This window comes from Anser anser, assembly GCF_964211835.1.
Source record: "Anser anser genome assembly, contig: HAP1_SCAFFOLD_371, whole genome shotgun sequence".
Classification (NCBI taxonomy): Eukaryota; Metazoa; Chordata; class Aves; order Anseriformes; family Anatidae; genus Anser; species Anser anser.
In genome coordinates, this window is record NW_028154200.1 from 1 (window position 1) to 56,938 (window position 56,938).

General features: G+C 55.0%; 4 protein-coding genes and 2 long non-coding RNA genes across 19 annotated transcripts; 3 read left to right on the top strand and 3 right to left on the bottom strand.

The window, feature by feature from the left end:
- Positions 1-358: 358 nt before the first annotated feature.
- On the bottom strand, positions 359-19,958 carry LOC310890363 (uncharacterized protein). Its single transcript, XM_083852711.1, has 8 exons — positions 12,191-19,958; positions 3,281-3,344; positions 3,150-3,183; positions 2,930-3,019; positions 1,974-2,273; positions 1,522-1,640; positions 1,014-1,146; positions 359-504 (listed from the first exon to the last, which is right to left on the bottom strand). Exons 1-8 carry the CDS (start codon positions 12,336-12,338, stop codon positions 406-408), a joined length of 987 nt encoding a protein of 328 aa, XP_083708837.1. The 5' UTR covers positions 12,339-19,958; the 3' UTR covers positions 359-405.
- Positions 3,358-7,448, top strand: LOC310890365. The gene is made up of 2 exons (XR_014577220.1): positions 3,358-4,431; positions 6,807-7,448. It is a non-coding gene; the product is annotated as an uncharacterized lncRNA (long non-coding RNA).
- Positions 7,797-12,087, bottom strand: LOC310890366. The gene is made up of 2 exons (XR_014577221.1): positions 11,991-12,087; positions 7,797-11,939 (listed from the first exon to the last, which is right to left on the bottom strand). It is a non-coding gene; the product is annotated as an uncharacterized lncRNA (long non-coding RNA).
- Positions 19,959-20,085: 127 nt separating the features above from the next.
- On the top strand, positions 20,086-34,929 carry LOC310890362 (serine/threonine-protein kinase PAK 1-like). Of its 6 annotated transcripts, none has more exons than XM_083852709.1 (8): positions 20,086-20,283; positions 23,068-23,180; positions 26,449-26,566; positions 26,971-27,070; positions 28,815-29,011; positions 30,488-30,625; positions 31,911-32,156; positions 32,880-34,929. In XM_083852709.1, exons 1-8 carry the CDS (start codon positions 20,101-20,103, stop codon positions 32,889-32,891), a joined length of 1,107 nt encoding a protein of 368 aa, XP_083708835.1. In that variant the 5' UTR covers positions 20,086-20,100; the 3' UTR covers positions 32,892-34,929. The 6 variants fall into 6 exon arrangements, with proteins under 6 accessions (XP_083708835.1, XP_083708833.1, XP_083708836.1 ...); XM_083852707.1 differs by having other exon boundaries at positions 32,892-34,929; XM_083852710.1 differs by having other exon boundaries at positions 32,883-32,906.
- Positions 34,930-35,082: 153 nt separating this feature from the next.
- On the bottom strand, positions 35,083-38,871 carry LOC310890364 (coiled-coil domain-containing protein 81-like; the record flags this gene model as incomplete). 7 transcript variants are annotated; one of them, XM_083852716.1, is made up of 5 exons in its annotated part: positions 35,083-36,328; positions 36,531-36,684; positions 36,968-37,029; positions 37,225-37,923; positions 38,285-38,777. In XM_083852716.1, 4 exons carry the CDS (start codon positions 37,262-37,264, stop codon positions 35,859-35,861), a joined length of 726 nt encoding a protein of 241 aa, XP_083708842.1. In that variant the 3' UTR covers positions 35,083-35,858. The 7 variants fall into 7 exon arrangements, 5 of the variants coding, with proteins under 5 accessions (XP_083708842.1, XP_083708841.1, XP_083708840.1 ...); XM_083852715.1 differs by having other exon boundaries at positions 37,225-37,690; positions 37,827-38,777; XR_014577218.1 differs by having other exon boundaries at positions 36,190-37,029; positions 37,225-37,690; positions 37,827-37,923; positions 38,285-38,439; positions 38,546-38,871.
- A 4,011-nt stretch (positions 38,872-42,882) lies between these two features.
- Positions 42,883-56,932, top strand: LOC310890367 (cohesin subunit SA-3-like). 3 transcript variants are annotated; one of them, XM_083852718.1, is made up of 23 exons: positions 42,886-43,810; positions 43,900-44,002; positions 44,072-44,170; positions 44,418-44,514; positions 44,594-44,670; positions 46,005-46,209; positions 46,290-46,441; positions 46,515-46,588; positions 47,215-47,338; positions 48,041-48,139; positions 48,238-48,317; positions 48,937-49,044; positions 49,464-49,566; positions 50,450-50,561; positions 52,030-52,133; positions 52,464-52,553; positions 52,661-52,750; positions 53,848-54,036; positions 55,102-55,172; positions 55,631-55,718; positions 55,802-55,882; positions 56,385-56,477; positions 56,557-56,932. In XM_083852718.1, the coding sequence occupies exons 1-23, from the start codon at positions 43,752-43,754 to the stop codon at positions 56,758-56,760; spliced, it is 2,502 nt and encodes an 833-aa protein (XP_083708844.1). In that variant the 5' UTR covers positions 42,886-43,751; the 3' UTR covers positions 56,761-56,932. The 3 variants fall into 3 exon arrangements, with proteins under 3 accessions (XP_083708843.1, XP_083708845.1, XP_083708844.1); XM_083852717.1 differs by having other exon boundaries at positions 42,883-43,810; positions 56,385-56,932; XM_083852719.1 differs by lacking the exons at positions 56,385-56,477; positions 56,557-56,932 and adding an exon at positions 56,268-56,376 and having other exon boundaries at positions 42,884-43,810.
- Positions 56,933-56,938: the final 6 nt, after the last annotated feature.

Sequence of the window (56,938 nt, forward strand, 5' to 3'; positions counted from 1 at the left end):
GAATTTGAGGGGGGGGACACCCAAAAGGGAAGTTTTTTGGGGGGGGGGGCAGGCACAAAGTAGGGGATTGGGGGGGGGGGGGAAGGGGATTTTTTGGGGGGGGGCCAGCCCCAAAAGGGAGGAGGGGGCAAAAGTGGGAGAAGGATTTGGGGGGGGGGGGGGGGAAGGGGGGAGTATTTGGGGGGGGGTCCAAAAAGGGGAGGAGGATTTGGGGGGGGGTACCCCAAAAAGGGGGGGGGCGGCACCCCGGGGGGGGGCAAAGGGGGAGAATTTGGGGGGGGAGGGGACACACAAGGGGGGGATTTGGGGTCCCAAGAGGACAACTGGGGGGGGTCACACACCCAGTGTGGGGGGGGCACGCCCCGTTTTGGGGTCTCACCTCCGGCAGGGGGGGTCCCGGGGGGGTCAGCGGCGCCTCGGTGCCCTTGGGCTCGGGGGGGGGGGGGCGCTGGCCGGGGCGTCCCCCCCCGCGGCGGCCGAGCTGGGGGGGGGCAGCGGCGGCTCCTTGAGGGCGGGGGGGGGGAGGGGGGGAGAGGGTGAGGGGACCCCAAAATGGGGGGAGTCCCATGGGACCGCCCCCCGGCACCCCAAAAAGGGGGGGGGGCAATCCCATGGGGTCTCCCCCTACACCCCAAGGCCCCCACGGGGGGGATTTGGGGACCCCAAAATAGGGCCGGGGGCAGCCCTAAGCCCCCCCCACCCCTTAAAGACCCCCCTGAGGACCCCCGAGGACCCCGAACCAGCCCCGTCCCCCCCCCACGGGGTCACCCCACAAATCAGGGACCCCAAAGCGGGGTCAGGACAATCCCATGGGGGCACCCCCACAGCCCGGGGACCCCAAAATAGGGCTGGGGGCAACCCTAAGGGCCCCCCTCCCACCTTAGGGACCCCCTGGGGACCCCAAGCCGGCCCCGCCCCCACCCCACGGGGTCACCCCAAACCCCGGGGGCCCCATAAAGGACCCCACCCCCCCCCAGGACCCCCAAAGCCCCCCCAAATCCCCCCCCCCTCACCTGGGCCGATCCGGGCTGGCGGCGGAGGAGCACGAGGGAGCGGGGCCGCTGCCCACGTGGCTCAAGCCCCGCCCCCGGCCCCGCCCCCGGCCCCGCCCCCTCGGCCCCGGCCTGGGGCTGGGCACCGAATGGCCTGGGGGCGGGGCCAGGCGTCGGGGGCGGGGCCGGGAGGGGACACGCCCCCTCCAGGCCCCGCCCCCTCCCTCCTCTGATCCCCCCTCCCCTCCTCAGCCCCCACCCCCCGCCCCTTCCCCCCTGAGGCCCCTCCCCTCTCAAGCCCCGCCCCCCTTTGGGACACCACCCTCAGGCCACGCCCCCTTTCTGGCCACGCCCCCACCCATCCCTAGGCCCCTCCCCCTCTCCAAGCCCCCCCTTTCCCTTTTAAGGCCCCGCCCACACCCTAAGTCCCACCCCGAGACCCCTCCCCGCTAGGCCCCGCCCCCTCCGCCTTTAGGCCCCGCCCCCTCTCCCGTTAAGCCCCGCCCCTCCCGTTAGGCCCCGCCCCTACCTGCGGAAGCGGGGTCGGAACCCCCGCTGCCCCCGGGTGCGCTCAGGGGGGGCCACGGTGGGCGGGGCCTGCCCGCTGGGGGGCGGGGCCTCCCCCCTTTCCTCCTCCCCCTCAGGGGCCTGGAAGGGGAGGGGAAAAGAAAAAAGGGGGGGGTCAGGAGGGGCCCCAAAACCCCCCCGGGACCCCCAAATTGTCCCCGCGTGTCCCCTAACCCCTCCCCCAGACCCCCCCCAAATCCCCCCACAACCCCCCAAATACCCCCAAGACCCCCCCAAATCCCCTCACTACCCCCCCTGAGCCCCCCCCAAATGCCCCCATTTCCCCCCCCCCCGGATCCCCCCCCAAATGCCCCCATTCCCCCCCAAACCCACTTGTTCCCCCCCCAAACGCCCCCCCAAACCCACTTGTTCCCCCCCCAAACGCCCCCCCAAACGCCCCCCCCCGGTGCCCACCTCGGTGGCCCCGCCCTGCTGCCAGTGCCCCCCCCCCGGCGGTGGAAGAAGAGGGGGGAGCCAGCGGCGGCGGTGGGGCGGTGGCAGCCGGGCGCCCCCCCCGCCCCCCGGCCCACCCTTGACAGCAGGGGGGGCAGCGGTGGCAGGAGCACTCGGGGGGGCCGCGCCTGCGGCGGGGGGGGCGGGGCCCTGCCGCGGTGGGCGGGGGTAGAAGTGGCGGAAGCGGCGGCGGTCGGGGGCGTAGCGGCTGCCCTTCACCGGGACCCCCCCCGGGCCCGTCACGTTGGCGGCTTCGGGGCCCTGCAGGGGAGGGGGAGACGCGTGAGGGGGCGGGGCTTGGGGAGGGGGCGGGGCCAGGGGGTGGGCGGGGCTAACGGGTGGGGGGCGGGGCCTGGAGGGGGAGTGGGGCGGGAGCCGGGGTGGTTACATGAGGGTAAGTGGGGCTGGAAAGGGGGCGTGGCCTAAAGGGAGGGGCGGGGCTTAGCAGGGGGCGGGGTCGGGGGTGGGCGGGGCTAATGGGAAGGGGCAGGGACTGGAGGGGGCTGGGTGGAAGGAGGGGGCGTGGCCTAAAGGGAGGGGGCGTGGCCTACGTAAAAAGGGGCGTGTCCCAGGGTGAAGGGGGCGTGGCCTGTGCAGGAGTGGGCGTGGCCTGTGCAGGAGTGGGCGTGGCCTGTGCAGGTGGTGTCCCCAGCCCTATATGCAGGGCAATGGCCCGAGGGGCGTGGCTTTCCTAAAAGAGGGCGTGGCAAAAAGAGGGGGCGTGGCCTGTGCAACGTGGGCGTGGCGATTCGGAGGGGCGTGGCCTAGGCGAGAGGGGGCGTGGCCCGGGCCAAAGGGGGCCCCAGCCCTCCATACAGCACGATGCTGAGCGAAAGGGGGCGTGGCTTGAGCGAAAGGGGGCGTGGTTCGAGCGAAAGGGGGCGTGGTTCGAGCGACAGGGGGCCCCGCCCACCTACCTTCACGCCCTGCACGATGTCGAACTCGACGGTCTCCCCGTCGCCCACACTGCGCAGGAACTTGCGGGGGTTGTTGCGCTTGATCGCCGTCTGCGGGGAGGGGGGGGGCCCCAAAAATTTGGGGAGGGGCCCCAAAATTCCAGGGGGGGTCCGCAGGGAGGTCCTGGGGGGCACCCCAAAAAATTTGGGGGGGGGGGTGTTTCAGGGGGGTTTGGGGTACCTGGTGTACGAAGACGTCCTCCTTGGTGTCATTCCTGGGGGGGCGGAGTTAATGTAGGGGGATTAATTAAGGCAATTTGTTCCCCCCCCCCTCCATAATTTGCGCCCCCCCCCCCAATTTCCCCCCCCCACCTCTTGATGAAGCCATAGCCACAGCGCACGTTGAACCACTTCACAGTGCCCAGCACCTGGGTGGCTGGGGGGGGGGAGAGAATTTGGGGTGAAAAACGTCAGTTTTGGGATTCCTCTTAGTGCCCCCCCGACCCCTTTAAGTGGCAGGGGGAGTCCCCAGGACGGGCAGGTGCCCCCCCAGTCCCTCCCAGTAAGCCCCAGTGACCTCCCAGCAACTCCCCCAGTAACTCCCAGTTAACCCCCCCAGTGACCCCCAGCCTCTCCTAGCTCCTCCCAGTTAATCCCAGTAGCTCCCAGTTAACCACAGTAACCCCCAGTACCCCCTCAGTTACCCCCTAGCCTTTCCCAGTAACACCCAGCCCCTCTCAGTTACCTCCAATACCTCCCAGCTACCCCCAGTTTTCCCCCAGCCTCTCCCAGTTTCTCCCAGTTACCCCCACTATGTGGGAATGGAAATGTTGTTTTTGCAGTGTTACATGGTACAGAAGGAAGGAATGTGGTATTGAAATATGCTTACAGTGATAAGAAAGCTTAACAGAAAACCTTGTAAAATGCAGACAGCCGGACTCCTTAGAGCAATTAGGTGAAAATCACGGTGTCAAGTCAAATCAGATAAGTGATGAAACATTACCACTTCAAACAGTAAAAAAGTCAAAAGAAGCTTGAAATTTAACAGGCCAGCAACTGAAGGCCAGGCATTGTCTGTGAAGCATCAGATAGATTGTGATCCTGGATTACCCAGTCAATGGGGAAACAGGGGAGGGTCCTGTCATCAAAAAGTACATAAACTGGGTTTTGGAACTATGGGTGCGCTCTCCTGCTTGTGGGGCGCCCGCCATTGCAATCGCGAATAAATTCCTGCTTCGCTGAGATCCTCGCCTGAGCCTGAGTTATTGGCTACGGAGTGTTTCTCACAATTTGGGGGCTCGTCCGGGATCCAGTCACCTACCGGGGAGCCCCACCGCCGCAGCAGCAGGAAGGCATGCCCCGCTGATCTCAGGGTCCTGTGCAGCGATGGCGGCTCTGCGGAGAGCTGCCAGAGGGCCCGAGGCTGATTAAAGAGGCAGGATCCGTGAAGGAGTGGGGAAAAGGAAGAAGGTAGACACTCAGGGTTTTAAGAATTGATCCGGTAACTCTGTGCACAGACCAAGGTAAGAAATATTAAGTATTGCTTTGGGGGTCGGGTGAGACTCTGTGTGATGTGTGATGCGTGATTGAGACGTACTTTTGTACGGAGCGAGTGTGGGGTCCTGATCCGCGGTGCCGCAGCTCCGCGAGGGGCGCAGGCAGAGACGGACGAAGCGTGAGATAGGGGAGAGAAAGGAAGAGTCTCGGGAAATTTGGTGTGCGGTAATCCTTGCACGGGGTAGTGCTCGGAAGTGCACCAGGGAAATGTGGTGTATGGTAAGCCCTTGCACAGGGAAGTGAGAGATTTAGAAAGGCTGGTGGAAGAGGCATGGAGGGTATTTAGGAATCGAGAAGGGAATGAGAAACAAAGGCTGGGTAGGGCTATTGCTGCGGCAACTGTTGCGGCCTTACAGAGGCAAGAAGAACCTTTTCGGGGAAAAGGAAGAGGGAATGGGATAAGGGGAAGGTCAGTAAAGCCTCCCCTGAGACCGAATCAGTGTGCATATTGTAGGGAAGTGGGTCATTGGAAAAGGGAATGTCCGAAACAATGGGAGAAGAACAGGTTGATGGTAGCTAGTGTATCTCCCGACCAATGAAGTGGACCGGGGGATTCTACCCTAGCAGATCCGCTGGTTAAAATTAAGCTAGGGAAATCAGGACAGGAAGTGGAGTTTTTAATTGACACAGGAGCGACTTATTCTGTGTTAAACCAGAAATTGATACCAGAGGATGAGGATTTTGTGACGGTGATAGGAGCTACAGGCCAGCACGAGAAAGCCTTTTTCCTAAGGCCTTTAAAATATAAGTTAGGGAAACAGATGGGAATACATAGGTTTTTATATTTACCAGGATCCCCGAAGTCTTTGCTGGGGCGAGATTTACTAGAACAATTAGAAGCGGAAATTGTCTTTGAAAAAGGGAAGGTGGGGTTAAAGGTGAGAGAAGAAAAGCTGATAACCGCGCTAAGCTTAACGCTGATACAAGCAGACCCCATCGGTAAAGTACCTTCGGAGATTTTAGACCAAGTTTACCCAGGAGTCTGGGCTACTGACATCCCTGGGCGAGCCAAAAATGCAGCCCCGATAGTGGTGAGATTAAAGCCAGGGGAAAGGCCAGTTAAGATTAAGCAATATCCCCTAAGATTAGAAGACAGGAAAGGAATTAAGGGGATAGTGGATAAGTTTTTAAAACATGGACTGCTGGTTGAGTGTGAATCTGAATATAATACTCCTATACTACCAATTAAGAAGCCAGATGGGAAGAACTATAGATTAGTGCAGGATTTAAGAGCTATAAATAAGATCACTGAAGATATACACCCTGTGGTAGCCAACCCGTACACATTACTGACTAAATTAAAAGATAATTTAGTTTGGTTTACCGTACTGGATTTAAAAGATGCCTTCTTCTGCCTGACTTTAGCCCCAGAAAGTCAGAAGCTTTTTGCTTTTGAATGGGAAAATCCAGACTCAGGACGAAAGGCTCAATTGACCTGGACCGTATTGCCGCAGGGATTCAAAAACAGCCCCACGATTTTTGGGAATCAACTAGCAAAAGAGCTTGAGGTTTGGGAGGCCCCAAACACCGAAGGAGTTCTGCTGCAATACGTTGATGACCTTTTGATAGCCACTGAGAATAGGAGCAGCTGCATGCAATGGACGATAAGTCTCCTTAATTTTCTGGGTTTGAATGGGTATCGAGTCTCTCAACAGAAGGCTCAGCTGATTCAGTCACGTGTAACTTACTTGGGGTTTGAGATTTCAGGGGGACAAAGGGAGTTAGGAACAGAACGGAAAGAAACTATCTGCCGTACCCCAGAACCACAGACCATTAAGGAATTACGAACTTTTCTAGGGATGACAGGTTGGTGCCGTCTATGGATTAATAATTATGGACTAATTGTAAAACCCCTATATGACCTCATCAAGAATAACCAATCAAAATTGGTCTGGACGGGGGAAGCACGGGCTGCCTTTAAGAAGCTTAAATTGGAGTTAATGCGAGCACCAGCTTTGGGTCTACCGGACTTGTCTAAACCCTTTTGGTTGTACTCCTATGAGAGACAAGGGATGGCTCTGGGGGTGCTGGCACAGAAGCTGGGCCCCTACAGGAGAGCTGTGGCCTACTTCTCTAAACAACTGGATGAAGTAAGTAAAGGTTGGCCGGGTTGCCTTCGAGCGGTGGCCGCTGTCATCATGAATATACAGGAGGCTCGGAAGTTCACTGTGGGACAGAAGATAACCGTGCTGGTATCACACACTGTCTCGGCAGTCTTGGAGCAGAAAGGGGCACACTGGTTATCCCCTCAAAGATTTTTAAAATACCAAGCAATACTGATGGAGCAAGATGACGTAGAAATTGTGGTTACTAACATTGTGAACCCAGCTTCTTTCCTTAGTAACGCTCCTGACGAGCCAGTGGTCCACGATTGCATCGAAACTATGGAAACTGTGTATTCTAGCCGACCAGATCTCAAGGAGGAGCCCTTGGAAGACGCGGACGAATCATGGTATACTGATGGAAGCAGCTTTGTGAAACAAGGACAACGCAAAGCAGGGTATACGGTGACGACCACTCAACAGGTAATTGAGTAGAAACCATTACCCCCTGGGACGTCTGCTCAGAAAGCAGAAATAATTGCCCTTATGCGGGCATTGGAACTAGCAGCAGGAAAGAAAGTAAATATCTGGACAGACTCTAAGTATGCATTTGGTGTGGTGCATGCACATGGGGCTATCTGGAAGGAACGAGGATTATTAACGGCCCAAGGAAAACAAATAAAATATGCTGAGGAGATTTTGAAGTTGTTGGAAGCGGTAAAGCACCCAGAGAAGGTGGCTGTTATACATTGCCGGGGACACCAAAAAGGAACCGCTGACTTCGAGGTAGGGAACCGATTGGCTGACCAAGAAGCAAAAAGGGTGGCCGGATTGGCTGAGGCAGAAGCGCTCACTTTAATACCAGACGGTAAAATACAAACTTTAGGTGAAGGACAGGAACCTAGGTACACACAGGAAGATCAAAAGTTAATTGGGGACCTGGGAGGAAAAGCAAGGAGTGATGGATGGGTATACCTGAAAGATAATAGGGTTGTACTACCCTCTAATTTAATATGGCCTACGGTCATGGCAGAACATAATAAGACTCACTGGGGAGCAGACACCTTATATAAAAATCTGAGTCGAGTCTTGGTGGGAAGAAATCTGTATACTACGGTAAAACAAGTAACCCAGCAATGCAGTATTTGTTTGCATCATAACCCTAATACAGAAAATAGGGTAAAGTTCGGAATAATCAGTAAAGGAAACTATCCAGGACAACAATGGCAGATAGATTTTTCAGAACTGCCAAGAAAAGGGGGGTATCGATACTTGTTGGTTTTGACAGATACTTTTTCCGGGTGGCCGGAGGCTTTTCCCTGTCGAACCAACAAGGCAAGAGAAGTGGTTAAGGTTTTACTGAATGAGATAATACCGCGTTTCGGAATTCCGGCAGCAATGTCCTCGGATAGAGGCTCTCATTTTTGTGCGCAAATAGTTCAAGAAGTAAGTAAGGTCTTAGGGGTAGACTGGCAACTCCATACCCCTTACAGACCACAGGCAAGCGGACAAGTGGAAAAGATGAATCATCTAATCAAACAACAAATAGCCAAAATAGGACAAGAGACTAATTTATCATGGCCTCAGTCTCTCCCTTTGGCTTTACTTAGAATTAGAGTAAAACCACGGACAAAGGAAAATCTAAGCCCTTTTGAAATATTATACGGAAGACCCTATCAGTTTTTGTTCAGCGGGGAGGACCTGACGCAACTGGGGTTGGGATACTTGTATAATTATTTAATAGGACTCCAAAAACAGTTGGATCAAATATCTAAAGTTGTCTCAGGAACCAGGGCTAGAGGGCTGGACCAACCAATCCACCCCTTTAAACCTGGGGATTATGTGTATGTAAAAGCATTTGCAGGTCGCCCTTTGGAAGAAAAGTGGACGGGACCATACCAGGTGCTGCTGACAACACATACCGCCATCAAGATTAAGGAGCAAACGGCCTGGATCCATTATTCGAGAGTGAAGAAAGCTCCAAAAGCCCCCTGGAAAGTAACGCTGGGTGACGGTGAACTGAAACTAAAGTTCAGTCAAGCGAAATGAAGACACTATGGTCAGGAGTATTTAGTAATGTAGTTAGCAGAAATTTAGTTAACAGAATTGTTTTATTTCTGTGGCTTATAGTTGTAATTGTGATTCAAGAATTGGAAGGTGCTTCTATGATGATAGAGAATGGTGGGTGGCCTTGGTCTGAAGCCGTAACCACAGAGGATAAGAGCAATCATCCTTACTGGCATTGGGATCTAGCCAATGGCAAGTTTCAAAGGTGTTACCAATATGGGAAAAGGCTGAAGACCAGGACCACAGACTAATAATAGATGCACTTAGTATGGCGCAAGATAATGTATCTTTAGCTCTTAGTTGTATACAGGTACAGTTATGGATGCAGGCAACGGCTGCCTTGATCATTAGGGAAGGAAGTGAAGGCATTTTTCCGGCTGAAGTCTGAAAGATTGTTTGGGACAATGCCAATGATTTTGAAAAGAAGTTCCAATCTTGGTGGACTCTGGTAAATTTTACCTATGATCCCATTATTAACATGGCTACTGCCTTTGTGCTTACTATACGTAATGCTACAGTTTATGTTATCCACCCCATTGTTGCACTAGGGTTAAATCATGAGGAAACAGTGCTCTATCCTTCGGAGCATAGAACCTGGGCCCGGATGAAGAATGGGAAATGGCAGTCTGTGAATCTGGAATCATGTGTTACCCGGGAACAACAAGGATTTATTTGTGAGAGCAACACAATTGATGCTCAGGATGTCTGTCTTGACACTGAGCAAGGTGTTTGCCACTTTGAAATTCATCCAAATACTAGTCAAAAGACTGTGCTTGTATATATTGGTCAAGGCTGTGTGTGTTTAAGAACTGCTTGTGCTTTTGTAGAAGTAGATAAGGAAAACATAACTCTACCTAGCAAAAATCATTCTAACTTTTGTATTTGTAACTTTGTTAGAATCATCGGGTGTGATTTTTTATATTCAGCACCAGTGGTATCCCACCAGTTGATCAAGTCCAACAACACAATGTATCACAAGTTATTACCCACACCTATTGGGATGAACCTCACACTAGTGAAGCAATTACTTAAACACCAAGACCTGATCAAAATTTTAAAAGGCATTCAGGAAGATGGAGAGAAGACTTTAATCACTGTCCACCATGATACAAAAGAAATAAACAGAGTTTTGCAAAGAGTAAAACAAGACACAGATCATAGCTGGTGGGACAAACTCTTTGGATGGTCGCCAACTGCAACTGGGATTTTGAACACATTGTGTCACCCAATTATTGTTCTATTGATGTTAGTTGGTAAAAGTTTAATATTGTCTTTTGTAATACTTGTTTGGAATTGGAAATTGTTACAACGAATGGCAATATTAGCTTCCCTGACGAAAGTACATGGCAAGGTATTGAGGGATACATATCGTAGAGGCTGGGAAGAAGAATTTTTGTATTCGGAAAGGTCTCTACTGACATAGAGGAAATATAGAAACAAAAGTTAACCTCATGGTTACCCAACTTTCAATAGTTAGAACAAGTTTTTACTGATCTGGTTATGTTATTGGTAGTAGGAATATTTGTATGTATGTCACTGCGATACTGCTAATGATAAGGGCATGCAATGCAAAAGAATTTGCATGGGGAAAAGAAAAGGGGGGATTGATTAGGGAAGCTGAGGCGATTCCAGATACGAAAGGGTTAAGAATGAAACTATTAAAGGAGAACAGAACATTAGGTGTAGGGCAGGAAGCAGATGTACGGACAATGTATCTCAAAATAGGACATACGGGCAATATATCTCGAACAAGACATTGGAATCCAAGATAAGAAAATAATGAGCAGAAGATTCGAAGAAAAAAACAGTCCTTGCGGTTAGGAAGAAAGCTAATTCAGCAGAATCCTGACCAAGGGTGAAAAGTACACTGTGAGGAAGACTTATGGCCTTCCTCTCTGAGACCACCGACCACAGCTCGACGACCCCTGCCCAAGACCACTGAGAGGATCTGCACAGGCGCAGGACACAAAAAACTGATTAGCATGAGAAGCGAGAGTAGGCGGGGTTAGATAATGAATATGTATAGGCGTTAATAAAATATTAATCACTGTGATGTATAAATTTGGGACGGCTTTTCACTTCGGGAGGCACGATAGGCGGAAAGATCCCCCGTGCATCCGGCGCCGTCAATAAAGAATAAATCACTTAAAGAAATTGGATTTATGATCTTTGAATCACTTACCAGCAGAGAGGTTAGGAGTTTCCTAGGACCTAACTTATACTCTTGGGGAGGGGGAATTACGTATATAAATATGTTGTTTACAGGGAAAGAAATGGGAATGATCAGGAGGAGAGCTGCTATACAAAAATGGGAAAGAACTCATCCTCCAGGACCAGGGGTAATACCGGCAGGGCAGAAATACCCACTTGCCGATCCTGGCTGGAAGAATAATAGTGTGCAACACAGAAATCATACGAGAGACTTGGGGTCAGAATGAGAAAGTACTTGGGGATGAATCCTGAGGACCCGGTATCCCAAGGGCTCTTGAAAGCTCATTTTGTGATTGAAGCCTGGCAAGATGCACAGAAAATGCTCCAGAAGGTGGGGGGGATGTAGTGACCAGTCACTGGGGGGCCCTCCTGCGGGAGGCCCTGAACGTGTGTGTCAAGAGGGGAGATGAGAAGGAAAGCAGAGGGTGAAACTAATGGTACTGACAGCGTAGCAGGTAGTCAGGCAGAGGGTTGGAGAAAGAGGAAGAAAATCTTCAGGGGGAGTCAGGGCCAGGATGGAAAAGAGAGGAAGAGAGATGAAGGAATGGCAGGCAAGGAAAGCTACCCGTGTTGTGGCCTGAATCTTAGCAGGGACAGGCTTTGATGGGATGTTTTAAGTGTGGGCAGGCTGGCCACTTCAGGTAGGAATATCCGGAGTGGAAGAAGGAAGGTATGGAATTAAGTTGGCTAATGACTGAGACTTTGGTGAAAGTACAGGCTGGAGAAAGACAAGAAGCGTTAAAAAGGGTTATGGAAGGTGTTAAAGGTGTGGTATGTAATGTTTGACAGAGCTGTTTTTTGAATGAGTTGGGAAAGTTGAAGGAGCAGGGAAAGAGGGTGTAGGCACTATCTAAGTAACAGTCTAGAGGTTTTGGTATATTTGCTGTGGTGTTTGGTCAGTTTCCCAAGTATCGAGAAGGGGGGGACGGGGGGGGCAGCCTGCTCCACCAGGGGCCTCTCCACAGGCCGCAGGGGGCTTCGGCTCCGGCGCCTGGAGCGCCTCCACCCCCTCCGTCTGTGCTGACTTTGGTGTCTGCGGGGAGGTTTCTCGCTCCTCGCTCTCCCAGCTGCTGTTGAGCAGCAGGTTTTTGTTTGTTTGTTTGTTTGTTTTCGGAGTGTTTCTCACAACTATCCCCCCCAGCCTCTCCCAGTAGCTTCCAGCACCCCCCAGTTACCCCCCCAATCTCTCCCAACCCCCCCAGTACCCCCCAGCCCCTCCCAGTTACCCCCCAAGGCCTCTCCCAGTTTCCCCCAGTACCCCCCTAGCCCCCCCAGTGAACCCCAGTACCCCCCAGCTACCCCCACCCCACCAGAGGAGTGTGGCAGGGTGAGGGCTCATCACCCCAAGCCCCCTGCACCCCCCTCCTAACACCCCCGGTGAGCACGGCCTGTCCCCACCCCTCACCCAGCACGGGCTTGGCACGGGGCACAGCTGCAGGCTCTGAGGTAACGGCCGGGGGGGGAGCGGCAGCGGCACCGGCCTCTGAGGGGGACGGTGGGGGGCCCGGGGGGGAGCCGGGCGGCTCGGCAGGGCCCTGCGAGTCGCTCAGCATGGCCGCGGCCACCGGGGAGCGATAGCGGAGAGAACCGGGGGAGGCTGGTAACAGGCCTGGTCGCTGAGGGGGAGAGAACAGCGCCGAGCTCCGACCCTGTCGCCGCCGCCGCCGCTTTTGAGGGGGTTCTGCCCGGGGCTGCCTCGCCAACGGCCGCCAGGCTCCGCCCCCCCGGCTTCGCGCCTCGCCCGCGGCTTCCCATTGGCTGGCAGGGAGCGGGGGGGGGAGGGGAAGGGCGGCGATTGGGCGCGTTATATTTTGGCGTTATATTGGGTTATATTGGGTTATATTGGGTTATATTGGGTTATATTGCGTTATATTGGGCGCGTGGCGGGCACGAGGCGCGCGGCACCACGTGGGGGGAGGGATAAAGGCTGGAGCGGGGCGGAGCATGCGTGAGTGGCAGCGCCTGTCCCTCCCTGTCTCCCCCCTCCGCTCTCTGTTCGCGCATGCAGAGAAGCGCCGCCGCGCTCATTTGTGTGTGTTAACATAAATTTACTTAACGTCAACGTCTGCGTTCGGCTGGGGGTGCTGCGCAGTGCCGGGCGGGGCAACGTTTGTACGTATTTAAAGAAATGTACGTTTTCATAGGTAAAAGCGTCCCGCACCTGTGGTGATTTGCATAAACTTTCATGATCTGGGCGTGGGGGGGGCTGTAAGGAATAGTCCAGCAATTCGTGCCACTAAGGGGTGTGAAGGGTTAACATTGAGGCCTGGGTTTAGGCGAGAAGAGAACAAAGGGATTTCTTCAGAGAAAAACTGCTGACTGTGCACGGACCTGCAGTAACTTCTGACAGCCGGCCAAGAGAGCACTAGATAAGGAGGAAGAATACGAGCCTCCCTGTCCGAGCGGCCCCCGAGAAACTAACAGAGACTGATAAGCAGGCGCACCTGGGAGGACTTCGGATTCGGGAAACCAATTATAATAACCCTGCCTCTTCTAGAAGTAGTAATGAATATGTATTAGCCTAGGAGCATAAAAACCAGCCGCCTTACGTAACAGGTGTGCGTCCCGGTGGAGCAGAGACTCCCGGCGCACCCAGCGCTGTTTGCTTGCCTCTATTCATTTAATAAATTGTAAACTTTGATTGTAATCCTATTTGGGACTCAGTCATTTATAACAATTGGGGGCTCGTCCGGGATGGTCTTGGTTCCTGAATTCTGACTTGATCTAGGAGGGGCGCCCCCACCATTTGGTGGCTCCTGTTCGAGTCAGGTCGGGGCTAATGCCATCTTGAACCTGAATAAGGGCAAGCAAAGATTTAGATTTTTTTATGAGCTCCCTTTGCCGGCTGCAGCACTATATTTTGCCCGTAATTCTGCGCGCGAAGATCCGAACGAAGACGACGGAGGCGTAAGTATTTAAGGCGTATACCGTTCGGTTGGGTGGGATTCGGTTGCCTGTGTGTGTGAGAGTGTGACTGAGACGGAACGTAGTTCCGAAGCGATTGTGGAGGTCTTCTAACCGCGGTTCCAATCTCCCGCGAGGGACTTGGCCGGTGAAGGACCGAAGCGATTCCTATAGGATTCGTGGGTGGGTGATAGGTCCTAAACCCCCTGCGAGACACTCTCACTAAGGCAACCAAGGGCTGTAGGAATTGCCACAGTAAAATTCCTAGATGGGTCAGACAAAATTGAAGACCCGGGACCAGAGAAAAGGGAGCAAATTACCAGACATACCACCAGAAAGTCCATTAGGGATAATGATTAGAAATTGGAACGATAGGGGCCCCAGAAAAGGGAAAAAGTAAATTAAAAATGGTTCAGTATTGTATGACAGAGTGGCCAAAGGAGCCTTTAAGACCACATGTCTTTTGGCCCGTTTTCGGATCCTTTGAAGACTGGGTTTGCCAGGCCTTAAATATACATGTTAATTCAAAGGAACCTTTTAGCCAGGAGGAAAGTGATTATGCAGGATTATGGATCAGGATCTCACGTCCTTTTCCAGCCTCAGTATTTACACTAAAAGCAGACGAGAAGTTTGAAGAAGAAGAGAACAAAAAAATAAAAAATAAAAAAAAAAGGAAAAAGAAAAAGATGATGAATGGGAGTCATTGGATAACCTACCACCTCTGTATCCTAACAATCCACCCCCGGCGGTGCATCTTGTAATCCTGTTTTGTTCTTAAGTGTTTTGACTGTGTCAAGGAGGAAGGTGGGAGCATTATCTAAGTAACAGTTTAAAAGTTTGGGTATATTCGCGGTGGTGTTCGGTCAGTTTCCCAAGTATCGGGGGAGAGGGGCTGACCGATTATCAAAGTGGTAGAACGGAGAGCCACTTCTTTGGTGGTTCGGGCCTGAGCCCTGGGAATTTGGTAAGAAGGGGGAGAGCGAATTTATTTAGGCCTCAATACCTTTTTAAACCCCCATCTTGACGGATACACAGGAGTGATTCCTTGTTTTGTGTAGGCTTACTAACAAAGTGCATGAGAAAAATTAGCATTTGGCTTGAAATTCGGTCTTATTGAAATGTAAATTTTGTGGAAAAGGTGTTATTGTTTGTCTAGAAGACCGAAGGCCGAGTGCTTCAGGTGTTTTTCCGAAGTCCTGCGGATTTACGCTTGGAACGGGGCTCATTAATAATCTGAAATAGTAAAGTTTGTATGTGGAAAGAAGAGTTTAATCCCAGAGAATTGGGACATTTGGGAAGAAGATTAGGAAAAGATAGTAAAAACCTGCAATAAAAAGGTTTGTGTGGAAATTGAAACAAGGGACAGTAACTAATATAAATAAATAAAAGGGAATGGGAAATCAAGGAAAAGGGGAAAATCCAAAAAAAAAAGACGTCCTAAAAAAGAAAAAGCCTCCTTGGGTGCATATTGGCACATTGGAAGGATATTGTTAGAAATGGGGGCACAGAAAGCAAGAGGACTTCCACTAAGTATTGCAATCAATGGTGGCCACTATATAAACTAAATGGCCGCTTTATGGATCAATCGACTATAACAGTGTCTTGCAATTAATGTTTTTGAGGAGAGAAGGAAAATAGGATGAAATGTTGTATAGTGATATGTTGTTTCAGCATCTTGGAGGGAAAAGGTTTGGAATTAAGTTGGCCCCTGACTGAGCCTTTGGTGTTGGCATTAGAAAAGTACGGGCTGGAGAAAGATAAAGGAAGCGTTAAAAGGATTGTTGAAGGTGTTAAAGGCTGTGTGGCATGTAGTATTTAACAGAGCTGTTTGATGCTGAATGAGCAGGGAAGGAGGATGTAGGAATGTTAATAGTTCCGTCTCAACCCGAGGCTGAGATCTCTAAATCGCGGGTGTGAACCCTCTGGGGCAGGGGGACCGTGATGGGTCCGAGAGAGTTGTCGTGGAAACAGAAAAGCAGCTAACTCTTGAAACAACCTGAGTTCGTGTGTGAGCTCAGATTGCCAATGGGACCGCTCAGGGAACTTCCAACCATTGCATTCCCCTGACCGACCCCCTCACTGAGACCCTAATCACCCCGGAAATTATGTAAATACCAAAATCTGGTTAAATTGGCTATTGGGAATTGAGAATCTGTTCCAACAAGGTCCAAAAGAAACCCCTATGGAATTTATGGAATTTTTGAATTTCTGGACCCACTTTGAAATGCAATGAAAAAAAAAAATGGACCTGGCTTAAAAAAAAAAAAAAAAAAAAAAAAGAGAGAGAGAGGCAACTGGCTAGCCTCTTTCCAGGGCAATCAGCCCCTGATATCAGAAAGAAATTGTCTTAGGCTGCAGGACAAACTTACAACAGTCAGGAATGATGGGGACCTGGGGCATCTACCCTAGCACGTCCACTAGTTGAAATAAAGCTAGGAAACGAAGACAGAGGCTTGAATTTTTTGTTGGTTATGGGAGCTTCTTTCTCTGTGTTAATTAGGCTGTAAATGTAATAGGAGCAACATATTCAGTGTTAAATAGTTTAAAAGGACGATTAGGAACTAAGACAACTACAATAATTGGAGCCACAGGGAAAGAGGAGGAATGGTCATTCTTACAACCCCTTGATTTGCGTTTTGGGGGTAAGGAACTAACCCATGAATTTTAGTATGTACCAGAATGCCCGATGCCACTCTTTGGACGGGATCTATTAGCCAAATTAGATGCAACAATAACCTTGAGGATGGAGAATTAATAATGAAGGTACCTGAGTCCAAAGTAGGCCAAATCCTAATGATCAAAGATAAACCCTTTGTTAATATTCCAAGAGAAGTAGAAAATGCAGTTATAGCAACAGTACGGGAAACAGATGTACCAGGGAAGTCGAAACTGGCACAACTGGTAAAGGTGGAATTAAAGGAAGGAGCCAAACCTGTTTGAATCAAACAATATCCGCTTAAGATAGAAGCTAGGCATGGGAATGGTGAAAATTATTGACAAATTTCTCAAATATCAGATTCTGGAAGAATGTAAATCGGAATACAATACTCCAATTTTTCCAGTAAAGAAGCCGAATGGCGAGTATAGATTTGTACAAGATCTTAGAGCAATAAATGAAATAACAAAGGATATTCACCCGGTAGTAGCTAATCCTTACACATTGTTAACATCTGTGAAAGGGAAATATAAATGGTTTACCGTGATAGATTTAAAGGATGCCTTCTTTTGCATACCTCTTGATAAAGATAGTAGAAAATTATTTGCCTTCAAATGGGAAAACGTATTGAAGTTTTTGGACCACATATGGTAACAACCGTTTTGGAACAAAGTGGGGGGGGGCACTGGTTATCACCCAGCTGGATGGTGAAATATCAGGCAATCCTAACTGAACAAGATGACATAACCTTGAAAACGACTAACCTGTTATATCCAGCAGTATTTCTAGGAACCGTTCCAGAAGAAGGACCGTTGGAACACAATTGTGTGGAAATAATCGAACATACGCCAGCCACAAAGATTTGAAGGATGTACCCCTTGAAAGGTATTCAGTGGGAATACCACACTCCGTGGCACCCACAAAGCTCAGGGAAAGTAGAAAGGGTGAATCAAACAATAAAACAACAATTGGCTAAGTTAATGATCGAGACACAGCTGCCCTGGACGAAATGCTTACCATTGGCACTTTTAAACATAAGAACTAAACCACACAGTGAGACTGGTTATCATCATATGAAATGTTATATGGTATGCCTTATTCTCAAGGGATGCCCCTAGGGAACAATGTAGTTGAGGATCATAGTATCCAGAAATACATAATTACCATTGGAAGGAGATTACAGGAGATAAGAGAAATTGGGATGATGACTCAGACACCACCTTTAGGATTTGCTATTCATAAAATACAACCAGGAGACAAGGTCTTAATAAAAACCTGGAGAGAAGAATCATTGAACCCCCGATGGGAGGGACTGTACCTTGTTTTACTTACTACTGAAACAGCTGTGAGAACAGCAGAAAGGGGTTGGACCCACGCATCCAGAATAAAAGGACCAATAACTACCGAAGCCTGGAGGGTTGAGTCCACTCCTGGGGAACTGAAACTGAGACTAAAGAGGAACTGATATCCCAGCAATGAGGTTCTGCATGAATTAAGGGCACTGGATAAAGAGGACAAGGCTGAAGGGAGGAAAGGGAGAAGGCAAGACCGGGGTAGGACCCTCCACTGCGGCGTGTATGGTCTACCGAGGGAGGCAACCCCTATGGGTATTGACTGCCGAGTGAGAGTGCCTCGACCGGACTTCTCCCACACCAAGATCAGTTTGTCCTGAGAAAAATAACATGAGAACCTCTTAAACCCATAATAAAATTGTGATTAGTTTTTCCAGGAGCTGGATCACCCTGAAGGGCTGAATGGTAACACAAGCTCTGAAAGCGGGCCCAACCCCATGATTGAAGGCGCTTCCCACACTCTCAAGATTGGACGGCGAAAAAGGCTTATAATATGACAGGTCGCCAAAGAGAACTGAATTGTGACTGTAAGTGGAAACCCAACGTGGGAGCTTGGAAGCGTGCATATACGAGTACAAACGGGGCAGACATTGTAACAGGACCACTCGGTAACAAGGACACTCTGTATTATCACGCCCCAAAGGGTAAAGATGGATGGGATGGTCATTTTCCAAACGGGACGTGGGCCCTAAAGGGACATTATTGGGTGTGTGGCAAACATGCTTACAAGAGGCTACCCGGAAACTGGTCGGGAATATGCTATGTGGGGTACATAAGACCCTTGTTCTTTTTATTGTCACAAACACAAGGAAATCATTTAGGAATAAGATTATATGATGACCTGAACAGAGTAAAACGATCTATTGATACTTCCTTATCCGGGGATAGTGCCCAAAAATGGGGAAAGGATGAATGGCCTCCTGAAAGAATCATACAGCATTATGGGCCAGCTACCTGGAACCCGAATGAGTTGGTATCAGGAGCCCGAGAACCTATTTATAATTTGAACCGAATAATTAGGTCGCAAGCTATCCTCGAAGTTGTAACCAATCAAACAGTGACGACCTTGGATCTTCTGGATGATCAATCCACTCAGATGAGGAATGCTATCTTTCAACGTAGAATGGTCTTAGACTATTTACTAGCAGAAGAAGGGGGAGTGTGTGGAAAACTGAACGATTCTAGTTGTTGTTTACAAATTGATGATAATGGAAAAGTGGTTAAGCAGATAACAAAGGAAATTAGGAAGCTAGCCCACGTCCCAGTACAAACTTGGAAGGGTATGGATTGGGATTTCTTTTCATGGTTGCCCGGTGGACCATGGGTTAAAAGAATGCTATTTTTATTTTTATGTGGTGTAATGACATTATTGTTTATGCCTTGCATGATACCTTGCTTTACGTTGTTGATACGGCGGATAATAAATAGCACCCAATTTGTGATGACTTTGGGAGAGAAAAGGTGATGTGTCGATAATGATGCTTAAGAAATGGACACCCCGAGAGCTGACTGATGAAATCCAACTGCTACTAACAAAGGTTGAAGAAGAGACACGAATTGATGATATTAAAAAAAAAAAAAGGGAGGAATTGTAAGGAATAGTCCAGCAATTCGTGCCACTAAGGGGTGTGAAGGGTTAACATTGAGGCCTGGGTTTAGGCGAGAAGAGAACAAAGGGATTTCTTCAGAGAAAAACTGCTGACTGTGCACGGACGTGCAGTAACTTCTGACAGCCGGCCAAGAGAGCACTAGATAAGGAGGAAGAATATGAGCCTCCCTGTCCGAGCGGCCCCCGAGAAACTAACAGAGACTGATAAGCAGGTGCACCTGGGAGGACTTCGGATTCGGGAAACCAATTCTAATAACCCTGCCTCTTCTAGAAGTAGTAATGAATATGTATTAGCCTAGGAGCATAAAAACCAGCCGCCTTACGTAACAGGTGTGCGTCCTGGGGGAGCAGAGACTGCCGGCGCACCCAGCGCTGTTTGCTTGCCTCTATTCATTTAATAAATTGTAAACTTTGATTGTAATCCTATTTGGGACTCAGTCATTTATAACAGGGCGGAGGATTAACGAGGGCCTTGCCGGGCCGTTAATTGCCCTCACTAAGCTCATTTGCATACAAGCCGGCGCTTCTCGCCGCGCCGTTGCCATGGCAGCCGCTCGCCCCCTTCCCAAGATGGCGGCGGGCGACGCTCTGCCCGCCGAGCCCCGTCTCTATGGCCGGGAGGGCAGCGCGCATGCGCAGTGTGGGGGCGGGGCCGCCGCTCCCTCCCTCCCCCACCCCTCCCCGCCGCGCATGCGTAGCTCCGCTCCCCGCCTCACCCCACCGCGCCCCTCCCTTCCCGCGCATGCGCCGCGGCGGCGGGGCGGGGCGGTGGCTGCGCGGCTCCCGCCTTGCGCATGCGCAGAGCGTCCCGGGCGCTCTTCCCCCCCCACTTAGGGCGGACGCTCTCACCGCGGGGGGGTCCGCGGGGGGGGGGGGGAGGCGGCGGCGCTCCCGGCGCATGCGCAGTGCGGGCCGCGGGGTTGCAGCAGCCGGAGCGGCGGCGGCAGCAGGCGGCGGTTGGGCTCGCGGACGGGGGGGTGAGTCCGGCGGGGAGGGGGGGAAAAACCGGGGGGGGTAAAATTTGGGGGGATCGGGAACCGACCCCCCCCCCAGCAGGGTGCCGAATGGGCTCGCCCGGCGGGGAGGGGAGGGGGAGCGAGGAAGGAGCGCGCGGGGCCCGCGTGGCGCCTCCCCCCCGTAAGGCGCGGGCTCCCCCCGGGCCCCCTCAGACCGGCGGCGGCGGCCGCCCCGCGAGGGTCGGTCCTGCTGCTCCGCTCCGCTGCTGCTCCGGCAGCTTCTGGGTTTGTACCATAAGCTCAAAACGAAAAAGATTAAAGGAATTCTGGGAAAAGATGTACCTATCCCGCGGACATCCCCACGGGGGCGTTTGCTAGCACATTGGAAGGAGGGAGGTTTTGGTCAAGAACTGCGGAAAGGAAAGCTGATTGATTATCGTAATATTTGGTGGCCCCAGTATAAACTAGAGGACCGAGAAACTTGGCCTGAGAATGGAACATTGCAATATAATACGATTTTACAATTGATGCTATTTTGCAAGCGGGAAGGAAAATATGATGAACTGCCGTACGTGGAATTATTCTTTTATTTGCGCCGAGAGCCTGAATGGCGGCGTGCTTGTGGAATAACGGTGCTTGAGGTTTCAACTGAGGAACGTTGTTGTGCGTGTACTAGGGAGGGACGCCGTATACAGCATCAGGCAATAGAGAATAATAAGTATTATGGGGAAATGAATAATGGAAATATTGATCTGGAAGTTGCGCCGTCGGCTCCGCCGGGAGAGCCGGGACAGGGAGGGAAAAGAGAAAAGGAAGATAGCAGTAGTGATGGAGAATCCCCGACTTTAGCCTCCCCGCGTCACATAGGACCCGGCAACAGCGAAGGGCAGCAGAAACTATAAATGAACAGAGAGGGAAAATAATCGCTCCCCTCAGGCAAGGAGGGGGGACAGAAGGACCGGTATATGTTAAGGTGCCTTTTTCAGCTGGGGACTTAATGACATGGAAACAAGCAGCCGGCACCTACAGGGAAAACCCAGATAAAGTAGCCGGGGTAATGAAAATGATAATTAAAACCCCAAATCCCGATTGGGATGATCTCCAGGCGATCCTGGATACTTTGATGGACTCGACAGAAAAAGACATGGTATTGCGGGCAGCCAGAGAGAGAGCCCGAGAAGATATACGTAATGGATTAGTGCTTGGAAATCTAGATCAAAACTTCCCCACCGAGGATCCCCAATGGGATTATAACACGGGGGATGGAATAAGGAGGCTGAAGAGATACCGAGATTGGGTACAAGTCGGGGTACAGAATGCCATGCCCCGGACCATAAATTGGTCAAAATTGTATAATGTCAGGCAAGAAAAAGCGGAATCGCCTTCCGCCTTTTTAGAGAGATTGAAAGAAACCGCTAAGAAATATACAGATTTAGTCGTAGAGACTGAGCAAGCTAAAGCTCAATTGGCTCTCATTTTCCTGGGACAAGCCCGAGAGGATATTAGGAAGAAATTGCAAAAGTTGGAAGGTGCAGATTTGAGAAATTTGGATAGGCTGTTGGAAATAGCCTGGAAAGCGTATAATAACAGAGAAAAAGAAACGACAAAAAGGCAACAACAGAACTTATTAGCAGTAATTCAAGGGAGAGAACACGCAGGATTAAGGGGCGGGGAAGAGGAAATATTAACGGTCGAGGTAGAGGAACAGGGAGAGGCTACCCGAGCTCAGGGGGAAACCGGCTGGGTCTTAACCAATGTGCCCATTGTAAGGGGGAGGGTCATTGGAAAAACGAGTGCCCTCTCCGTGGACAGCTGATCGTTGGGGGGGGAAATTCGTTCCGAAACCGAGAAGCAGCCAAGGCGATGCTTCTGGGGGAATATAGTAGCTGACTAGGAGATCCGGTAGCAGAAACTAAAGAGCCCTTGGTAAAAATTCAAATAGGAAGTAAGGAAGTAAAATTTTTAATTGATACAGGGGCCACATAGTCAGTACTCAATAGATTAAGTGGTAAGATAGGGGAAAGGAAAACTACTATTGTAGGTGCCACCGGGAAGGAGGAAATACGGCCGTTCTTACAACCCCTTGATTTACGGTTTGGAGGTAAAGAAATTACGCATGAATTTTTATATGCTATGCTCTTATTGATTTATATGAATTTTTATAAGCTATTAAATCACAGGGCCGCAACTAATGAACCTGCCCCTATTTCTCTTTGGTATGACTGCGATCCAATTCATGTATTTTCATCCTTTTATATAAATATCAGTGCTTCTTTCCCCCTAGGTCTTGCTGTGATGGGAAGAAATAGAATTGTCACTTTGAAGAACCAGACGTAGGCTATGCTATTTACCTCCTCCTCCCTGCACACCTGCCCTGCTGTAGATTTCTAGAAGCACAAGAGTAAAAAAAAAAAAACAAAGAAAAAAAACATTCAAACCTAAAGAAGCATCTGATTTAAAATAAAATTAATAAGAATCATTTAGGGAATACGAAGTCTTTGATGTACCAGTCCATACTAGAGTAAAGGTATCACTGCTCTCTTGCCAAAAATAATGTAGAGTTGGCTGTCCAGCAGTGATGTAAAGATCCAGTATGAAAACAGTAATTCCCCTTGTCCTTTTTGGCATCAGCCAGAGTAGAAATGGACTGGCTGCAGGAATTGCTAAATTGCTGAGTAACCGATGATGAATAAATGGCTTTCCCCTTTATTTCAATGGGGGATTAAAATGATTGACGTTGGTGCTGGCAGGTTTCTAGGGGACTCTTGTAGTAATGCCCTGCGTCTTGCATTTCCTTCCCTGCAGGTTGCAACCAAACAGATGAATTTGCAGCAGCAGCCCAAGAAAGAAGTGATTATCAATGAAATCCTGGTAATGAGGGAAAACAAAAACCCCAACATCGTCAACTACTTGGACAGGTACGTCGTGATTTGAAGGGTTCACCGAGGGGCTCTGGAAAACACTTCCTTGCCACTGTCTTAAGTGATCCATCTCAGCTCAATGTAGATCTAGGACGATCTTGCATTGCTTAATGGATGTCGCAAGGTTGGGGTGTGGGTCGCTTAGTGGTCTCCATCTATATCCTAGGAGAAACAAGTGTCTGAATTGGTATTAATGGAGTATTTAGGCTCTCTTTAGAGATGCTGACAGCAATGGCATTAGCAGCATGCTGTCAGGACCCCATTTTCCAAGGCGCTCTACCAAATTTCACCCGACAAGCCATTTCCTTCCTGATGCTACAGGAGAAATGGGAATCCCTTGAACTGTGTTATTTGTTTTCCTCTTCCTCTTCTTTCCTCCTCCCTGAGCAATACTAACGTTCTGCTTGCAGAGGAGTAACCCTTCAATGTTCAGATGGTAATCGTGTCCCTGTGGCTGTCCACGTAAGGGAGGAAAGGAGAGGTGGCACAGAGTGGAATAGTCCTGATAGACACTAGGATAGACACTGATGCATTGTGTCAAGCCTGGATCATTCACCTTATGCTCAAGCTAGTTGCAGTGGAGCTGCAGCAGGGTTTCCAGCCTGCTGCCCTCGTCAGAAACAAGCAGTCTTGATTAACTACAGGTTTGGGTATTTGTAGGGAAAACTGTGCCTAGATGGGTGAGCTTCAGACTTTAATCTTGGCAGCTCATCTTCTGAAGATGGAACGGAGGGATGTGACCCAGAATCTCTTCTGGGAATCGGAGAGAGAGAATTTGGACACTCGCTTGCTCTGCATGGATATCAAAAGCCTATCAACTGTTGCCTTAACATCTTCCTCTGATGTCCTAGCTAAAAAAAAGTACTTCTCATGCTGCAGCATCCACTGTGGTGCTGAATTTATATGGTGCTGTGTTCCGTGTTATAAGTACGGATGTAAAGAGCTGCCTTATCGAAAGGACAAAGCCTGCTGGTGAAATTTTGAGGAAGGGGTGTGTTTGTGCAGGGAAAGTGGTGCTGGGCACTCTTAGAAACGGCAGAAATTACCTGTGCAAAATGAGCAAAGCAGAAAAGAACATTTAAGGATTGCATGTGGGCTGAAAGTGTGTATTTCTCCAGGCTGATCAGAGGCTTTGTTTTGGGAAAACTGTTTGAGATGCATGTTCTTCCTTTAGAGAGAACATCCCCGTGTACATGCACATGCCTTGTCTAGCCAATACATCCCAGCTGTAGGGTAGCTGCACGTCCTGCTGTCTTGTTTAAACTTCCAGCAACAAGAGCCGCTTCTTTTGTCCTCGACTTTCTCTCACTAAGCTTTTTCAGGGGGATTAGCTTTTGTTCGAGTGCAGCAAATGGACAGAACAGCAACGAGGGTGAACGCTGGGGGTTCTTGTGCCTATTGTGGGGCTTTGCAAGCGCAGGATCTTGCTGCTGGGCAGCTGCATCCCTCCTGCCTGCCCTAATGTGCCTGCTGGTTTCCTGAGTGCTGAGTGAAGCTGGTGTTTGAGCGCTGCTTGCTGGCTTCCACCTACTGCTGTCACAGAAGGAAGGATGTGCTGGCCGCTGTGGGACCTGTTTCCTTTTTTGTGGTTCTTTTTTGACAGTGCAGACAGGTACTCCCCCCCTTCTGAGTACCTACTGGAAGCTGCAAGATGCTCACCAGTATAAACCAGCCCTCCCATCCCTCTGCCTCAGCTCCTGGCCTTATGCAAGGGTTTCCAGTGTCTCTTACCTGCCTTTACCTCTCTTACCTACTTCCTAGTAGTTACGAGGTCTTACTAGATGTTAAGAGGTCTGGCTGGCTCACAGGCCCCCAAACACCACCGTGCAAATGGGGCATTTAGGATTCAGGCAGTTCTCTGCTGCCCTGTGTGGCACAAAGGTGTGCTGGGAAGCTTAAGCCCTAACTCAGCTGTACTTTTATTGCTGAGTGTAGAAGCATGCGTATCTGAAGACAGTGACCCTGCACAGACAAGCAGCCACTTGTGCTGAATTACCTTCTGGTCCTGCCTGTGTTTTTCTCCCGTGTGAAAGAGGCCCTCAGAGACCTGTTTCTAAATGTAGGCACCTAAAGTTAGAGGATGCCCAGCGTGAGGCAGAGCAAAGTTCTGCCTCGGGGTTTCTTTTGGAAGAGGAACCCTCGTTAACCTAACAAACCCCACAAATCCTCATTTTAGGTGATAGCCACTGTTACGGAACTGCGCTTCCCAGTAACCCCAACTCCCAGCTTGTATGTGTCGACTTCTTGATGAATTCTCCTGCCAGCAGGCAGAAGCTTGCAATTTGATTCTCTGCCGCCTCTCTCGACTCATCCGTCTGCTCCTTTCCAAACGGGGCAGATAAGCTGTGAAGGTGGGGTTTATGGTTTTCAAGCTGACGGTTCCTTCCTTCGGGAATGTGTCATCCTGATGTTTCTGTCCTGAAAGGTTGAGTTGATGTTTTTCCGGATGGGCCCAAGAAGGCAGAAGTGGTTGGTGATGATTTTTTTTTACATGAGTTAATGCTGGTGCCTTCAACCCAGGTCTTCTGCTTCTAGGCATGAGCACACGTGCTCCCAGCAGAGAACAATATCCCAAATGGATGTGAAAAGTCACCCTCATCTCAGCTTTTTCCTATTTATCTTCCTACAGGCTTCCTACAGATGAGATTTTTCAAATGCACGATGCTTAAAAAATGGTGTTCTTGAAAAAGACCTGAAAAGTTGTACGTGGGCAACCACCCAGGACTGTCCGTGTGCCTGGGCAAGGGTAGGCCGTTGCTTCGGGTAGGAGGATGCCAGTGGTGTCAGAACAGCCCACAGCCACCTTTTTCAGTGCAAGAGCCCTTGAAAAATCATGCTGTGCACCAGCTGTTTAGGGATGCATGCTTGGACCCCGTCCTTTCCTGGTATCTCTTTCCTCTCTCTCCCAGTGTTGGAAGGAATCGTGAGCTTGTCTCTTTCTTAGCCTGGGCCCTTCCCATGGCAGAAGAAATCAGCCTTGCTTTTGTGGGCAGGAAACTTTGAACCTGCTCTTCCATCACCTCAGCCCTGTTTTCTCCTCAGCTTTCTGCACTCACCCTTTGTCTGCTCTTTCAGGTTGTGGTCAGATCCTCCAACACACGGAAGTTGCCATGAGTACCTGGTGCCCCAGTACATTTCAATATTCTGTTCAAGCCTCATGTTTCCCTGCACTTCTAAGATAGCTTTAAAACCCAGTGCGTTCTGACTCAGGAAACGGTGACATGCTCATATTTGCTTGTTCTAAAAGCTGTTTTTGGCACTTCAGCTACCTTGTAGGAGAAGAGCTCTGGGTCGTCATGGAGTACTTGGCAGGAGGCTCCCTAACAGATGTTGTGACAGAGACCTGCATGGACGAAGGACAAATCGCAGCTGTGTGCCGAGAGGTAAAGCTGCACCCACAGCCTGGGCGAGCTGTGAGGAGGAAGGGGACAGGGCTTTCTCTGATGTATTCTGCTGGAGGAGCTGTCTACAGCTTCTCTACTGCTGCAGTCATCTTCTCAGAGGATGGATTTCACTGGGGAGGTGGTGGCATGCTCCTGTTAGCTTTCACCCTAGAGTGAGGACTGCAAAATGGGGCTGGAATCCTTGCGGTTACGCCTGTTTTCTTCAGGGCTAACCTGTCCTCCTGCTGGTCCCAGTGGGGATGTCTCTGTAGCCCTGCACATACTGGATATAGAAAAGGCTCTAAAAAGCTAAGCCCGTGCTACTCAAAATGCACATTGTTAGAGTCCATAGCTGGCTAAATGTACTTAATGCACAGTAAGAACCTCTTCCTTTCTTTTTTCAGTGTCTCCAGGCTCTGGAATTCCTCCACTCGAACCAAGTTATTCACAGAGACATCAAGAGTGACAACATCCTGCTGGGCATGGACGGCTCCGTCAAACTAAGTATGAGGGGAAGAGCGCTGGTGGTGACTTTAGTTATCAACCCAGGCTTCTTCCCTGCTACGGGACAGGCCTGGTGGGGAGATGGGTGCTTGAGATGCTTGGTGCTGTGGTGGTGGAGGGTGTGTAGAAATGCTGCAGTAGGTATTTTTGTGGCATCTGTTTCAATGGAGATTGGCAAGCATAAATCCCTGTGAACTGCTAACAGACGTGCAATGAGATTTGGTGTTCATTTAGCCTTGGGCCATCTGTTTGTGTTGTGTGAAGTAACAGGATTTTAATGCACCTCCAGTCTAGAAAGCTGGGTTTTTAGGTGGAGGGTGACAAGCCTTTCTCCGTTTGTGATCCGTCGAGTCTTGAAAATACTGCAGGTACTTGGGTGATGGAGGTGGGTGGAGGGGAAGTTGCAATCTGTTCAGCTAGAAAGCATTTAATCTTACAAACCCAGTGTGTAGTAGTGTGTAAGCGATTAGAGGTGTCTAATTTCTTATATTAGGAGTGAGTTTCTATAGCTGAGTAATTGGTAACGACAGACACGGAGAAGGCTGAGGTACTCAGCAACTTCTTTGCCTCCGTCTGCGCTGGTAGATGGGCTTCCCAAGTCTTTCATTTCCCTGAACCCGTAGGTGGAGGCTGGGGGAGCAAAGTCCCACCGACTGTAAGTGCAGAGCAGGTTCGAGACCACCTGCTGAATGTAAACAGGTCCAGGTCTATGGGACCTGATGACATGAATCCCAGGGTCCTGAGGGAACTGGCTGATGGGGTTGCCAAGCCTCTCTCCATCACAGTTGAAAAGTCCTGGCAGTCGGGCGATGTCACTGGTGAGTGGAAAAATGGAAACGTCATGCCCCTACTCTTCAACAATCAAAACAAAGAACTGAACAAAGAGCGCTACTCTTCACCAATTAAAACAATTAGGAGACTTTTCTTCTCAGCAAGAGCGGTCAGGCACTGGGACGCGTTGCCCAGGGAGGTGGTGGAGTCCCTGTCCCTGGGGGTGTTCAAGGCAAGGTTGGACGTGGTGCTTGGGGACGTGGTTCCGTGGGTGACATTGTTCGTAGGGGGATGGTTGGACCAGGTGATCTTGGAGGGCTTTTCCAACCTTAATTTTTCTATGATTCTATGATTCTGTGATCTTTTGGAAAGTCAAATGCAAATAAGACAGGGCCAAGCAATTTCCACAGGAAGGCTCTCCAGCTTTCTGTCTTCTCAAAGAAAATAATAAGTACCAAATAGGGAACTTAAATTTATTCTGAACACAGTATTTGCTCTAGAAAGCAAATTGTGTTTGAGAGATGGTACATCTTCTGGGGAAATATTATCTCTGGGACTGAAAATACGACCAGATAATACTGGTGGGTGTGGGTGGAGGGGGGACAGACTGGGCATTGCTTTCTGTTTTCACAGACCCAGGAACAGGCTTGAGAGCATGTGTTACACAGTGTATTACAGCTGCAAAATGCTGCAGTGCCACGTTTCACAGCATCCATGTACAGCTCTTTACTGATCACCAGCCTTCACATCGACAAGTGAGCAGCTCTGTGATGTTGATGGCCTCAGCGAGTCAGATTTAGAAGCTTACTCCTGAACACCTTGTTAACCACAAAACCAGGCCTCCTTTGCAGCAGCAATGTAGCAGGCAGTGCAACAGGCTAGCTTGTACCACAGCTGTGGCATCAGTACGTGTTGTTTTTGGAGAAACCTACTGATTTCTAACTTTTTCTTCCCTCCTTCTTTGCTTTTCCAGCTGACTTTGGCTTCTGCGCCGAGATCGCTCCCGAACAGAGCAAGCGCAGCACCGTGGTGGGGACCCCGTACTGGATGGCGCCTGAAGTGGTGACACGAAAAGCCTCCGGGCCCAAAGTGGACATCTGGTCACTGGGGATAATGGCCATCGAGATGATCGAAGGAGAACCCCCCTACCTCAATGAAAACCCCCTGAGAGTAAGCGAGTGCCTTTTTTTGCCCTCAGGCCTTCGCTGAGCCTGCTGGTTAACCTAGGCTCTGGAGGAGGCAGGTGAACCTCCGCTGTGGTTTCATCACATGCAGCTACACGTCTCCTTGGATGCTGTAGTGAGAAGATTGTGGTCATTTAAGTTAGAAGCCATGGCTGGTTCTGGGTGGCAGAGGGCACAGGCTCTTCCTGTTGCAGACCTTCAGGTAGGGTCTGAGTTAATCATGTGGTGCATCCATAATTCCCCCCCTTCTGGAGAGGCTGACAGGGGCACCTTCTGGCCCCAGAGTGCCTGGCTTCTTAAATCCTTGTGAGTGGGGAAGAGAGCTGTCCTTGAATTCGAAGAATACCACATTACTCTTTTACAAACAGGGCTTTTTCTTGCTGGTGCATTGTTCTTCTTGGCATGCTCCCAGTAAAGCTCCAGGTTTAACAAGCCTTTAGTCAGGCTTTGCCCCCGCTGGTGTCTCTCCCTTCGTATTCTTTAATGAAAGGGGAAATTCTGTCAGTTTGTAAGAATGCGGCTGTTCTTGGTGTAAGCCAGTTTTATGGCTTTTTTTCCTAAGCTAAACAGGACGAAGGGATCTAGAACAGTTCTGTTTAACTTGTTTCCGCCTCTTTGACTGGAGGTGATTTTGGGAGAGAAGTGCAGCAGTGAAGAAATGCGAAAGGAAAATGTTGGTGTGGAGTTAAATGAGGATGGCTAAGCAACGGGGTGCTTTGCTCTCATTTAACTTAACTTGTTGCAGTTCCCAGGCTATCAGACCTCTACCTTGAGATGTGATGAGCGATGAGCTCAAAAGGCCTCTGCCAGATGTCTGTTTCCTTTTAAAAGGCATCTAGCGATTTTCTTTTAAGAATAAAATTTTGCAGTGGATGAATTCTGAATTTCCTGATTCTTAGAAAATTCTTCATTCGCAAGCAGCAGCAAAACGACTCCACTCGTTTCTGTAGGGTGTTAAGTGCTGCTTGAGAACCTACTGGCCATCTTTTGTAAGGGACCAACTGCATCTTTAGAGTATTGACTTTTGAGGCCTTGTGCAATTGGGCAAAGTATCGAGAGAACAAAGCCTCCTGATTATTCAGGGGTACCTTCCCATGAGGATATAGTTATTGCAGGAGTCGAGCACTGGCAGAGCTGTGCCAGCCAACTTCCCTATGTAAACACAGTCTGGACTGCTGGTTTTGTCCTCTTAATCCCTTGAGAGGGCTGCAGGATCCAAACCCAGATTACGAGGGTAAAGCAAGAAAGGATTGGATCCCATCCACATAAAAATAAGGCCGGCAGCTCTTCTCTTTGCTGAAACTTAAGCATTTCTTCGTCACCCTGATAAGGGTTTTTGTTTTGGTTTTGTTTTTCCCCATTGAACTGTGGGGAGGGAGAGGAAAAATGGGTGCCTCTGTGAACCGCAGCTGGAGTCTGACCTTCGTAACCTCCTGTTTCTTTGGTGCTTGCTTTGCTTTAGGCCCTGTATCTCATTGCTACTAACGGGACTCCGGAACTGCAGAATCCAGAAAAGCTTTCACCCATATTCCGAGACTTCTTAAATCGCTGTCTTGAAATGGACGTGGAAAAAAGAGGTTCTGCAAAAGAGCTGCTCCAGGTAAGTGCTGGGGAACAGGACAGAATTCAGCATTCTAGAGTGAGAATAGGCATGTGGAGAAATGTCATTTGGGGTCTTAAATACTGCGTCATCTGAAGTCACAAGCACAGCAGAGATGATTTACCATGAAGAAACGAACAAAAAAACCCAAAACGAACCAACCAAAAAACCCCAAATCCATACCGAAGCGTTTACAGAGTACTTTCCTTTTTGTGCTGTACTTGCTACTGGCAGCAGCTGTGCAGCGTGTTCTGTAACCAACCTCAAATAATTGCCGTGCCCCGAGCCTGCCAACTGCTGAGCTCCTTAATTCCCGTGGCTTCTGCACGCAGCTCACCCTAACATCTGGCTGTGGTGTTGCGGTCTGGCCATGCTTGTTCCCATTTGGATAACAGGAGGGCTTCCAGCTATCGAATGCTCTGGTTGTCTCCCTTCTGGGGGAGAGTTCCCAAAGCTTTTTGGAAGGGGCACGTCTTGCACTAACTGCAGCAGTTTGGCGTGAACACATTTTGCCAGATACAGCTCTTCCTGCAGAGGTGATGGAACCAAGCTTGTGAGAAATCCTCAGTTATTTCACTGAAAACCTGGTGGAATTCTCATGCCAGCAGGCAGAAGCTTGCAATTTGATTCTCTGCCGCCTCTCTCGACTCATCCGTCTGCTGTAAAGAATTTGTAAAGAAATTGTAAAGAAATTACGCGTGAATTTTTATATGTACCAGAATGCCCTATTCCTCTTTTGGGACGGGATTTGCTAACTAAACTAAACGCTACCATAACGTTTGAAGATGGAGAATTGATTATGAGAATCCCGGAATCAAAAGTGGGACAAATCTTAATGATTAAAGAGAAGGCTGTTCCTCATATACCAAAAGAGGTAGAAAATGCAGTAATGCCTACGATTTGGGAAACGGACGTGCCCGGAAAATCAAAAGTAGCCCAGCCAGTAAAAATTGAACTTAAGGAAGGGGCCCCACCGGTACGGATTAAACAGTACCCGTTGAAGCTAGAAGCTAGGCTAGGAATAGTAAAGATTATAGATAAATTTCTTAGCTACCACATTCTGGAAGAATGCAAATCTGAATATAACACCCCAATTTTCCCAGTAAAGAAACCTAATGGGGAATACAGGCTAGTGCAGGACCTTAGGGCAATAAACGAAATAACAAAAGATATTCACCCGGTGGTGGCTAATCCTTATACATTGTTAACATCTGTAAAAGAGAAATATAAGTGGTTTACGGTAATTGATTTAAAAGATGCCTTCTTCTGCATACCCATTGACAAGGATAGTAGAAAACTCTTTGCTTTTGGATGGGAAAGTCCACGGAACGGACGGAAGATGCAACTGACCTGGACAAGATTGCCTCAAGGATTCAAGAATAGCCCGACCCTCTTCGGCGGTCAACTAGCTAAAGAAATAGAAGATCGGATTAACCAAGGGCAGATTCAGGTACCAAAGGATCGATACCTGCTGTTACGATATGTGGACGATATATTAATAGCTACCGAAGGAGAGGCAGAAGGTATTCAGGTAACTATTGATATTTTGAATCAATTGGGACTAAATGGGTACAAGGTTTCTAAACAAAAGGCACAAATCGCGTGCACAACAGTAATTTATTTGGGATGTGAAATTTCTCAAGGACAAAGAAAATTGGGAGTTAACCGAATACAAGCTATTTGCGAAATCCCCGAGCCGCGAAATTTGCAGGAACTACGGGCTTTCCTAGGTATGGCCGGGTAGTGCAGACTGTGGGTAATGGACTATGGACTCATAGCAAAGCCCCTCTATGAAACCCAAAAGGCCTGTACGTTTACCTGGGGAAAGCCACAACAAGAGGCCTTTAAGAAATTAAAGGAAGCCCTGATAAAGGCCCTGCCTTGGGCTTGCCGGACTTAGCAAAGGACTTCCAGCTGTTTGTGCATGAGAGACAAGGATTGGCGTTAGGAGTACTGACCCAGCGACTTGGGAGCTGGAAAAGACCTGTGGGGTATTTTTCTAAACAATTGGACGCGGTAAGCGCTGCATGGCCCTCGTGTTTAAGGGCCGTGGCAGCCGCAGTCCTTTTGATACAGGAAGCCGGGAAGCTCACATTAGGGAAACGAATTGAGGTGTTCGTGCCACATATGGTGACTACGGTATTGGAGCAAAAGGGGGGCCACTGGCTATCGCCCAGCCGAACGATGAAATATCAAGCTATACTAACTGAGCAAGATGATGTAATCTTAAGAACTACTAACCTATTGAACCCAGCAGTGTTTCTAGGAACAACTACGGAGGAAGGAGACCTCAGTCATGATTGCGTGGAGATCATCGAACATACCTATGCCAGCAGAACAGACTTAAAGGATCAGCCTCTGGGGAGACCGGATTGGGAACTTTTCACGGATGGAAGCAGCTTTGTGGAAAATGGGACTCGTTACGCAGGATACGCGGCAACTACATCAAAGGTAGTGATTGAGGCAAATTCCCTACCTCCGGGGACTTCAGCCCAACGAGCAGAAATAGTCGCCCTGACACGAGCCCTGGAACTAAGCGAGGGTAAGAACGTGAATATTTGGACAGATTCAAAATATGCATTCGGGGTAGTTCATGTACATGGGGCATTATGGAAAGAAAGGGGAATGCTATCCTCACGAGGGACTAATATAAAATACCAGGAAGAAATATTGAAATTAATAACAGCTGTACAGAAACCCCAACAGGTGGCCATAATGCATTGTAAAGCCCATCAAGGAGGGGCGTCAGAGATTGCAGAAGGTAACAGACTGGCAGATTTGACGGCCCGGAAGGTTGCGCGTGAAGTATGGAAAGTAATGGCTCTAATTCCATCAAAGGTAGGCCTCTCTTGTTTTAAATTACCTAAAGACCCAAAGTATTCAGCAGAAGATGAGAGACTTGCAAATTTGATGAAGGCCCGGAAGAATCCTGACGGATGGTATGTGACTACGACAGGACAACTCATAGTGCCTCCTATAGTAATGCGAGAAATCTTACAAATAAAACCTAACGAATGTCACTGGGGTGCAGGAGCACTGGTGACCTATTTGAAACGAGGTGTCATCTCGGTACACATGTTAACAATGGCAAAGTCAGTAATGTCAAAGTGCGAGCTTTGCTTAAAGAATAATCCGGTAGCGAGGAAACATGCTGAGATGGGAAGAACTAGGGCTGGGATAGAGCCTGGAGATTACTGGCAAATAGACTTCGTGGAACTGCCTAAAGCAAGAGGTTATAAATACCTATTGGTAGGGGTTGATACTTTTTCAGGATGGCCGGAGGCGCTTCCCTGTCGCACCAACCAAGCAAAGGAAACGGTAAAATGGTTACTACGGGAAATAATCCCTAGATTTGGTGTACCGTTGGGTATTTCTTCAGACAGGGGACCACATTTCATTGCCAATGTGGTTAAGGAGGTTAGTAGGTTACTGGGAATTACCTGGAACTTACATACCCCATGGAGGCCTCAATCTAGTGGTCAGGTAGAGAGGATGAACCAAACTTTAAAAGGACGATTAAGCAAAATCTGTCAGGAAGCTAAGATACAGCGGCCACAGGCCTTACCAATAGCCTTGCTAAGAATTAGAATAAAGCCAAGAAGTGGGATGTCAGTAAGTCCCTCTGAAATCAGGTATGGAAAACCTTATGAGTCTCCTGAACCGAACCCGAATATACATGTTACCGGTAAACAGGTTGGCAAAGGTAACCAAGAAGGGGTTCAAAGATTTAAACTTACAATTACAGGCCACAACCAAAATGACCCTGCAGAACAGAATGGCTCTGGACATGCTTTTGTTAAAAGAGCATGGGTGTGTGGATATTTGAAAGGCAGAATTGATCATTGCTGTGTACATATTCCAAATGTAACTACAGATGTGGAAAATGACATATCCCAACTAGCTCATGTGGAACACGAGCTAGAGGAAGAAAAGCAAGAAGCTGAGCAAAATTGGTTGGGAGCAACTTTTGAGGGACTAGGCCTTCATCTGGAAGGATGGCTCAAGTCCCTCCTACAAAGCATTGTGCTGCTGCTAATTGTATTCGCTGCAATGGGAGTAATGTTCTCGTGTGTGAAGGGAGAAATAGTTAGGAGTAGCGCATGGAATCGCCGAATAATGAGAGTCCTTACTGGGAATCACCCAGAACACCCTATCCCACTTACTCCACCCCCATCCTATAGTACTAGCGTTAACAAGCAGGCATAGAGGAATCAATAAGATAGTAGACTAACGAAGATGCGTTAAGATTATACTTACTAATCTCTATATCAAGTTATACTCACTAACCTCTACTAACTTGATTCAACCTAATAGTAATGAAAATACTTGCTCTCGGTATGAGTGAAGTATTTTCAAAGGGGGGAAATGTTAGTGTTGGGGAGAATCGAATGGATGTTTTATTAATGTCTCTTAGCTGATGGGTCATACAGTATAATTAAGCATTGCCGAACGTACTTACATTATCAATTAATTTATGTATGCTGGGAAGTTTAGGGAGCATATTATCAAATAATCTATGTATGCTGGGAAACTTAGGGAGTATACCGAACAGTCAAATGAATCTTTGAAGGGGAACCCTGGGAGGGAACAGGTACAGCCTGACCTTGGATAAGGGCCTGGAAGCGCTGAAATGAGGTGAAGCAGAACCAAGGAGCGGAGGGAGCATGCGTCGAGTGAGAAAGGTGAAAAGTTTAGCGGAGAGGAAGACTCCTTACTTCATCTGGATGACCACCAGAGAGCACCACGCATGTGCAAAGGGGAGGAGAGCTAATTAGAATGGAGCGCGAGGCTGATGTTACCACCTGTAATGAATACGTATGCCTTACGCAATGTTGGGTGTATAAATGATGGCTGGGAAGTAACGGGACTTGAAGCCAGATTTGGGCCCCTGCCCCGGCTTCCAGCGCTGAATAAAGCACCTTCATATAATCACTTGGTGCTTATGTGGTTGCTACGCTAACAACCTCGCACCCGGGGGCTCCATTTTGGAGGCACAGAGACAAGAGGCTGTGGTGCAAGGCAATGGGTTTTCTCACCAGTTGGTTCCCTGTGCTCTGGAGAGGAGCCAGCAGCCACTTTGCGTCTCCCAGCTTGGCCGAGAAGAGGCAAAGCCCCTTCTTTCTTCTTCTCCTTGCTCCGGGCCTTGTGATGGTCCTGGGGTGGTGTTTTATGCAGGATCTCCATTTCAAACCTGGCAAAAGAAGACATCAGCGTGACCCAGGGCACGCCACAATCACCCGTTTTCACAGTGCCATAAAGGCCCTGTCCCCAAGGACCGTTCTGGGAAATGGGCTCGCCCAGCAAAGAGGTCCAGGCCTCGATGGGAAGCAGACGTTGTCTGAATTCCTCCGTCTGCCCCATCAGATCCCACCATGTCCATCAGGTGGGGGATCTGCAATGGAGGAGCATGGAGATGGCAAGTGTCCTCTGCCTGGCCAAGGCACTTGGTGGTGGAGTAGCCCAGGGCTCGGCTTGGTTGGCCACCCCAAGAGGAAGAGGTTGGCCGAGAGCTGCAACCCAAGAGGTCTTGGTGGGCCGAGGGCACCCCCACGTCCTTCAGGACGAGGGCGATGTTCTCCCCCTTCCCCAGGCAGCGAGAGATGAGGGACGTGGTGCCTCGCATGCAGTTCTCCACTCTCTGCTGGGACACGCAGGCGTTGGCGGCCACCTCAGCCACTTTGAGGGGCTCCAGCTCCTTATGGCCTGGAAAACGACACGAGACGGATGGAGTCAGTCACCAGCAGCCCTTCCCCGCGTGCTCCCCAGCTGCTGCTCATTGCAGTCAACACCCAGAAAGGCTTTGCTTTGGGACCTGCTCCGTGCAGGGGACGCTTTGCTTCTGAGAAGCGTCTGAGATCCAGGGAGGGGATCACCCGTGCGGCAAGGGATTCATGCACCCTCTTACCTGGCAGGTAATCCTTGTCGCCTGAGAGGTTGTGGGTGACGACGAGGTTCCTGGCCAGGCGGAATGTGGCCATCAGGAAAATCACAGTCTCATGCCCGTCCTTGACCCGTTTGGGGACAACGTCAAAGGAGCCGAGGGCAGGAATTCGGACACCCTGCAAGCGGAAGAGAACAGAAGGGACGAAGCTTAAGGATCAGCTGCAGGTGGTCCCATCCAGGGACGGTGCTTTGGGTCCTGCTGTGCCCTTCCCGCTCTTGGGAGCCAGGCTGAGGGGATCCAGGGGCTTCCAGCGACTGGGATCAGCCCTCAGAGACCACACCACCTACCACAAGCAACATCGCACTTGTGCGATACGTGCGGGTCCCTCGGTAGGGACTTTTGGGGTGAGTTTCCCGCTTCTGAAGAGGGGAACGAGGGGGACGTGGCTGCCAACCCACCTGGCGCAGCTGGAGGTGTTCTTGGCTATAGATGGACACTGCATCCCAGACAGATATTCGCTCTGGAAGGCAAAGAAAAGCAGGTCACGCACCGCTTCCCGTGGCTACCACCCTTCCATCACCCCAAGACCCGCAGTATGAAAAGAGCCGTCGCATCTCCGATCCCAAAAAGAGACCCCCCGCAGAGCCGGGTCCCCCCCACAGAAAGCCCCAGACGTGGGTCAGCCACGCTCCCGCGGTGCCGGGGGTGCCCGTACCTTTGGAGGTGATGTTGGGCATGAGGCACGAGCTCTGCATCCCGTCCCTTCTCCGTTTCACCCTGCTGGGCTGCTTGTTGCCTGTCAAATGCTGTGCATCGATAACATCTTCTTCTGAGGTTCTTGCAGCACCGTCCAGAAGGTCTCGGGCCTCGTTTTTAGCAGTTCTGCCTCGTCTCCTGGTGGCTGCAGCCTGAAGATGTTGTAGGCGGATTCCTCAGGGAGGCTGGCCTCTGAGCTCGCTGCTGATAACACGCTGATCACGGGAAATGACAGCGCTGTGGGGCCTCGAGGCCGGGGGAGCTTTCTTTCCGTTGTCAGCTTTTCTCCCTCACAGGGAGGAAATTTCCCCGCTCCTCCTCCTGCTCTCTGCCTCAAGGCTCCGTCTGTCTTTGCTCGTCCCGCCTTGCCTTTGGGCGCTGATTTTCTCTCCTTGCGAGGAGGCAGCCCCGGGATCACCGGCAGCCTGACAAAAGAACAAAGAAGCCACGATGGTTTTGGGGCAGCATCCTGTACCCCCATGCAGCACTTGATGCTGCAGCCCTGAAATCGGGGGGGCTCCTGGTGGCCTCATCCCACCCGTCCGGAGCCTCCAGCCTCACCTCCAGGGAGCCTCCCCCGGCTTCTCCCTTTCACCCTGCTGGGCTGCTTGTTCCGTCAGCTCCGTGGGGGCAAGGGAAGGAAGTCCAGGACCTTCGCCTAGAATGGGGAAGGAGAGGTGTCAGAAGAACGGTTCTGCGATGCTGCCATCCCCGGGGACACGCAGGGTGCTGAGGCTGCTCCCAGAGGCCGCTGTGCCCCCCTCGCAGCCTCCGTCTCCAGGGGCCTCGTTCCTCCTTGGCACCAGCCCTTGCCCAGCTCATTTCTAGGCCAGGAGCTGTTTTCTTGGGGGCCAAGTTCTGGGAGAGAGGAGCTGGCTACAGCCAATTTTAGGGGGTGTCTTGATCCCCGTCCTCCGGCAGCACCCAGGGCCGGGCACCTCAGGCACCTCGCACCCGGGGGCTCCATTTTGGAGGCACAGAGACAAGAGGCTGTGGTGCAAGGCAATGGGTTTTCTCACCAGTTGGTTCCCTGTGCTCTGGAGAGGAGCCAGCAGCCGCTTTGCGTCTCCCAGCTTGGCCGAGAAGAGGCAAAGCCCCTTCTTTCTTCTTCTCCTTGCTCCGGGCCTTGTGATGGTCCTGGGATGGTGTTTTATGCAGGATCTCCATTTCAAACCTGGCAAAAGAAGACATCAGCGTGACCCAGGGCACGCCACAATCACCCGTTTTCACAGTGCCATAAAGGCCCTGTCCCCAAGGACCGTTCTGGGAAATGGGCTCACCCAGCAAAGAAGCCCAGGCCTCGATGGGAAGCAGACGTTGTCTGAATTCCTCCGTCTGCCCCATCAGATCCCACCATGTCCATTAGGTGGGGGATCTGCAATGGAGGAGCATGGAGATGGCAAGTGTCCTCTGCCTGGCCAAGGCACTTGGTAGTGGAGGAGCCCAGGGCTCGGGTTGGTTGGCCACCCCAAGAGGAAGAGGTTGGCCGAGAGCTGCAACCCAAGAGGTCTTGGTGGGCCGAGGGCACCCCCACGTCCTTCAGGACGAGGGCGATGTTCTCCCCCTTCCCCAGGCAGCGAGAGATGAGGGACGTGGTGCCTCGCATGCAGTTCTCCACTCTCTGCTGGGACACGCAGGCGTTGGCGGCCACCTCAGCCACTTTGAGGGGCTCCAGCTGCTTATGGCCTGGAAAACGACACGAGATGGATGGAGTCAGTCACCAGCAGACCACCGTCCAGAAGGTCTCTCACCAACATCATGACTGCCACCATGACCACCGTCACCATGACCACCATCACCGTGACCGCCACCAACATGACTGCCACCACCGTGACCACCAATATAACCACCAACATGACCACCACCACGATCACCAATATGACCACCGACAGGACCACCAACATGGCCACCACCACCACGACCACCAATGTGACCACCACCACCGTGACCACTACCGACATGGTCACCACCACCACAGTGACGTGAGTCGTAAGGGACAAAAAGCTCCCGAAACAGAAGACATTTTATGGCCGTGCCTGCCACATTTAGCACCCCAGACTGAGGTTTGGGGCATGGAAACGATGGTTTGCACCCCAAAACTGAGACTTTGGGGCATAAAACGAAGCTTTAGGTTCTCCAAATGAGGCTGTGGACTATGAAAATAAGGCTTTGGATCCTAAAAATGAGGCTTTGGGCTCCGTAATGAGGCTTTGGATCCTAAAAACGAGGCTTTGGGTCCTATAAAATTGAGGGGTTGGGCCCTAAAATAACGATTGGTGGCCTGTATTGAAGGCTTCATTCTTAAAATGAGGCTCTGGGCTCTAAAGAGAGGGTTTGGGCCCCAAAAATGAGGCTTTTGACACTGGAAAAGTAGGTTTTAGTCCCTCAAAATGGGGTTTTGTAGCCAAGAATTAGGCACTGGATCCTAAATATGAAGCTGGGAGCTGTAAAACAAGGCTTTCGTCACTGACAGTGAGGGTTTGGAGCCTGAAAATGGGGCTTTGAATGCTAAAAGTGAGTCTTTAGGCCCCAAAATGAATGTTTGGGCCTTGCAGCACCCAGGGCCGGGCACCTCAGGCACCTTGTTAGTGTTGACCTGGACAAGATTGCCTCAAGGACAAATCTTAATGATTAAAGAGAAGGCTGTTCCTCATATACCAAAAGAGGTAGAAAATGCAGTAATGCCTACGATTTGGGAAACGGACGTGCCCGGAAAATCAAAAGTAGCCCAGCCAGTAAAAATTGAACTTAAGGAAGGGGCCCGACCGGTACGGATTAAACAGTACCCGTTGAAGCTAGAAGCTAGGCTAGGAATAGTAAAGATTATAGATAAATTTCTTAGCTACCACATTCTGGAAGAATGCAAATCTGAATATAACACCCCAATTTTCCCAGTAAAGAAACCTAATGGGGAATACAGGCTAGTGCAGGACCTTAGGGCAATAAACGAAATAACAAAAGATATTCACCCGGTGGTGGCTAATCCTTATACATTGTTAACATCTGTAAAAGAGAAATATAAGTGGTTTACGGTAATTGATTTAAAAGATGCCTTCTTCTGCATACCCATTGACAAGGATAGTAGAAAACTCTTTGCTTTTGGATGGGAAAGTCCACGGAACGGACGGAAGATGCAACTGACCTGGACAAGATTGCCTCAAGGATTCAAGAATAGCCCGACCCTCTTCGGCGGTCAACTAGCTAAAGAAATAGAAGATCGGATTAACCAAGGAAGCCCCGGCTTCCAGCGCTGAATAAAGCACCCTCATAGAATCACTTGGTGGTTATGTGGTTGCTGCGCTAACACCCCCACCTCCCCGCCCCCCCTTGTGCCCCCCATCCCCCTCACCCCCCCCGTGCCCCCCTTGTCCCCGTGCCCCGCCATGTCCCCAAGCCCCCCCCATGTCCCCGTGCCCCCCCAAGTCCCCAAGCCCCCCCCATGTCCCCGTGCCCCCCCAAGTCCCCCCCCTTGTCCCCGTGCCCCCCCATGTCCCCGTGCCCCCCCCTTGTCCCCAGGACCCCCCTTTTCCCCCCCGTGCCCCCCCCTTGTCCCCGTGCTCCCCCATGTCCCCGTGCCCCCCCCCGTGCCCCCCCCGCACTCACCCCACACTCGAGCCGCCGCCGCCTCCCTCTCACCCCCCCCGCATCCCAGGGGGGTCCCGGGGCCTTTTAAGGGGGGGGGGGGTCCCGGGCTCCTTTCCCGGGGGGGGGGGGTGTCCCGGGACCTTTTCGGGGGGGTCCTTTTTAAGGGGGGGGGTCCCCCAATATCCTCCGGGGGGGTCCCGGTGACGGGGGGGGGGGCGGCCGTCCCAGGCCCGCTGGCGGCGCGGGGGGGGGGAGGGAATCGGGGGGGGGTCGGGGGGCACCGGGGGGGTCCCGGGGGTCGCGGGGGGGGGCGGGGGGGGCCGGGGTCCCGTCGGCTCCGCTGCTCCCGGCGAAGTTTCCTCCTTTGTCTCCCGCTGGCCCGCCCCGCCCCGCGGCACCGGGACGGCCCCCCCCGGCCCCCCCCCCCCGGGTCCGGGAACTGGGGGGGACTGGGAAGGGACTGGGCGAGACGCGGGGGTGGCGCTGGGAGGGGCTGGGGGGAGCCGGGGGGAGCTGGGAGGGCGCTGGGGAGGCACTGGGACAGACTGGGGGGGGTGCTGGGAGGGATTGGGAAGCACTGGGAGTGACTGGGGGGGCACTGGGAGAGACTGGGAAGCACGGGGACAGGCGGGGGGGCGCTCGGAGAGACTGGGAAGCACTGGGAGAGACTGGGAAGCACTGGGAGAGACTGCAGGGGGCACTAGGAGACTGGGGGGGGGGCACTGGGAAGCGCTGGGAAAGGCCTGGGGGAGCACTGGGAGAGACTGGGAAGCACTGGGGCAGGCGGGGGGGGGCACTGGGAGAGCACTGGAAGGTGCTGGGGGGCTCTGAGAGAGACCGCAGGGGGAACTGGGAGAGACTGGGAAGCACTGGGAGAGACTGCGGGGAACTGGGAGAGATTGAGGGGGCACTGGGAAGCGCTGGGAGAGTCTGGGAAGTACTGGGACAGGCAGGGGGGGCACTGGGAGAGACGGGAAAACACTGGGAGAGATTGGGGGGGCACTGGGAGAGGCTGGGGGGGCACTGGGAGGTGCTGGGAGAGACTGGGAAGCACTGGGCCAGGCAGGGGGGGGCACTGGGAGAGACTGGGAAGCCCTGGGAGAGACTGGGGGCCACTGGGAGGGACTGGGGGAGACACAGGGAGGGGCTGGGAGAGACTGGGGAGTACTGGGAGCACTGGCAAGGCTTTGGAGGGGCACTGGGAGGCACTGGGGGCACCGCCCTCGGGCCGTAGGGGGCAATAGGGACCCAACTACAGGGCGCTATAGGGACCCGGCCATAGGGCGCTATAGGGACACGGCTGTGTGGGGCTATAGCGACCTGGCCATAGGGCGTTATGGGGACCCCAGCACACAGAGCACTGTAGGGACCTGGCTATATGGGGATATAGGGGCCCCAGGCCATAGTGCACTATAGGGACCCATCTGTATGGGGTATAAGGACCCTATGACAAGGCAGTATAGGGACCTGGCTATAGGGCACCACATGGACCTGGCTACAGGGTGCCATAGGGACCCAGCTATAGGGCCCTATAGGGACCCCAGGCCACATGGGTGCCATAGGGGCCTGGTTATAGGGCAGTATAGGGACCCAGCTATAGGGCACCATAGGGACCCCAGGCCATAGGGCGCTATAGGGGCCTGGCTATGGGGTGCTATAGGGACCCCAGGCCATAGGGGGCCATAGGGACCCAACCTATAGGGCCTCATAGGGACCCCGGGCCATAGAGACCCAGCTATAGGGTCCTATAGGGACCCCAGGCCATAGGGCCCTATAGGGACCCAACACCATAGGGGGCCATAGGGACCCACCTATAGACACCCATAGGGACCCCAGGCCATAGGGGGCCATAGAGACCCACCTATAGGGCCCCATAGGGACCCCAGGCCATAGGGCACTCTAGGCACCCGGCTATAGGGGGCCACAGGGACCCCACCATAGGGCCCCACAGGGACCCCAGGCCATAGGGCACTCTAGGCACCCGGCTATAGGGGGCCACAGGGACCCCACCATAGGGCCCCATAGGGACCCCAGGCCATAGGGCACTCTAGGCACCCGGCTATAGGGGGCCACAGGGACCCCACCATAGGGCCCCATAGGGACCCCAGGCCATAGGGCACTCTAGGCACCCGGCTATAGGGGGCCACAGGGACCCCACCATAGGGCCCCATAGGGACCCCAGGCCATAGGGCACTATAGGCGCCCGGCTATAGGGGGCCACAGGGACCCCACCATAGGGCCCCATAGGGACCCCAGGCCATAGGGGCCCTCTGATAGGCCCCGCAGGCCCCGCCCACAGCCCCGCAGGCCCCGCCCACAGCCCCGCAGGCCCCGCCCACAGCCCCGCAGGCCCCGCCCCCCTCCCCTGGCCCCGCCCCTCTCAGTGTGCCTGCGCGCTGCAGGCCGAGCGCACGTGCAGGGCCGGACGGCAGCGCGGCGGCGCGAGGCGAGGCAGGCGGGGGGGCCAGGAGGGGAGAGCCCCCCCCCCTACGTGACCTCGGGGGGCTTGGGCCCCCCCCCCACGTGACCCCGGAGGGGGGTTGAGAGCCTTGGGCCCCCCCACGCAAATGGCCCCGGGGGGATTGTGGGGGGCCTTGGGACCCCCCCACGTGACTTGAGGGGCTTTGGGAGCCCCCCCCATTTAACCCCAGGAGGTCTTTGGGGTCTTGGGACCCCCCCAGTGTGGCCCTGGGGGGCTTTGGGACCCCCCCCATGTGACAGTGGGGGGCCTTGGGACCCCCCCATGTAACCCCAGGGAGTGTTTGGGGGCTCGCCCCCCCCCCCCCCGACTCCTGGGGGGTATTCGCCGCCCCCCCCCACGTCCCCATTCTGTGGGATCTGGGGGGGGGCCCTCCTCACGCCTCCCCCGGCCCGTGTCCCTCCCCAGGCCCCGCTGTCACCATGTCCTCGTGGCGCCCAGCTCGTCCCCAGGACAGCCCCCCCAGCTCCCCCTCCAGCACGTGAGTTTTGTTTTTTTTGGGGGGGGAGAGGATTTGGGGGGGGAGGTGACAACAGCCGCCCCCCCCCGCTGTCCCCACTGTCCCTACAGGATCCTCAGCAGAAGTGACAATGACGACGACGACTCCGGCAGCGACTTCGAGGCCACCGTGCGGCCCAAGCAGGGGGCGCGGGGGGTGCCCGGCCCCTGCCCCGTACGTGTCCCCTGTCCCCCCCCCCCCCAAAGCCGTGTCCCCCTTGTCACCCCCGTGTCACCTCCGCAGGTCCCCAAACGTTCCCGGAGGGAGCCCAGCGAGGATGGGAGCAGCCCGGAGCAGAACGTCCTCTTCCAGGCCGTCAGGAATGGCGGGGTGGCCATCGAGGTGACACGGGGATGCGGGGGGGACACGGGGGGACATGGGGGGACACGGGGATATGTGGGGGGACACGGAGACACACGGGGAGAAAGGGGACACGGGGACACGGGACAAAGAGGCACGGGACCAAAGCCAGCTCCCGAAGGGACACGGGGACACGTCCACCTTGGGAAGGGGACATGGGGGGGCCATTTGCCCTGATGTGGGGCCACCGCGTGCCACCATGCGTCACCACGCGTCACCGCGCCTCCAGGTGGTGGTGGACGAGTGGCTGGAGGGCTACAAGCGGGACCGGGAGCCGGCCTTCCTGGAGCTCGTCAACTTCATCGTCCGCTCCTGCGGCTGCCGAGGTGCGGCCGCCCCGCACCCCGTCCCCCTGCCACCACCCTGGGGGATGTCCCTGTCACCCAGCACGTCCCCTCCCGGCAGGCACGGTGACGCTGGCCATGCTGCGGGAGCTGCAGAACACCGAGATCATCCGGCGGCTGACCGAGAGCTTCGATGAGGTAACGGGGGATGTGGTGGTGGTGCGGGGACGCCGCCATTTTGTCACTTCTGTGAGGCGGCCATCTTGTCACCTGTGTGAGGCCACCATTTTGTCACCTCGTGTCCCCGCCATTTTGTTCCTCTGCGTCCCTGCCACTTTGTCACCGGTGTGATCCCAACACTTTGTCAGCTGTGTGACCCCAGCATTTTGTCCCTTTGTGTCCCCGACATTTTATCTTTATGCATTGCTGCCAGTTTGTCATTTCTGTGAGGCGGCCATTTTGTCACCTGTGTGATCCCAACACTTTGTCAGCTGTGTGACCCCAGCATTTTGTCCCTTTGTGTCCCCGACATTTTATCTTTATGCATTGCTGCCAGTTTGTCATTTCTGTGAGGCGGCCATTTTGTCACCGGTGTGATCCCAACACTTTGTCAGCTGTGTGACACCAGCATTTTGTCCCTTTGTGTCCCCGACATTTTATCTTTATGCATTGCTGCCAGTTTGTCATTTCTGTGAGGCGGCCATTTTGTCACCGGTGTGATCCCAACACTTTGTCAGCTGTGTGACACCAGCATTTTGTCCCTTTGTGTCCCCGACATTTTATCTTTATGCATTGCTGCCAGTTTGTCATTTCTGTGAGGCGGCCATTTTGTCACCGGTGTGATCCCAACACTTTGTCAGCTGTGTGACACCAGCATTTTGTCCCTTTGTGTCCCCGACATTTTATCTTTATGCATTGCTGCCAGTTTGTCATTTCTGTGAGGCGGCCATTTTGTCACCGGTGTGATCCCAACACTTTGTCAGCTGTGTGACACCAGCATTTTGTCCCTTTGTGTCCCCGACATTTTATCTTTATGCATTGCTGCCAGTTTGTCATTTCTGTGAGGCGGCCATTTTGTCACCGGTGTGATCCCAACACTTTGTCAGCTGTGTGACACCAGCATTTTGTCCCTTTGTGTCCCCGACATTTTATCTTTATGCATTGCTGCCAGTTTGTCATTTCTGTGAGGCGGCCATTTTGTCACCGGTGTGATCCCAACACTTTGTCAGCTGTGTGACACCAGCATTTTGTCCCTTTGTGTCCCTGACATATTATCTTTCTGCATTGCTGCCATTTTGTTCCCTGTGTGACGCCGCCATTTTGTCCCCTTGCCTCCCCGCCATTTTATCGTCCACACAGTTTTGTCCCTTTGCATCCCCCCCAACATCGTCCCTTTGCATCCCCTTCATTTTATCCCCTTGTTCCCCCCCATTTTGTCCCTTTATGTCCCCCTCGTTTTGTCCCTTTGCGTCCCCACCACGTTGTCCCTTCGTGTCTCCATTCTGTCCCCTTGTGTCCCCCCCCCCCCGCAGGACCCCGCCGACTACCCGCTCTCCCTCTCCGGGGGGCCGTGGCGCCGTTTCCGAGGGTCATTCGGGGCGGCGGTGGCGGCGGTGGCCCTGCGGTGCCGCCACTCCGTCCTCTACGACGGCTTCCTCCTCGGCGGCCTCACCGCGCTGCTCACCAGCCTCGCCGACTCCCAGGTGCGCGCCTTCCGCCACACGGCCACCTTGGCAGGTAGGTGACGCCCCCCCCCAAAAAATTGTCACCCGCCGGGCGTCCCCACCACCGTACTGCCACCGTCCCGCTGTCCCCAGCCATGAAGCTGATGACGGCGCTGGTGGAGGTGGCGCTGGGGCTGAGCCAGCACCGCGACAGCACCCGGAGGCTCTACGAGGCCGAGAGGGCCAAGAGCCCCCCCCGGAGAGCCCCCGGCAAGCTGGAGTCGCTGCAGGAGACGCTGCGGGAGGTGGGTGACATTCGGGGACGCGGCGGGGACGCGGGCGCGGGGCACCCCGGTGACACCCGTGGGTGCCGGACAGCTCCAGGAGCAGCAGGAGGAGATCGAGGCCGTGATGAACGCCATCTTCAAGGGCGTCTTCGTGCACCGATACAGGTGGGGGCGTGCTGGGTAGCACTGGGGTGGTGCTGGGGTGCACTGGGTGCCACTGGATGGCACTGGGTGGTGCTGGGTTGGTGCGGGGTGGCACTGGGTGGCACTGGATGGAACTGGGAGCAGCATGGTTAGGACTGGAGCCACTGGGGAGAGCCCAGTTGGGGACTGGGACCAGTTTGGAGTTGGGATAGGAACCAGGAAGCGTTCTTGTTGGAGAATGTCACCAGGAGGGGTTGGGGACTGGGACCAGTTTGGAACTGGGACGGAACCAAGTTGGGTTCTTCTTGGAGAACGTCACCAATGGGGGTTGGGGACTGGGACCAGTTTGGAACTGGGACGGAACCAAGTTGGGTTCTTCTTGAAGAACGTCACCAGGAGGGGTTGGGGACTGGGACCAGTTTGGAACTGGGACGGAACCAAGTTGGGTTCTCCTTGGAGAACGTCACCAGGAGGGGTTGGGGACTGGGACCAGGATGTTGTCACCGGGACGGGGGGTCCCTGTGGTGGCCTTGGGGACCCCGAGCGTCGCGGGGCCGGAGCCATGGGGGCCGGCGGTGTCCCCGTGGCGGTGTCCCCGTGGCGGTGTCCCCGTGGCGATGTCCCCACGGCGGTGTCCCCCCCCCCAGGGACGTGGTGCCCGACATCCGCGCGCTGTGCATGGAGGAGCTGGGGACGTGGATGTGCAGCTTCCCGGCCTCCTTCCTCACCGACGGGCACCTCAAGTACCTCGGCTGGACCCTGCACGACAAGGTGGGGACACCTCGGGGACATGGGGACACAGGGACACCTTGGGGGACACCTCGGGGGCATGGGGACACTGTGGGGACGCCTCGGGGACATGGGGACACAGGGACACCTTGGGGGACACCTCGGGGACATGGGGTTGCCTTGGGGACACCCAGGGAGGGACACTTCGGGCCAGGAGGGGACACTTGGGGACACTTGGGGTCAGGACAGGAGACACTTGGGGACCACTGGGGCCAGGAGGGGACAGCTGGGGACCTTTGGGAGCAGGATGGGGGACACTTGGGGACACTTGGGGCCAGGAGAGGGGACAGCTGGGGACCTTTGGGGCTGGGAGGGGACACTTGGGGACCCGTGGGGACACTTGGGGTCAGGAGAGGAGCCACTTGGGGACCACTGGGGCCAGGATAAGGGACACTTGGGGACACTTGGGGCTGGGAGAGGGGACCCTTGGGGACCTTTGGGGCCGGGAGGGGACCCTTGGGGACCCGTGGGGACACTTGGGGTCAGGAGAGGAGCCACTTGGGGACCACTGGGGCCAGGAGGGGACGGCTGGGGACCTTTGGGGCCAGGATAGGGGACACTTGGGGACACTTGGGGCTGGGAGAGGGGACCCTTGGGGACCTTTGGGGCCGGGAGGGGACCCCTGGGGACACTTGGGGCTGGGAGGGGACACTTGGGGACCCTTGGGGACACTCGGCCCCGCAGCAGGGGGAGGTGCGGCTGCGCTGCGTGCGGGCGCTGCAGGGGCTCTACGCCCGCCAGGACACGGCCGCGCACATGGAGCTCTTCACCAGCCGCTTCAAGGTGACGCTGTCCCCTCCCCGCGTCCCCAACCCCGTCACCCCCCTGCCGAGGTCCCCAGCGGGTGACAACGGGTCCCCGTGTCCTCCCCCCCCCCCCAGGCCCGCTTGGTGGCCATGGTACTGGACAAGGAGCCCGAGGTGGCCGTGGAGGTGGTGAAGCTGCTGACGGTGATGCTGGAGTGAGTTTGGGGACGTTGGGGACACGGGGGGGGGGGACACTGGGGACAAGGGGGATATTGGGGACGTTGGGGACAAGGGGGGCATTGGGGACGGGGGGACAGAGGGGATATGGGGACACTGGGGACAAGGGGGGCATTGGGGACGGGGGGACATTGGGGACATTGGGGACAAGGGGGGCATTAGGGACAAGGGGGACAAGGGGGACACTGAGGATGTTGGGGACAAGGGGGACATTGGGGACAGGGGGGACATTGGGGACAGGGGGACACGGGATGGGCTTGGAGGGGACAAAGGGACGAGGGGACACAAAATGGGGGAGATGAGGCCAGGGAGGGATGGGGGGGGACACTGGGGACGTTGGGGACACTGGGGACAAGGGGGACATTGGGGACAAGGGGAATGGGGACACTGGGGACAACGGGGACTTTGGGGACAAGGGGGACATGGGGGACATTGGGGACATGGGATGGGGTTGGAGGGAACGAAGGGCTGAGGGGACACAAAAAGGGGCGAGACGAGGCCGGGAAGGACACGGACACGGGGACAAGAAGGGGGGGGGGGACACGGCTCGGGGACAGGTGACAGTGGCCAGCGGTGTCCCCGTGTCACCGCCCGCAGCACGGTGGCCGAGGCGCTGACGGAGGCCGACTGCCACTGCGTCTACCCGGCCGTCTTCTGCACCCGCCGTGCCCTCGCCTCCGCCGCCGGCCTCTTCCTCTACCGCAGGTGAGGCCGGGCCACCTCCCGTGTCCCCTGTCCCCTCCCGGTGCCACCTCCCGTGTCCCCTGTCCCCTCCCGGTGCCACCTCCCGTGTCCCCTGTCCCCTCCCGGTGTCACCCCCCGGGTCTTTTTCCCCACCCGGTGCCACCCCCGGGCTTTGTCCCCCCCGGGTATCGTCCCCAGTCGGTGCCGCCACCGGGCTGCCGGAGCTTGGTGGCAGCTGGGGACGTCCCCGTGGGGACGGTGGCACCCGGCCCTGCCTTGTCCCCGTCCTGTGTCCCTCTCTGTCCCCAGACCTGTCCCTGTCCCCATGGGACCCCGGTGTCCCACCCCCGTGTCCCTTTGTGTCCCCCTGTCCCCACCCCATGTCCCCATCCCCCCCGATGTCCCCCTCCCCATTGTCACCCCCGTGTCCTTGTCCCCAGCCTGCTGTCCCCGCGGAACGAGGGTGACACCGAGCCGTCCCCCGGCACCGGGGACAACCGGACCTTCTTCCGCCTGCTGCTGGCCTTCTTCATCGGGAGTGAGGTGACACCGGGGGACAGCTGGGACACCCAGGGGACACCCCGGGGACACCCCGGGGACACCAGGGGACATCCAGGGGACACCTGGGAACACACAGGGGACAGCCAGGGGCACCCAGGGGACAGCTGGGGACAGCCAGGCTCACCCAGGGGACAGCCCAGGGACACTCAGGGGATCCCAGAAGACACCAGGTGACACCCAAGGGACACCAGGGGACGCCTAGGGGAAACCCATGGGACACCTGGGGATACCCAGGGACCCCGTGTGACACCCAAGGGACCCCAGGTCATCCCGGGGGGCACCCGGGGGACACCTAGGGGACACCCAAGGGACCCCCAGCTGACCCCAGGTGACACCCAAGGGACCCCAGGTGGCCCTGGGTGACCCCATGGGACACCAAATGACACCCAAGGGACACCTAGGGGAAACCCACGGGACACCCCAGGGACATCCAGGGAATATCCAGGGGTCACCCAGGGAACACCCTAGGGACCCCAAGTGACACCCAGGGGACCCCAGGGGACATCAAGGGACACCCAGGGAACACCTCGGGGACACCCAAGGGACCCTGGGTGACACCAGGTGACACCCAGGGGACCCCAAGGGAGACCCAGGGACACCCAGGGGACACCCAAGGGACCTCTGGTGACACCCAAGGGACCCCAGGGGACACCCAGGGAACACCTCGGGGACACCCAAGGGACCCCAGGTCGCCCTACGTGACCCCAGGTGACACCCGGGGGACACCTAGGGGAAACCCAGGGGACAGACACCCTAGGGACCCCAAGTGACACCCAGGGGACCCCAAGGGACACGCAGGGGACACCCAGGGGACCTCTGGTGACACCCAAGGGACCCCGGGTGACAGCGCTGTCCCTGTCCCCAGCTCCACCAGCACGCCCCGTACCTCGTGGACAGCCTCTGGGACTGCGCCGGGGCCCGGCTGCGGGACTGGGACACGGCCGGGGGGCTGCTGCTGGAGGAGGCCCCCGGGGAGGGTGGGCAACTGGGGGGCACTGGGAGGGTGCCAGGGGGGCACTGGGAGGGACTGGGGGGCGCTGGGAGGGACTGGGATGGGGCTGGGAGGAACTGGAAGGGTGCTAGGGGGCACTCAGATGGTGCCACGGGGCACTGGGATGGCACTGGGAGGGAACTGGGAGGCACTGGGGGGCACTGGGGAGTACCGGGATGGGACTGGAGGGCACTGGGAATAACTGGGAAGGCACTGGGAGCATGCCAGGGGGCACTGGGAGGGACTGGGGGGGACTGGGATGGGACTGGGAGGGGCTGGGAGGGACTGGAAGGGCGCTAGGGGGCACTCAGATGGTGCCAGGGGGCACTGGGAGGGAACTGGGAGGCACTGGGGGGCACTGGGAGGGCACTGGGAGGGTGCCAGGGGGCACTGGGAGGGACTGGGGGGCACTGGGAGGGACTGGGAGGGACTGGAAGGGCGCTAGGGGGCACTGGGAGGGGACTGGGAGGCACTGGGAGGGGACTAGGAGAGCTCCAGGGGGCACTGGGAGGCACTGGGGGGCACTGGGGAGTACTGGGTTGGGACTGGAAGGAACTGGGGATAACTGGGAGGGCACCTGGGTTCACTGGGAGGGGACTGGGAGGCACTGGGAGACACTGAGGGGAACTGGGATTGGACTGGGGGGCACTGGGAGGGCACTGGGAGGCACTGGGAACCCCCCCAATCCCCTCCCAGTCCCTCCCAGTCCATCCCAGTTCCCCCCCCAACTCCCCCCAGTCCCCCCCCAGCCCCCCCAGCCCCCTCCCAGTCCCTCCCAGTCCATCCCAGTCCCCTCCCAACCCCCCCCCAGCCCCCCCAGCCCCCTCCCAGTCTATCCCAGTCCATCCCAGTCCCCTCCAAACCCCCTCCCAACACCCCCAGCCCCCTCCCAGTCCATCCCAGTCCCCTCCCAACCCCCCCCAGCCCCCCCAGCCCCCTCCCAGTCCATCCCAGTCCCCTCCAAACCCCCTCCCAACACCCCCAGCCCCATCCCAGTCCATCCCAGTCCCCTCCAAACCCCCTCCCAACACCCCCAGCCCCCTCCCAGTCCCCCCCCAGCTCCCTCAGCCCCCTCCCAGTCCCTCCCAGTCCATCCCAGTCCCCCCCCAACCCCCTCCCAGTCCCCTCCCAGCCTCCCCCCAGCCCCCCAGCCCCCTCCCAGTCCCTCCCAGTCCATCCCAGTCCCCTCCCAACCCCCTCCCAACACCCCCAGCCCCCTCCCAGTCCCTCCCAGTCCATCCCAGTCCCCTCCCAACCCCCTCCCAACACCCCCAGCCCCCTCCCAGTCCATCCCAATCCCCCCCCAGCCCCCTCCCAGTCCCCCCCAGCTCCCTCAGCCCCCTCCCAGTCCCTCCCAGTTCCCCCCCCAACCCCCTCCCAGTCCCCCCCAACCCCCTCCCAGCCCCCCCAGCCCCCTCCCAGTCCCTCCCAGTCCATCCCAGTTCCCCCCCCAGCGCTCAACGACCAGCAGGAGAAGGCCCTGGTGGAGATCCTGGCGGCCAGCGCCAAGCGGGCGGCCAGGGGGGGGCCTCCGGTGGGACGGGGACCCACCCGCAAGGTACCGGGGGGTGACATTGTCACCTGGGGGGGGGTCATTGTCACCTGGGGGGGGTCATTGTCACTGGGGAAGGGGGTCATTGTCACCGGGGGGGGTCAGTGTCACCTGGGGGGGCCATTGTCACTGGGGAAGGGGGTCATTGTCACTTGGGGGGGCCATTGTCACTGGGGAAGGGGGTCATTGTCACCGGGGGGGGTCATTGTCATCTTGGGGGTGTCACTGTCACCTGGGGGGGGGTCGCTGTCACCTGGGGGGGTGTCAGCGTCCCCCGGGGGGTGTCATTGTCCCCCGGGGGGGTGGGGGGTGACTGTCACCTGTGCCCCCCCCCAGCTGTCCCCCCAGCAGAAGCGGGCGGTGGCGGAGCAGCGCTCCCGGCTCTGCCTCTGCCTGGCCCCGATCCTGCCCCGGCTGCTGGCCAAGGTGAGGGGACCCCGGGGGGGACCTTGGGGACATTTTTTTGGGGGGGGGGGGGGTGAGGGTGACACCCGGGTGACCCCCCCCACCCCTTTTGTCCCCCCCCCCAACAGTTTTCGGCGGACGAGGAGAAGGTGACGCCGCTGCTGGAGGTGCTGGGCTGCTTCGAGCTCAGCGTCTACTGCACGGCGCGGCTGGAGAGGGTGAGGGCAGGGGCGGCCTTATAGGGGCCTTATAGGGTCACGCGGTCCTTATAGGGTCAGCCGGTCCTTATGGGGTCACCTGGTCCCAATTCTATAGGGTCACCTGGTCCTTATAGGGTCACCTGCTCCCAATTCTATAGGGTCACCTGGTCCTTATAGGGTCACCTGGTCCCAATTCTATAGGGTCACGCGGTCCTTATAGGGTCAGCCGGTCCTTATGGGGTCACCTGGTCCTTATAGGGTCACGCGGTCCTTATAGGGTCACCTGGTCCCAATTCTATAGGGTCACGCGGTCCTTATAGGGTCACCTGGTCCTTATAGGGTCACGAGGTCCTTACAGGGTCACGCGGTCCTTATAGGGTCACCCGGCCCCAATCCTGTAGGTTCACCTGGCCCCAGTCCTATAGAGTCATCTGGTCATTATAGGGTCACCCCGTCCTTATAGGGTCACCCGGCCCCAATTCTATAGGGTCACCCTGTCCCCAATCCTATAGAGTCATCTGGTCCTTATAGGGTCACCCCATTCTTATAGGGTCACCCGGCCCCAATCCTACAGGGTCACGAGGTCCTTATAGGGTCACAAGGTCCTTATAGGGTCACGCGGTCCTTATAGGGTCACCCGGCCCCAATTCTATGGGGTCACCATGTCCCCAATCCTATAGGGTCACGCGGTCCTTATAGGATCACCTGGTCCTTACAGGGTCACGCGGTCCTTATAGGGTCACCCCGTCCTTATAGGGTCACCCGGCCGCAATCCTATAGGGTCACGAGGTCCTTATAGGGTCACCCGGTCCTTATAGGGTCACGCAGTCCTTATAGGGTCACCCAGTCCTTACAGGGTCAGCTGGTCCCAATTCTATAGGGTCATGCAGTCCTTATAGGGTCACCCGGTCCTTATAGGGTCACGTGGTCCTTCTAGGGTCACCCATTCCCCATAGGGTCCCCGTGTCCCCTTGCCCTGGGGGGTCACCGTGTCCCCATTCCCCATAGGGTCGCCATGTCCCCAGTCCTTCTAGGGTCACCCATTCCCCATAGGGTCCCCGTGTCCCCTCACCATTTGGGGTCCCCGTGTCCCCAACCCCATATCCCCCCCCCAGCCCCTGGAGCAGGCGCTGGCGCAGCTGCAGGAGCTGGTGCTGAAGCACACGGGGCCGGGGGTCCTGGAGGCGGCCGCCCGCGTCCTGGGGACCTTCTGCGACCCCCGGCTGCCGCTGCGGGGCCGCGGGGAGCTGGCGTGGAGCCGCCTCGGAGACCTGCTGGGGGAGCGCTGCCACCGCCTGCTGCAGGTACGGGGGGGTTGTAGGGGATTTGGGGGGGATATGGGGGGGATTAGGGGGGATTATAGGGAATTTGGGGGGGATTAGGGGGGATTATAGGGAATTTGGGGGGGATTAGGGGGGATTATAGGGGGGGATATGAGGTGAGTTGGGAGTTATGGGGTGGGGATGGGGGCATGGGGGAGCTGCTGGGGGAGCGCTGCCACCGTCTGCTGCGGGTCCGGGGGGGTTGGGGGGATTTGGGGGGGACATGGGGGGGATTCGGGGGGATTATATGGGGCTTGGGGGGGATTAGGGGGAATGATAGGGGGTTTGGGGGGGATTTGGGGGGGATTAGGGGGGATTATAGGGGGTTGGGGGGATTTGGGGGGGATTCGGGGGGATTATAGGGGGCTTGGGGGGGATTAGGGGGAATTATAGGGGATTTGGGGGGGATTTGGGGGGATTAGGGGGGATTAGGGGGGATTATAGGGGGATTTGGGGGGGATTATGGGGGATTATAGGGGGTTGGGGGATTTGGGGGGATTCGGGGGGATTTGTAGGGGATTTGGGGGGATTAGGGGGGATTATAGGGGGTTTGGGAGGGATTTGGGGGGCGGTTGGGGGGTTTGGGGGGGATATGAGGTGAGTTGGGGATTATGGGGTGGGGATGGGGGCATGGGGGAGCTGCTGGGGGAGCGCTGCCAGCGCCTGCTGCGGGTCTGGGGGGATTTGGGTGGGATATCGGGGGGATTAGGGGGGATTATAGGGGATTTGGGGGGGATTAGGGGGGATTATAGGGGGTTTGGGGGGATTTGGGGAGGATTAGGGGGGATTATAGGGGATTTGGGGGGGTTTGGGGGGATTTGAGGTGGGTTTGGGGTTATGGGGTGGGGATGGGGGCATGGGGGAGCTGCTGGGGAGCGCTGCCACCGCCTGCTGCGGGTCCGGGGGGGTTGTAGGCGATTTGGGGGGGTTACAGGGGGTTTGGGGGGGATTAGGGGTGGGTTTGGGGTAAAGGGGTGGGGGTAACGGGGTGTCCCCAGCCCCGCGGGATGTCCCCGGCTGTCCCCAACCCCGCTGTCCCCCCCGCAGGCGCAGTCCCTGGACGAGGAGGAGCTGTACAGCGCCGCCGCCACCCTAAAGCGCCTCGCCGTCCTCTTCAAGTGTGTCCGCGTCCCCAGCGTGTCCCCGACGTGTCCCCTCTTGTCCCCCGACGTGTTCCCCCCGTCCCCAGGTGTCCCCTGCTGGCCCCTGGGGCGCTGGCCCCATGTCCCTTTCCCCCCTGTCCCCGTGTCCCCAGCTCCTTGTCTCCATGTCCCCGTCCCCTTCCCCGTGTCCCTGGTCTGTCCCTGATGTCCCCATGTCCCCGTCCCAGTGTCCCTGTCCCTATATCCCCATCCCCACGTCCCTGTCCCCTTTCCAGTGTCCTTGTCCCCTCCCCAGTGTCCTTGTCCCCTTCCCAACGTCCCCATCCCCTTCCCAACATCCCGTTCCCTTCCCAGTGTCCCCAGATCCCCGTCTCCACCTCCCTGTCCCCTTCCCTGTGTCCCACGTCCCTGTCCCCTTCCTGATGTCCCCGTGTCCCCGTGTCCCCGTGTCCCCATGTCCCCTGTCCCCGCAGCGCCCACGACCTGACGCCCTGGCAGCTCTTCGAGCCCTGCATCCTCCTCCTGCAGCGCGCGGCCGACACGGGCGAGGTGCCCCCACAGGTACCCGGGGGACACTGGGGACACCTGGGGACACTGGGGACAACGCCAGGGAGGGGACACGATGCCACCCCGTGTCCCCACAGCTCCTCGTCCCCGCCATCACCTGCGCCCACTTCCACATCCTCTGGGAGCTGTCCCGGCTGCCCACCACCGACGTCCCCCAGGTGAGCGTGGGGACGTGGGGACACTGGGGAAGGGGACACGGGGACACTGGGGACACTGGAGAAGGGGACGGGGACACGGGGACACCGGGGCCAGGGGACAGGGACGTGGGGATGTGGGGATAAGGGACACAGGACACCGTGGGGACAGGGACTAGGGGAGGTGGGGACATCGGGAAGGGGACAGGGACGTGGGGACGGGGACATGGGGACAGGGGGACATGGGGCAGGGGACAGGGACGGGACATGGGGACAGGGACAGGACACGGGGATGGGGACAGGGACAGGACACAGGGATGGGGACAGGGACAGGACGCGGGGATGGGGACAGGACATGGGGACATGGGGACCGGGACGTGGGGACGTGGGGACGTGACCAGGACCCCAGCAGCGCCAGCACCCCGGTAGGGGACAGCGTGGAGGGGACAACAGGGGGACAGCCCCCCCTTAGCGAGGACGTAGCCCCGGCACGGGGACGTCCCCGAGTGCCACCCGGCTGTCCCAGGAGCAGCTGCACGCCCTGAGGAGCAAGGCCACCTCCTTCTGCGCCCTGTGCCAGAGCTGCCTCTCCGACGGGGACGCCGGCGTCCGGGAGCAGGTGACGCCGCGGGGACACGGGGGGGGCGAGGTGACGCCGGCGGTGGCACGCCGCCGACCCCGTCCCCATTGTCCCCAAGGCCTTCGTGGTGCTGAGCGACCTCCTGCTGGTGCTGGGCCCCGTGGTGACGCGCGGGGACAGGGCGGCGCTGGCGCCCCTGCGGCTGGTGCCCGACGTGGAGCTGCGCTGCCAGCTGGCCGCCGTGCTCCTCGACCACGTCTTCAGCCCCGGGGACGGGATCGCGGATGGTGAGGTCCCCAACGTGTCCCCAACGTGGCCGTGAGGTGGCCCTCGTGGCCCCAAAGTGGTCCCGGTGGCCCCAAAGTGGCCCCAAGACATCTTCGAGCGGTCCCTGGTGGCCGCGAGATGTCTCCGAGGTGGCCCTGGTGGCCCCTCGTGTCCCCTCGTGTCCCCGAGGTGGTGCCCAGGTGGCCCTGGTGGCCCCTCGTGTCCCCGAGGTG

Excerpts from the sequence above, each read along its gene's own strand:
- LOC310890363 (XM_083852711.1), bottom strand. The coding sequence starts at position 12,338 with ATGCTGAGCGACTCGCAGGGCCCTGCCGAGCCGCCCGGCTCCCCCCCG. Across the intron at positions 3,184-3,280 it reads GGCTATGGCTTCATCAAGAG|GAATGACACCAAGGAGGACG; the intron begins GTGGGGGGGGGA and ends CCGCCCCCCCAG. Across the intron at positions 2,274-2,929 it reads ACATCGTGCAGGGCGTGAAG|GGCCCCGAAGCCGCCAACGT; the intron begins GTAGGTGGGCGG and ends CCTCCCCTGCAG.
- LOC310890367 (XM_083852717.1), top strand. The coding sequence starts at position 43,752 with ATGTCCTCGTGGCGCCCAGCTCGTCCCCAGGACAGCCCCCCCAGCTCC. Across the intron at positions 44,515-44,593 it reads CCGCTCCTGCGGCTGCCGAG|GCACGGTGACGCTGGCCATG; the intron begins GTGCGGCCGCCC and ends CCCTCCCGGCAG. Across the intron at positions 47,339-48,040 it reads GCTGGACCCTGCACGACAAG|CAGGGGGAGGTGCGGCTGCG; the intron begins GTGGGGACACCT and ends TCGGCCCCGCAG.
- LOC310890362 (XM_083852705.1), top strand. The coding sequence starts at position 20,101 with ATGCGCAGAGCGTCCCGGGCGCTCTTCCCCCCCCACTTAGGGCGGACG. Across the intron at positions 27,071-28,814 it reads GGACGGCTCCGTCAAACTAA|CTGACTTTGGCTTCTGCGCC; the intron begins GTATGAGGGGAA and ends TTGCTTTTCCAG. Across the intron at positions 29,012-30,487 it reads TCAATGAAAACCCCCTGAGA|GCCCTGTATCTCATTGCTAC; the intron begins GTAAGCGAGTGC and ends GCTTTGCTTTAG.